This window comes from Bos indicus x Bos taurus, chromosome 4 (assembly GCF_003369695.1).
Source record: "Bos indicus x Bos taurus breed Angus x Brahman F1 hybrid chromosome 4, Bos_hybrid_MaternalHap_v2.0, whole genome shotgun sequence".
NCBI lineage: Eukaryota > Metazoa > Chordata > Mammalia > Artiodactyla > Bovidae > Bos > Bos indicus x Bos taurus.
In genome coordinates, this window is record NC_040079.1 from 14,549,027 (window position 1) to 14,621,115 (window position 72,089).

General features: G+C 42.6%; 4 protein-coding genes across 5 annotated transcripts; 1 reads left to right on the plus strand and 3 right to left on the minus strand.

Moving 5' to 3' along the window:
- Window positions 1-4,477: 4,477 nt before the first annotated feature.
- CLEC5A (C-type lectin domain containing 5A) lies at window positions 4,478-17,255 on the plus strand. Of its 2 annotated transcripts, XM_027538808.1 has the most exons (7): window positions 4,478-4,696; window positions 5,190-5,288; window positions 6,278-6,337; window positions 8,585-8,644; window positions 8,958-9,094; window positions 14,256-14,362; window positions 15,666-17,255. In XM_027538808.1, the coding sequence occupies exons 2-7, from the start codon at window positions 5,210-5,212 to the stop codon at window positions 15,778-15,780; spliced, it is 558 nt and encodes a 185-aa protein (XP_027394609.1). In that variant the 5' UTR covers window positions 4,478-4,696; window positions 5,190-5,209; the 3' UTR covers window positions 15,781-17,255. The 2 variants fall into 2 exon arrangements, with proteins under 2 accessions (XP_027394609.1, XP_027394610.1); XM_027538809.1 differs by lacking the exon at window positions 6,278-6,337 and having other exon boundaries at window positions 4,491-4,696.
- A 6,483-nt stretch (window positions 17,256-23,738) lies between these two features.
- On the minus strand, window positions 23,739-24,683 carry LOC113891844 (olfactory receptor 9A4-like). Its single transcript, XM_027540320.1, has one exon. It carries the CDS (start codon window positions 24,681-24,683, stop codon window positions 23,739-23,741), a length of 945 nt encoding a protein of 314 aa, XP_027396121.1.
- Window positions 24,684-39,110: 14,427 nt separating this feature from the next.
- LOC113891845 (olfactory receptor 9A4-like) lies at window positions 39,111-40,055 on the minus strand. The gene has a single exon (XM_027540322.1). It carries the CDS (start codon window positions 40,053-40,055, stop codon window positions 39,111-39,113), a length of 945 nt encoding a protein of 314 aa, XP_027396123.1.
- Window positions 40,056-51,540: 11,485 nt separating this feature from the next.
- On the minus strand, window positions 51,541-52,485 carry LOC113890877 (olfactory receptor 9A4-like). Its single transcript, XM_027538422.1, has one exon. It carries the CDS (start codon window positions 52,483-52,485, stop codon window positions 51,541-51,543), a length of 945 nt encoding a protein of 314 aa, XP_027394223.1.
- Window positions 52,486-72,089: the final 19,604 nt, after the last annotated feature.

Sequence of the window (72,089 nt, forward strand, 5' to 3'; positions counted from 1 at the left end):
TTAAATTCTGTATTGACTTGACATATTGTTAGTTCCTAAATCAGAATGTTCAGAACCTTAAATACTGATTTATGGTCTTCTGGGACCTAGAATTTTTGAACGAAAATATGAAAAATAGTATTTTACTTCTTTATTAGGTTTTCCTATCTAGAAGCCTCTAGAATACGTTTTACCTATTTTTTTTTAATTTAAAGAAATCACCAGAATTATGCAGGTTTGAGTCTCTTTTCACGGATTTTGCCTAACTTTCAGCTTTTTTGATTATATTTTCTCCCACAATTTCTTTGATTATTGCTGCTGTTTATTCAGTTTTCATGTTTTCTCTTTTGCAAACCACAACATATGTGCCTGATCTGCTAGATCTGACAACACACCTCTCTTTCTTTCTCCTCTAATCATATTTACTTCTTTTGGCATTTGTTTATTAGTTTCATTATATTAGATGATATTCTTTTCAGTGTTCTCTAAACTCTGAATGAAAACGTAAGTGAGATGTTTTCCAACATTTCCTATGTCTTACCATAGACTCAGTGGACATAAACTTGAGCAAACTGTGGGAGACAGTGGAGGACAGGGAAGCCTGGCATGCTTCAGTCCATGGCATCACAAAGAGCTGGACACGACTTAGTGACTGAACAGCAACAACAATAATGACTTTATTTCGCAGACAGTCATTGGATCTTTTTTTTTCATAATGCTCACCTTGTTTTGAGTTATTATATTCTCACACATCCATTAATTTTTTGCTATATATTAAACTTTGAAGTAGGTTAGGGAGCTTTCCCCAACATTCAAATATGTGATGGACCTAGATAAATATTGGAAGTGTTAAATATTGTAAGATCTGATGAAGGAAGATAGGGGAAGTATTTTATTTTCTCTGGTTCTGTTTTGCAAGGCTACAGACAACCTGAGCAGAAAATCTGATCACTGAATAGTGTTTCTTCTGCCTGATGCTGTGACAGCTTGATAGAAACGAAGTCATGTCCTCCATACCCAATTGGATAACTGTCCTCAGCAGCAGAACTTCTAATTTATTCAATGAGCCACTGAACAACGTGAAAGCCAAGTGCGAACATCTCCCTGGTGCCGGGGTCCAGCCCCGGTGGATCCAGGGAATTCGAAGTGGGGACGGTGTCAGTGAGGATCAGGAAACAACTGCTTAATTAAACGTTAATTAAGGATATAAAGAGTAGTAAAATAAGGATAGCTCAGTGATGAAATTCAGTAGCGAAAAGAGGCTGAAATAAGGATAGCTCAGTGAGGAAATTCAGTGGAGAAAAGAGGCTGAATAATTCAGCCAGAAGGTAAGAGAAAGAACGACATGGGGAGACCAAGTTTCGGTGAACAAGGCCCGCACTTTATTTTCCAAAGTAGTTTTTATACCTTAAATTATGCATAGAGGATAATGGGGGAAGGGGTAGAGTCATGCAGTAAGCCAGGCTTTCTTCCTGCAGACTTATCATATGCAAAAGTTTAGGTGATTTGCATCATCTTCTGGCCCGGAGGCCTGTTAACATTTTAAGACCCTTTCTTCAGAAAACTTATTTTTCTCTAAAGGTGATTAGTCAGGCGCCACCCTCCAAAAGCATTAAAGTTGCATTCCTATAGGGCAAAGGTGTGGTGGGCTGTAACAAGAAAAAGAATTAACTCAAGGGTCCCAGGTTACAAACATTAAAACTACTACTTATACCAATTATATTAATCAATACACTGCCAGGGACACAACAGGTAAGGGATATGGAAACTTAGCAGCAAACATTGGCCCAACAAGTGAAAATCCCTTCACCAATACAATTTCTAATCAATCTTTTAACTGTTCAAAGGAATCTGTATTTAGACAGTTTAGAACATTTCATGCCTCTCACAGTTGGGAGGCTCTGAGCAATCACATGTGGCTGAAAAAACCTATTCAGGCAGGCTAGAGGACTTCCAAAGGAGTTTGTAGGTTGAAACACTATCACACCCAGGAACTTTATTAACTGGAGCTGTAAGTTAACTCTTTTTTTCAGAGAGAGGTAGTCGGGGACAGCCCCCTGTAAAGTCAGAGGTGAAGGTGAGAGCACAAAGCAGAAAGTAGGCAGACTCTGGTTTTGGGGGTAGATGCTCAAGAATTTCCAGGGGGACTCCTGAGGCTCGATCCCGCCTTTGCGTATGCTGGGCCTCCTTCCTCATGACCTTTGCCACGGGCAGAGTTCCTCACGCTGGCTCCTGGCAGTGATAGACTTCCAGTTGAGCTATTCCAGATCCTGAAAGATTATGTTGTGAAAGTGCTGCACTCAATATGCAATATGCAATATGCGTTCAATATGCAATATGCCGGCTCCCGGCACCCTGGGATCTCTGTTCTAGAACTTGACCGTCTCTCCACAGGCTCCAAATCCTCCCCTCTCCTGGTTCAAGAGCCACCCCTCACCTCCAGGCTCCAACTCTTCAGATTATCCTAAGAGCAATGTAAAGTAACTAAAATATTTCATCACAGGAATGATAGGGTCAAGTCTGCATTTTAGAAAGATCATTATTGCTGAAGAGTGGAGAATTGTTAAAGTAAGATAATGGCACAGAGGTTTCTTTAGACATTGCTGAGAAGATCAAGGAGAGAGCAGGTGGAGATCGGGGACAAGGTAGCATTGAGGAAGTGGAGGAGAAGGCAGGTTGAGAAGTTCCAAGAAAAGAGCATCATCATGACTTAGAGTTTGATTGGATGAGAAGGAGGGGAGAGAGAAAAACCAGGGATAATACCCTAATTTAAAGCTATGGACAACTGAATAGATGCTCTTCCCATCCAGAGATAAGGAACTTAAGAGAATGAACATGTTTTAGCAGTGAGTGAAAGTCGCTCAGTCGTGTCCAACTCTTTGCGACCCCCTGGACTATACAGTCCAGGGAATTCTCCAGGCCAGAATACTGGAGTGGGTAGCCTTTTCCTTCTCCAGAGGATCTTCCCAGCCCAGGGCCCGAACCCAGGTCTTCCACATTGTGGGTGGATTCTTTACCGCTGAGCCACAAGGGAAGCCCTGTTTTAGCAGAGGATGGTAAATAATATACTCGAGGGTATGTCCACACTGGGTTGTCTGTGGAACATCTCAGTGAAAAGTGAAACTAGTCAGAAGATACACTTTACTAGAAGAATTACAGTGGTCCAATTGTTGAATAAATCATATAAGTGTATATGCAATAATAATATATCATCAAAAATCTATATTTCGACTTGAAGGGATACCTGTAATACAGTGTGAGTTTAACCTATGGTGCCTAGATTACAAATAATATATACAGTATGATCCCAGTTTTCTAAATGACCCAGTACCTATCTATCTACGTATCTATCTTCTTATCTACCTGCTCATCTATAAAGTATACACACCCAGAGAAGTTGACAGCAACTATTGCTAAATGTAAAATTTTTAAGAACATTATTTTCTCAATTTTCCTCGCCAGTATTTTCTAACCACTTTTTAAAATATTTATTTATTTATTTGGCTGCACCAGGTCTTAGTTGGGGCAAGCAGGTTCTTTGATCTTCATTGGGGCAGGTGGGTTCTTTAGTTGTGGCATGCAGAATCCAGCTCCCTGACCAGGGATCAAACCTGGGCCCTGTGCACTGGGAGCACAGGGTCTTAGCCACTGGACCATTAGGAAAGCTCCTCTAACCATTTTTTGTTAAAACACACATAATTAGTGTGTGTTTGTCACTCAGTCGTGTCCACCTCTTTATGATCCCATGGACTGTAGCCCACTAGGCCCCTCTGTCCATGGAATTCTCCAGGTAAGAATACTGGAGTGGGTTGCCATTCCCTTCTCCAGGGGATATTCCTAACCTAGGGATCGAGCCTGGGTCTCCTGCACTGCAGGCAGATTCCTTACCACCTGAGCCATCAGGGAAGCCCCAGTGAGTACACATAGCCTTTACAGTAGGAAAAGTATAACAAAAGGAAACCTTCAAATGTAATATATCCTTGATAGTAAGACTGGTATTATTCACCCTCACCGGACCCCCTGTATCCAGCAGAGCACCATGCTCATGAAATACTGAATAATCATCACCTTCTCCCTGGCATAAGGCCAGGGAGATGAGCTGTTGGGTAGGACCAGAGAGGAGGAGTCCATGCTAAAGGGGACTGAGCAGAGACCTGGGTTGCAGTTATGGAACCTATGGGACATATGAGGACCTCCTTATTAAAAATAACGACTTCAGATGAATTTCTTTTCTTAAAATTTTTCTATTTTGACAATTTCAGATTTGCAGACATGTTGTAAAGAAAGTTCAAATAAATAATTCACAGACACTCTTCACCCAGACTCGTATCTGTTAACATTTTACTACATTTTCTTTCCACTCTATTTCAAGGAGATTCAGACACACAGAACAAGTCGGTATTAAGATATTCCATTTCCTAAATAATTCTACAATCATTCCCCTCTATGAGAACCCCTTTGGCGGGGACCTTCCTCTTTCAGAGGCTACTCCCTTCCCCTCCTAGCCCCTCCCACTCCTTGGCCAAGAACACTGAACAGGAAGAAGTGTTTGCTCAGGGATGCTGGTGAGACAGAGACTATGTGAGGAAGGAAGGACACTGCCCACACACAAGGAGCCTATTCTCACTGAAAGGGCCTCCACCCGCCACACCAAGCACAAGGCCACTGGGAAAGATCCCCACCTGCAGACCAGACCAGCCTTCCAGGGAGACATCAGGTGAGTCTCTGCGTGTCCTCTCTATACAGATTGTTGGCTCTGCTCCCCAGCCAAGGACCTCAGGGACACTTGTCCTGTCTGTCGGACTCCTGGCATAATTTTTTGAAGACAGTGACTTCTGAGAGCTTAGACTGTATAGCCAAGACTACAAATGAAAGGCCCGGGGAGCAAGGCTCATTTCAAGGTTAAGGGTTCTCAAAGTCCAGCAGAGGATTTATTCATCAGACAGAGTTTAAGAGCCACAGATGGGAACAGGATTGAGGCCGAGAGCTAGGGATGGTGGAGGAGAGGCAGCACACCAAGTTCAAAGGTTCACAAGGAGCACAAGCTCCTCCCTGTCTTCTGGGTATGTGCTGGGTCTCCTCCTTGCACCTATCAATGTCATGCCCGGCTTCCCAGCCCCTAAGGGGTGCTCTGAGAGTCTGGCACGCCCCCCCTGGAAAGAAGCCTTGTCCCAGATTCTGATGGTGACATTCTGCCCTCATGCCCACAGGCCTCCTCATCTCCTGCATCATGAACTGGCATATGATAATCTCTGCGCTTATAGTAGTGGTGCTTAAGATTGTTGGAATGACCTTATTTCTGCTTTATTGTGAGTATCTGATCAACCTCTTACCACAACTAAGATCGTACTGTTCTTGACTCTTCCCTTAGGATGCAGGGTTGAATATAAAGGTTAAATGCTCAAGACTTTCCAGCTGAGGGCAATTGACGGCCCTTCTCATTCCCAGACACACACAATGAACAGGGTTCCTTGGTCTACCTTGGAGATACAAAACAGAGCAGTGTCTGATGATTAGACTTCCACACAAAATTTTTGCCACTAGAGTATTCATTGGGTAATCTGAACTGAAGTACTCTGCAGTGCTTGTTATAGTTGCTAATTTGAAAATACAGCTCCAGTCCAACCCAATGATAAGCTGTGGGACATGCTAAGTCACTTCAGTTGTGTCTGACTCTTTGCAACCCCATGGACTGTGACCCACCAGACTCCTCTGTTCGTGGGGATTCTCTAGCAAGAATATTGGAGTGGATTGCCTCTCCAATGCCCTCCTCCAGGGGATCTTCCCAACCCAGGAATCGAACTCAGGTCTTTTAAGTCCCTTGCATTAGCAGGTAGGTCCTGCCACCTGGAGCTACATTAAGGGTTAATGGGGTTTTACTGGGCAAGATATTTTCCTTTATGTACACAGAGACTAATTCATCCAAATGTTCAGAAAAAGAGGCCTCATATCAAAAGATTTTACCACAGTTGCAGCAAGTAAAATCTTCTCCAGCCTCAGAAGCCTATGGGGAAGATAAATGAGGAAGGAAATATGATTTGGAGGCAACAGTTGGGTAAGAGATATCGACCATATGGCCCAATCTCAAGGTGCAGTTTCTACCACATAAGAGAGCAGGATGAGAATGCGTGAATATATCCACAGGAAACATATGCCCATCTTGGCTGACCTGAGCCAGCGAGCTCAACCTGTCCCACTGATAGGCGCTATGTCCCACCAGCCCCACAGTAACGTCTGTCTGTAACACTCACTGCACAGCCACCTTTGAGGCTGAGTCAACAGCTGATTTTCTTTGCAGTCCCACAGATTTTTGGTGAAAATAATGCCATATTCATTCCCACAGAGAGCTCTGCAACAGGTAATGTACATGAAAATAACCTCCTCTCCCCTCTCCAGGTTCCTCTGTGCTTAAGTCTTAGAGACCTTTCTCAAAGCCTCCTTCCCCTACACATTCTTCTGTAGAATGAGTTCATAAAAAGCTGCTAATTGTTATAAGATGAATGAGTTCCAAAACTCCTATGTACAACATAGTGACTGTAAGTACTAACAGTGTATTGTATGCAAGGAAGTTGCTAGAAGAGTAGATGCTCAATGTTCTCCCGACACACAAAAAAGATGATTATGCGAGGTGATGGAGGAGTTAACTGACCTTATCGTGTTGATAATTTTGCAATAAGTACATGTATGAGATCATCATGTTGTATATTTAAACTTACACAATGTTATGTGTGAATGATATCTCAATAAAGCTGGAAAAGTAAAATAAATGCAGCACACCCAGAAAAACAAATATCTTCCAATTTATTTTCTTACTTTTAGAGATGAGAAACCAAGACTAGACTTGGTGAAATTTCAGATCCTGTTTTCCTCTTGGGAATGAGGATGGTTTGTGTATAACTAGTGTAATGTGATGTGAAAGTACTTTATAAACCTTGTCATTTAAAGAATTGTTTAAAGAAACCCATGCCCCACAAAAATCATCAAAAATTACATTCAACGCCTTTTTTTGGTGCCAAGCAGTATGCTAGACCAAACACAGAAGGAGATTGAAAACAGGAGAAATTAGTCAACTATCATCTACAAAGCACAAAGTCCAATGCCAGAAGCTATGGGGGATAAAGACATGTCAGGCATGGCTCTCCTTATGAACCCCACCTCCTTTTGAAGCTTTTCCAAGGATCTCCTTCTCACTTGCTCTTAAGACAAACCTACTACTAACCACATCTTTATCAGAAAGATAATTTCTTCTTCATTTTTGTAGCAACTGAGGCACCCAGTAAGTACAGTGAGCCAAAAGGAGGAAACGCTGAAATGCTCATGAAATACATATACAGTTCTGTTCAGTTATAATCCCCAAGTCGATTCTAATGAAAACCAAGTTATGCTATATTACAAAGAGCCTTTGAGCAGGGGACTGAAATAAAAAGTGAATGCTAACTTGCATGTTTTATATATGATTGTAAGTAGCTAACTGGCATCTGGGTAAATTAAACTGGTCTTCAACCACCATGGACAAACAACTGGTCCATTAAGGAAAAGTCTGATTGACCTCTGGAGCCACTGTAACTACACGCTCCAACAGCCAGTGTTCCCCAAAAATAATGAGGCCTCTTGGAGGCCTACTGATTCTCCTTTTATGTTAATATACAGAGATGAATGGACTCTTCTCTGCCCACAGGAAATCTCTGGGGACTCCCCTGGCAGTCCAGTGGTTAAGACTCTGTGCTTCTGCTGAGGGGGTGCATGGATTCAACCCCTGGTCAAGGAAATAAGATCCCATATGCCATGTGGCATAGCCAAAAAATAAAAGAGAAACCTCTAGAATGTCCATCTGCCTCCTTGTCTGCCAACATCTTCTAGTTCTGAATCTTGTTCCAGTTAGCACAGTCCTTAGGGCTGATAATTGCTGATGAGAGAGAGTCAAGAGCTGCCCATCAGGACTATGGGTTTTCACATAGGGTTTAAGGCACCAGCAATGGAGAGAGTAGCAAAGGTGCTCTGTGGAGCCTGGGGAGAAGCACTCCAAACAGCTCTTTGGGGAAAACACTGTAAAAGGTATAGATGAGAAAGAACAGGGAGGTTTCCTTTCTGGTACTGAATGCATCTATTCCTCTTCCTTTCTCCTGCTCTTTTTCTTGGCATTTCACACCGTCAAAAGTATATGTGAGTGTGTGCCAAGTCATTTCAGTCGTGTCCAACTCTTTGCAACCCTATGGATTGTAGCCCACCAGGCTCCTCTGTCCATGGGGATTCTCTAGGCAAGAATACTGGAGTGGCTTGCCGTGCCCTCCTCCAGAGCATCTTCCAAATCCAGGGATCTAACTTGCATCTCTTATATCTCCTGCATTATCAGGCGGGTTCTTTACCACTAGAGCCACCTGGGAACCCCGTCAAAGGTATATATGAGACACCAAAAAGACACCTGAGGCAGGTCAAATAATAGTAGTAGTTGGATGGATGTTCCAAAGGGAAAAAACCTGAAAAATTCCAACACAGAGTGGCAAAGAGTCCCTTGTTAATTCCACTGTCCATTCTGGACATCTGCTGTGACATTTGTGTGTCACACCCATCATCCAGCTATCTTCAGGTTTTCTTTTCATTTCAGTCCCACAGATTTTGGGGAATGGCACTGTCAGCTTCACTCCAACAGAGAGCTACGGAACAGGTACAGTGCAAGCTTATAGCCCTCTCCACCTCCAGGTTCTTAGGTAGTGAATTCTTAAAGACTTTTCCCATTGTCTCCTTTCTTATGAAACTGTTTGCCTCAATAGGGCCATAATGACCTTATCATCATTTCCTTCATGTTACAGACAGGGAAACTGGGGCTAAAGTGAATGAAATTTCTTCTTGGATTGAAGAGAATTGTATTGATATAATAATTATAAAGAAACCCACATCCTACTGTCTTATGATTCACTCCCAAGGTGCACATCCAAAATCTCACTAATCTCACCCTCTCTTTTCTTCGATTTCTGTAGTCTGCCCCAAGGGGTGGGATTTTCATCAGGGAAGATGTTTTTTCTTGTCCAAATCAGAATCGTCTTGGAACAAGAGCATGAACTTTTGCAAGGAAAAAGGATCCACGTTGGCCATTGTCAACACGCCAGAGAAACTGGTAAGCCCATGGAATGGTACAGAAAAGCAGCATCCCCTTCACCAGCCTCAGTGGGTGGAGTTGAGTTGATGGGGCAATTTGATTTGTGGAGCAGGGGATGGGTGTTGGGATGGACACGGGGTGGGAAGCTCTTCTCAGTAGCAGTGGGGTGTGTTCCTCGGACCCATCTGAGCTAATGAAATCCGCACTCTATGGTCTCTTCCGTGAGCAGTGTGTTGGGGAGGGGCCAGGACATTTAAAATACAGGGAATCATGTTGATATATGGCAAAACCAATACAATATTGTAAAGTTAAAAAATAAAATAAAATAAATTAAAAAAAATAAAATAAAATACAGGGAATGACTAAATGAGCTGATGTGTATAAAGCTTTTAAAACTATGGAATTCTTCACAGACGTGAGCTGTTAATGTTTGATCCCAATCAGCCTAATAAGTAAGGAAGTTTTTAAATAACAAAATTAGTAATATGCAAAACAAAGAATCAAGTCATAGAATTGGGGTTGCAGTGTGCAATTATGAGAGTAAAAATAGCTCATAGTATATTAAAAAGCTTTATTATCTCTTTTTCATAATAACAATTCTGAGGAGTTATAGTTCTTCATATTTTATATATGGGAAAACTAGGAAACCACCTACAGTCCAATAAAAATTAAATTTTAAGAAGTGAATTTTCATGCTTAAATAAATAGAATAAAATTTAAATGTAAAAAATTTGGGCACAGGAAAATAATTTGATCAAGGTCATATACCTAATAAATGATAGCACATGGAATTGAATTGAGATCTCTCTAAGTCCAAAACCCACACTCTAATCAATTTTAGGTCTTCCCATGTGGTACTAGTGGTAAAAAATCTGCCTACTGATGCAGGAGACAGAACCAAGAGCTGTGGGTTCGATCCCTGGGTTGGGAAGATCCCCTGGAGAAGGAAATGGCAACCCACTCCAGTATTCTTGCCTGGAGAATCCCCATGGACACAGGAGCCTGGTGGGCTACAGCCCATGGGGTTGCAAAGAGTCGGACACGACTGAGCAACTGAATTTTAGGCCATAATTTTATTTGCAGTTGCTTCTCCTTCAAACCCTAAGTATTTGCTGAGCACTAGACATTGTGCTGCACACAGTATTCTAGCTTCTTTCCGCTCTTCCCTTCACACTTCCTCTAAAAAGTCCCGTAGTGGTGAAGAGTTTATGAGAGCGTCTCTGTGAATCTCAGTAGTAGGTGCCCAACAGTGATCAGGGATGGTGATGATACAGCTCCTCTAGAGCTAAGGACTCAAGTGGGAAGAGAAAAATGCCTTAAAGTAGAAAACCAAGAACAAGACAGAGTGCAGAAAAGAGAAAAAGGAAAGAAGAAAAGAGGAGAATGGGAAAGGAAGTCCATAACCTCTTTTCCTCTACTAAACCCTGAAGAGTTGATGCATCTCAAAAGCCATCCTTGGCATTGTCTGCCAATTACACTTACACTCATGCTAACCCCAGAACAAGCTCATCACATCAATGGCTTGCTAATGACTCTCATATCCATATCTTCAGTTTCCTTCCCTAGACCAGGAAGAGTATCACATTCCACTTTGATGTCTCAAAACCATGACAAACATACCATGCTTGAAACGAAATCAAATGTATTTTACTCCAACTGCTCCTACTCTTGTATCCCAATACTGGTGAGTCATCATGTCAACCGAAATGGAACACTGACAGTTTTCTGGCACTTCGCCTTTCTGCGTCCCTCCTAAATTAGCTGCTAAGTTCTTTCCCTGCTATCTCCACAGCAAATCATTCAGCTCTCCCCTGGATTTCTTTGGGATTCTTCTAATTTCTTTCCTTGCCCCTAGTTTTGCCGCTTCTTACCTATCCTCCACAGATCTGATTTACGAATTGCTCTAAGGCTCTAAACTGTGCCATTTTCCAAAATGAAGTGAGTTAAAGCCCAGTTTCCCTAACATGACATGCAAGCCTTGTATGGTCCAGCCTCTGCCTTCTCTCCAATCCTGTCTCTGAACCCACTTCCCTCCTATTTCTGCACCAATAGAATTCAGCATCTTGTAGTTCCACAGATGCTCCAGCCTGTGGCGCTAGTGGTAAAGAACCCGTCTGCCAAAGCAGGAAATGAAGAGGAGCGGGCTTCATCCCTGGGTTGGGAAGATCCCCTGAAGGAGGAAATGGAAACCTCCTCCAGTATTCTTGCCTGGAGAATCCAATGGACAGAGGAGCCTGACAGGCTACGGCCAGTGGGGTTGGTCACAAAAAGTCGGACACAACTGAAGCGACTGAGCACGCATGCACACTCTGCAGTCTGCCTGTGATCTAATGCTTCCTTTTCCAGGAAGTCCAATCCTGACCACCCCACGACAACCCCCCACCCCCCCACTCCCCCACACACACCCCGCTCCTAGCACTTGCCTTACAATAACTATCTCCCCAAATCCATCTCACATATTACCTCATCTACAGCCTTTATATAGACCCCGAAATCCAGGTAGAATTATTCACTTCCTCCTTTCTCCCTGGGCATGTATGCGTGCTAAGTTGCTTCAGTCACATATGACTCTATGAGACCCCATGGACTGCAGCCCGCCAGGCCCCTCTGTCCATGGGATTCTCCAGGCAAGAATAGTGGAGTGGGTTGCCATGCCCTCCTCCAGGGGATCTTCCTGACCCAAGGATCCAACCCGCATCTCCTGTGGCTCCTGCATTGCAGGTGGATTCTTTACCTCTGAGCCACGGGGAAGCCCTCCTGGTCCATATCTAATACAGATTTCCTAAAAGCATTACACCTGGGATACCCTACTATGCTGGTCAACTCATCTACCTTCTCTTATTAGATCTGTGGATTTTCAACATGTTGGGATAACTGAGGCTTTAAAAATCGTGATGAAATCTATTCATTTCTTTCCAGAAACATTACATAAGCACAATATTTTTAATGACATTCCAGCGGTTTTATAGATCCCTGTAGAAACCATCCCTGCTTCCAGCAAGAGAAAGAAGGGTTAAGAACCCTTGTTTTAGACCATGGGTCAGCAGACATTTTTTAAAACATAGATGGTATATATTTTACACTTTTCAGGTCCTATGTTCTCTGTCACAACTCCTTAATAGTGCCATCATCGTTCAAAAGCAGCTATACACCATATGTATCAAATTGCCACGGCCTGTTCCATTAAAACCTTGTTTATAAAAATTTGCTCCGGTCTGAATTTGACCCACTGCCCATATCTTGCCAACCCATTTTAGATCATATATATTTTTTAATATAAATTTATTTATTTTAATTGGAGGCTAATTACTTTACAATATTGTATTGGTTTTGCCATACATCAACATGAATCCACGATGGGTGTACACATGTTCCCCATCCTGGACCCCACTTCCACCCTGCCTCCCCGTACCATCCCTCTGGGTCATCCCAGTGCACCAGCCCCGAGCATCATGTTTCAATGCCATTCTCCCAAATCATCCCACCCTCGCCCTCTCCCAAAGAGTCCAAAAGACTGTTCTATACATAGATAATATATATATATATATATATATTTTTTTTTTTTTTTAAGAAGCAAATTTATTTCTGTATCTCCAACCTAATACAATGCCTGGCACACAACAGATACTAAAAAAAAAAGTTTCCTAAATGAGTAAATATAGTAATCAAGCTTTAAAAATAATGAAGTATTTCATGGAAGAAAAATATTAGGAAAGGAGGAATAAAGGCAATAACCATGGGGATGGAGAGAATACTTAAGTGGGCTTGGATAGCCACTGATAATGGGAGGAATGTGAAGAATACAGGAGAGTCCAGGGGACTCCCAGGTTTCTGGCCAGAGTGATTAGTGACCCATTAATTTAATGCAGAAAGTAAGGTGTCTAAGGTCAGTGTCATTTTAGCAGGCACTCAGTCAGTTCAGTTCAGTTCAGTCGCTCAGTTGTGCCCAACTTTTTGCGACCTTGTGGACTGCAGCACGCCAGGCCTCCCTGTCCATCACCAACTCCTGGAGTTTACCCAAACTCATGTCCTTTGAGTCAGTGATGCCATCCAACCGTCTCATCCTCTGTCATCCCCTTCTCTTCCTGCCCTCAACCTTTCCCAGCGTCAGAGTCTTTTCCAATGAGTCAGTTCTTCGCATCAGGTGGCCAAAGTATTGGAGTTTCAGTTTCAACATCAGTCCTTCCGATGAACACTCAAGACTGATCTCCGTTAGGATGGACTGGTTGGATCTCCTTGCAGTCCAAGGAACTCTCAAAAGTCTTCTCCAACACCACAGTTCAAAAGCATCAATTCTTCAGTGCTCAGCTTTCTTTATAGTCCAGCTCTCACATCCATACATGACTACTGGAAAAACCATAGCCTTGACTAGACACAACTTTGTTGGCAACTGATTATTTCTCATGGCATTATCGGCTTTGGCAACATACTTTCAAATCTCCCTGTTTTCCCTTGCCAAGTATTCAAGGAATTTATTTGATCCAGTCTTGCTGCTGCTGCTGCTAAGTCACTTAGGTCGTGTCCGACTCTGTGTGACCCCATAGACGGCAGCCCACCAGGCTCCTCCGTCTCTGGGTTTCTCCAGGCAAGAATACTGGAGTGGGTTGCCATTTCCTTTTCCAATGTATACATGCATGCTAAGTCGCTTCAGTCCTGTCTGACTCTGTGCGACCCCATGAACAGCAGCCCGTCAGGCTCCTCTGTCCACAGGATTCTCCAGGCAAGAATACTGGAGTGGGTTGCCATTTCCTTCTCCAAGATGATCCAGTCTTATTTGGAAGGTAAAACTTCTGGCAATGAAAACATTCTTATGCAGAGTAGATCAAAGAAAGTTGTATTTGAAATTATCCTTTTTTAGATGGCATAGTCCCCTCCTCCTTGATTTTCAAAGCATCAGCATCACTGGGAATTTGCTAGGAATGCAAATTCTTGGTCCCTTACACCAGACTTACTAAACCAGAGCCCAGCAATCTATGTTTTCACAAGACCTCCACATGATTTTGATGCTCTGGGTAAAATGAGAATCACTTCTCTAGGGCTGGTGGGTAGTGCCAGGGATAGCCAGTCCTGGAGTCCTTTACTTGTTCCCAGAATCAGATATAATCATGAGTCCATTGGCACAAAGGAAGCAGCAGAAAAGAACTTTTTGCTGATTGTTTTATCTCTTTTTAATTTCTAGAAATTTCTCCAGGACATAACTGGTGCTGAGAAGTATTTTATTGGCTTATTATACCAGCCTGTAGAGAAAACGTGGCACTGGATCAACAACGCTAAGTTTAACGGCAAGTACGTGGACAGCTCACATTTTTCTGGGATCTTAGCTGCTTCTAGAGACTAGACCCAAGACTCAGTGGGTTTGCCCTGGAACAGCACAAAGGCTGACACTTAGCTGCATGTTCTCTTCCTCTCCTGTATTCCAACCCACTTATCCCCAGAGACACATTTTTAGGGTAAATTTTTTTACTATGGAAAATATCAAATATTTCTGCATAGAGAGAACTGTTCATTCAACAAATTATTTTGTTCAAATCGAGATCCAAACAAATCCACATACATATCATGTTTGATATATCTCATAATTATCTTTTAACCCAGACATCACATTTTTTTAACTAAGTTCTTACAAGTTCCCCAGATGTGGCTTCTCTGTCTAAAGAAGGGTTATTATAAATAAGTTGTCTATGCCTTAAAGCTACTAAACTTTAACTCCAAAGATCTATGTCCTATGTATTATTCCATGGCCATAGCCATGGTGGGGAACATGACACTCCCAGTGGACCTATGAAAATGGTGAGTCAGATAGAAAGCAAGTCAGTTCCCCAGACTGGAACCAGCTGCTCGCAGAGAGGAGTAAGTAAACATAGCCCTTGCTAAGCACTTTACACATCATTCCTGGTAGCATTCGCAATGATGCTATTAGGAAAAGCTTTTGTTGATTCCCACTTAACAGACAGCTGAATTGAGGACGAGAGACTTAGAAATGCGTTGAATATCACAAAGCCAGGGTGTGGTAGAGCTGCAGTTCGACCCTGCAGCCACTTGGCTCCAAAACTTATGACCTTCCCATGAAACCACACTCTGTCCTGTCAGACTGAAAGACAGTTAAAAGAGGTATGAAAAGACTAACCAAGTTTTTCATAAAGCCAGCTGGTGTCCAGGAAAGGAAGAGATATCTCCTTCCTCCTTCTCCTCTTGGGCCTCCTGTTGAAAACATAGGGCCTCCAGCACTAAAACATTATGTCTGGGAGAAAAGGGGACAAACAGCCCATGAGGTGTTTCTAACCAAACAGAGTGAGTTAATCCAAGACAATGAGTCCGTAAAAGCTCACAGGAGAGCTAACGGGAAAGCATCAGTTTTTGAGCTGGATTTGGGGATGCTGCTGCTGCTAAGTCGCTTCAGTCGTGTCCGACTCTGTGAGACCCCATAGACGGCAGCCCACCATGCTCCTCTGTCCCTAGGACTCTCCAGGCAAGAATACTGGAGTGGGTTGCCATTTCCTTCTCCATGGGCATGCTGAGGGGGTGCCAGAACCAGGAAAAGGCAGGGCTGAAAAGACAGGCCTTAACCATGCTTTCTTTTCTCAACTAGCATTACCAATCAGGGTCAGAATTTCCACTGCGTGACCATAGGCCTAACAAAGACATATGATGCTGTTTCATGTGACATCACCTACCGATGGATCTGTGAGAAGAAGGCCCAATGATGAAGTTCTCTGTGGCCTCCGACAAGAACAACAAATATACAACAGAGACAGCAAAACAGCATATTGGCAATTGGGACTGATCTGGGAGATACAAAACATCAAATTTCTATGTTGGTCTTCCACAGGTCACTGGAGAACCCCCTAATAGCTCCTCAGTGCCAAAGTACCAGGCCCTCCACAAATATACTTGCAGATGCACAGCTGAGGCAAGCTCCTCATTTTGAATCAGCAACTCCCCAAGACCCTATTTCCTGTGAGAGTCACACCCAGGGCTTTGGATCTACACGGGTCAACTGATCAAATGACCTCTTTATCCATCTGGCTACTACTAGAGGTCCTTGGCTATTGGGGGAAATCAGCTTCTGCATTCCACTTTGGGGGACTGGATACTATTAATGTTACCAGGAGACAGACTCAGTTTGATGGAGACAACTGGTTGATACAGAGATGAGGTCTGCTTCTATAGAACCAAGGATTTCTGACTGATCAACAGGCTTTGTTTTGTTCTCAGAGCACATGACCATACTACCAGGGAGAAACTGCAGACTGAGCAGGTGTGAACGTTATTTAAAGAATAGCAAGAGTGGAAGAGGGATAAACTCAGCTTCTGGAGCTCACTTTTGTTCCCAAGAGACCCCTGTTCTCATACTCTCCAGCCTACCTGGGGAGGGACAGCAGAGGCCCTCTTCAATCTGCTTTGAGGCCAGGCCTAGGAATGGTCTTGAAAGCTAAGCTAGGACCAGAGATACTACTGTTCATGAGAATGGAGAGGGAGCTGGGCAGGGGAGGAATCTGCTAGGAAACCTCTCTGAAGACTACTTAACACCCAGGATGATCACACTTCAGAGAACCGAATCTCTGTTCTTCAGCAAAGTCCTAAAGAAATAAGCTAAATATTTCCTTGGTCTTGGCCTGAATCTCCATTTTAATGGGTTTTGATGACCTGTTGGTTGAGTGTATATTAAGAATTTGGTATAGTTCCTTGAGTCCCAGTAGTCATAATATATTCCTGCCTGCAGTTCTAGACAGATCATGCTGCCAGGTACAATCTACTCACCCCAAAGACACCAGCACTGGTTGGTACCACACTGACCCAGGACTGGTCCAGCTGACCACAGAGTAGAAAAAGGGGAGGACTGCTCAAGGAGACATTGGATGGAGGCAAGTTGTGGGCATTTGGTAGAAAGGGAACTCCAGGGACACAGGAAAGCCATATGCAGGAGGAAAAAGAGCTCATTTGGCCATACTGAAAGAAAGGCAAGAAAAAGGTAGAAAAGTCTTGTGGGCATCCTGTCTGTCCTCTGTACTTGCAGGAAGACATCATCTACAGACCCTTCTCAGGACGTGGGAAAGAGAAAAGAAATACGTATGTGTTTTAATTTAACAAGAATTAAGCCATAAGAACAGACTCATTGGAAAAGACCCTGATACTGGGAAAGATTGAGGCAGGAGGAGAAGGGGACAACAGAGGATGAGATGGTTGGATGGCATCACTGACTCAATGGACATGAGTTTGAGCAAGCTCCAGGAGCTGGTGATGGACCCGGAAGCCTGGCGTGCTGCAGTCCATGGGGTCGCAAAGAGTCAGACACAACTGAGTGATGAACTGACTGACTGAAGCTATAAGGGAAGTCTGCATAAAACTACTAGAAATTATAGTCACCCAAGTAAAGAGATCACCATTTATGTCTAATAAAAATGTACTACAATGATTGTGAACATCACTTTATGTATGTCGGATTAAATTGATGACAGTTTTATATTTTATTACAACACTAAGCTCTGTTTCTATATTCCTATGCTTCCCAGTTTGGGATTAATTAGCATGGCCACTTACAATGTTTAAAAATGAGATTAATACATTATGTGTTAGAACTTGCTTAAAGGAAGTTATTAGAAGCATTGGGCTGGCCAAAAAGTTTTCATTCAGAGTTTATCCCAAATGAATTTTTGGCCAGCCCAACAATTTGCATCTTGGTGGAGTGGATGTTGGAATGATATTAGAACTCAATGGAGATACAAGCTCTCTGATGGTGTCCATGACAAGCAAGTGCTACAGGGAAGGAAGGCGGAGGTTGAAAGTGTGGTAAAGGAAAGAATGAACAGAATTCTGAGCTAAGGTAAGCCCCAGGATTCAGACAGCAAAAGGAAAACCACAACCCTTCTGTTTGGCAAAGGGAGAACTGAGGTTGCCACACTTCCTGTTTTATGACAGAATAAGTCACAGGCTTTTATAGTCAGAAAATGTAGACACTGAGTGGTTTCCCTGGTGGGTGGCTCAATTTTTCCCCAAGATGAGGCGGTACTTCCGCACAAGTTCTAACCATAGGGAGCTGGGATGGGGCTGTTGGTGAGGGGAGCTGGAAGCAAATATGTGGACTTTGGTTTAAGTTCATTACTAGAGAATGGGCTTCCCTGGTAGCTCAGACAGTAAAGAATCCAGCTGCATGTACAAGCCCCAGGTTCGATCCCTGGGTCAGGAAGATTCCCTGGAGAAGGAAATGGCAACCCACTCCAGTATTTTTGCCTGAAGAATTCCATGGACAGAGGAACCTGGCAGGCTACAGTCCATTGGGGCCCAAAGAGTCAGACATGACTGAGTGACTTTCACTTTCACTGGAGATTGGGGGGAGGGTTCCTGAATCCTTAGAAGAGTAAGTAACTGCAGCCTTATCGGGAAGCAGTGGTATTATTTTTTAAAAAGCAATGGAAATTTAATAAACTATTGGATTAGAGTTTTGATTCTGCATCCAATATGATATGTGAATCCGTATGGATTTCTTACTCATTCTGTGCCTTGATTCCCTTACCTATTACCTGAAGCAGTAATACCTGGCTCACAAAACCCTTTTAGATATATATGAAATAATATCCACACTGTGTGTGTATTTCAACAGCAATACACAATGAGGGACACACACTGTGGAAGATTTTAAGTTGAGATCTTCATCCAAGAAGTGGCTCTTTAATTTGCAAGAAGCTGAATGTAGGCAAGACACCATTTCTCACAACCTGTCTATTCCTTTACAATATGGGAATAAAAACATGCCCAAGTCAGGGAAAGGTGGCTCAACATTTCTGTAGCCCCCTGGACATCAATGCCATGCTTTCCTTGTCTCTGGCTTACACACAAATTCCTCTTCCTGTCTGTGTGACCTACTGGTCCCATGAGTAAAGTCACTGATCCTCTTGTCCTCAATGTTGACAAATCAACATGGATGGATGGATGGATGACTGAAGGCATCAGGTATAGGCAGCCTTTGCCCATTGTCCCTGCTGCCAACCCCCCACTTCCAGAAGCCTTTGTCTTCAGGTTAGTCCTACTTCACCTGCTGAGTTTCTCATAGCACAGACCAAGTAACAATGCAGTAGAAGTCTTAGCTCTCCTCTACATTCCCCTCACCTCTGACTGATGTGGTGATTTAGGATTCACCAAAGTCTCCTGCAGTGGGTCCTCAAACTTCCTTCAGACCATCTTCACTACCAGCCATGAGTCTGAGGCAGCAGAGGTATTTGAATATCTCCAAAGCTACAGTTCATGGTCAATGTCTCTCAACTGCAGGTACAAAGAACTGAATCAATCACACTGCTTCATTTACAAGGCACTCCCACCCTTCGTACATACAAGATCTTCTTCTATGTGCATATAACTTCAGGGGACCTCTGGGTGCACAGCATCCTTAGAGGAAGTACGTGTCAAGTACAGCACAAAGACCTAGATAACATTCAAAGAAGAAGCTGAAAATACAGAAGATTTTTATGATATTCCCTGAGTTTTAGAGCTATCAAGAAAGTGTTATGAGAACTTCTCTTGTGAGATCATCAAAGTCATCAATAACCTACACATAGTGAAATCCAGTGGTCATCTTACTCGACCTCTCAGGACAGTATGACGTAGTATATCAAGACGTCACTCTTCTGGTTTACCTACCGTTGTGCTGGCCATTACCCAGTCTCCCTCACTGACTCCTATTCATTAGTTGGTCCCTAAATATTGAAAACTCAGGGCCCAGTCATATGCATTATTATTCTCTTTATCTGTGCTTCACCCCTTGGCCAATCAGTTATTCTCATAGCTTTAAATACCACCTACACTCACTCTTGGACTTCCCTGATAGCTCAGTTGGTAAAGAATCCACCTGTAGAGCAGGAGACGCTGGTTCAATTCCTGGATCAGGAAGATCCACTGTAGAAGGGATAGGCTACCCACTCCAGTATTCTTTGACTTCCCTTGTGGCTCAGCTGTTAAAGAATTCACCTGCTGGAGACCTGGGTTCCATCCCTGGGTTCATGGAAGAGTTGATGTTTATGAACTGTGGTGCTGGAGAAGACTCTTGAGAGTCCCTTGGACTACAAGGAGATCAAACCAGTCAATCCTGAAGGAAATCAGTCCTGAATATTCACTGGAAGGACTGATGTTGAAGCTGAAGTTCCAATGCTTTGGCCACCTGATGAGAACTGACTCATTGGAAAAGACCCTGATGCTGGGAAAGATTGAATGCAGGAGGAGAAGGGGACGACAGAGGATGAGATGGTTGGATGGCATCACCAACTCAATGGACATGAGTTTGAGCAAGCTCCCAGGATTGGTGATGGACAGGGAAGCTTGGTGTGCTGCAGTCCATGGGGTAGCAAAGAGTCAGACATGACTGAGCAACTGAACTGAACTGAACTGAACATTCACTCTCAAATTTATGTATACAGCCTGAAGTTCCCTGAACTCCAGGGTATTATGTCTGCCCCCTCAACATGTTCTCTTAGACATTTAATATTAGACATCTCACACTTAATTTGTTCATAATCAAGCTCTTGATATTCCCCCTAAACTGGCTCATTCCATGGTACCATCTCAGTTAACAGAATTTCATCTCAGTTAATACAATTTTATTCTTCTAGCTTTTTAGACCCCCCCCCCCAAAAAAATGTATAGTCACTAACTCATCTCTTTTTTCATATCAAATCCAAACAAATGCTGTTTTCTATAGATTGATATAAATAAGATGATATTATATTAGATTAGTTATGTATAAAATATAGTCTTCAGAAACAGACTTTACTGCCATCACCTTCATCCAAATGATTATCACCTGTTGCCTAGGTTATTGTAAAAGTCTCTATGGCTAATTAGACAATCATTTAAAATATTCACTCTCTTCATCCCTGTCAAAGCAAAACTTGCCCTGGACAACATTAAATAGGCAAAGAAGACTATTCAAGGTTATCACAACAGGAAAGGGAACCCATGCCTGCACTATCTTCACTCAAAGAGTGAGAGAGTTTGTAACCACAGAAATGAACTACTGGAAAAGTACTGAAGGACTTTAGCCAGGAGAGGTTGATCAATACATGTTGAGCACACTGAGTTTTCCTGAGTTTGTAAAAGGTGTTCTTCTGTGATGAGTCCATCTCTGCTTGCTATCTGGTATCCATCAAAGTCAGGCTCATCCCCTCCAACAGAGACTGGGAATAAGGGCACTTTCTTCCTTGATGATCATGTTTCAAAGGTGTGGCTCCCAAGTCCCAAGAAAATCCTCCTTGGGATATAAAACTGGCAGCAGGTTTTTTAAATAGTTTACATCTCAAAGGAACAGAAAAAGATTTTACAATTCCAAGTGTTCTAATGCAAATGCCAGGGGCCTAGAGTCAGGAATAAGCCCAGCTTAAGTTTAGTCAAGCCAAGAGAAACATTAAGGACATCTTGGTAAACCTCTGCCTCACCTCATGTCCTCCAGCAGCACATTATCCACACTTTGATTCTGGATTTTTTCCCATGTAACTGGCTTTGAACAATGCAATGAGACTGAAGATTCAGTATGCCAGATCTGAGCCCAGGTCCTAAGAGGCCGCTAGTGTTTTCACCTGGGCTTTCTTGTGTTCTGCCATCATTATAGGAAAAACATGCCCAGGTGAGTCTGCTGGGCCCAGAAAGAGGAAAGATACCCCAGTTGCAACATCAGTGGAGAGCCAGCCATAAACCAGCTCTCTACCATCCAATTCTTAGACTCATAGATAAGCCCTCCTGATTAGCAGAGCCACCAGCTAAGCCGAGCCTTGAGAAGCTGAAACCCTAATGCATGAAATTAGAAGCTTACTGTTGTAAGTCACTGGAGCTCTGTGTGTGTGCCTTATACAGCAAAAGTTAGTGGATCTCCCTCCTTCTTTCTTCCTGCCCTTCAATTGATTGCCTACCCAGGAGTCAGAATAATCTTGTTAAAGTATTAGGCAGATTCTGTCACTATTCTTCAATACCCTGCAATAGTTTTCCCCTTCACTCCTAAAAAAAACCAAACGTCTTTAAGAGACTTACAAGGCTCTACATGATCTAAATCTCCATTACCTCTCTGATTTCATTTTCTCTTACTCATCTTGGCTTACTCCATTCCAGCATGTTGCTTATGCCCTCCCTGGGTTCTCTCTGCTTATTGTTTGCATGCCTGGAATGTTCTTTAACTAATGTCTATATGACTCACTACTTCACCTCTTTCAAACTTTTCCTAACAACCTTATTTAAAATTTCAGCACTTTCCCAACAGATAGTTCCTTTCATTCCTATTTCACTTTTCCTCATAGTACTTTTCCACCATCTAACGTACAATATTTGCCAATTTTACAAAGATATAATTCACATACCATAAAGCTCACACATTTAAAATATACAATTCCAACTGGGGGGTATACTTACACAAATATGTGCACCCATACAAGGGTAAGAAATTCAATTAGTACATGTCTTAAGACGTAAGAGAAATGCATTTATTAACTTTTTCATAGGCATACATATGTATGATTACAAAAATAATAACAAAAATATTGAAGGGCATAGAGTGAAAAGTCTTGATCCCCTCCTCATTCTATCTGCCAATTCTCACTACTATAATCCAACTGGAAACCATCTATTAGGTTTTTCTGATGGTGCTCATATGAAAATATAAGCAAATATGAATCTATATGCATTCCTATTCCTTCCTAACACAAAAGGATGAGTAATAAATTCAATGTACTTTACTTTTCTCACTTTACAATATAGACCAAAGATTGTTTCTAATCATTTAAGAAAGAGCTTCTTTAATCTTTATAGATAGATATTTTATTATACAGACAAAACATAATTTATTTAACCAGTCACTATTGATATTAGTTATCAATATTTTGTTATTACAAAGATGCTGTAAAAAAGATGCTGATAAAATTGTGCTAATGACATAAGAAACAGGGGATTGGCTAGGAACCAATGTGCTGACTAGAGGAATGATGAGAATGGCAATGCTGGAGAGAAGGAAGAAAGACAAATTTGTGGGAAGCTGGAAAATAGTGTGGTAAACTTGGGGTGTGTGAGGGGAAAAGGAAAAGAAGAACCCAGAAATGAATCAAAGACCTGGAACCACAGAAAGAGAGCTACAGAGGGGAAGGAGGAAAGAAAGTGCCAGGAGAGGATGAACACAATTGCTGGTCGAGATAATCTACAGGAAGTCACTGTCACTGTTGAACCTTGGAGCAGAAGCCTCAATAACGTTGATCCCTGAAGTTGGACTTGGTATCACTCACGGAAGTAATACAGGGAACTTCCGGCAGTGAGAAAACCAGAAAATCACAGAACAATGTAGGGGAGGATGACCCAGCACCCAGAATCAAACACTTAGGTCAGCTGTAAGACAATGAACAACATTTTGAATGCTTTTCCCTTTCAAACATCTCAGTGTTGTTAATAACTTGTATATTTACAGTTCTTAAATTTATTTTGTGAGAAGCATTTTCATATGTATTAATGAATATAAGCACTTAAAAAATAACAATCTACCATATACGAATGACTCACTTATCAATTGAAGCAGTGTCAGTATTTAAAAGTTAAATTGTAGATCACAAACAGTTTGCAGATGAAAATGATTATTTCAGATTTTAATCAGTGCTTTCAGCTTACTCAGGCCCAAGGTAATGAGTCCATCCTCGGGACACAGCTAATCCTTCAGGAGTTGATAGCAGCGTTTCATGACATTTCGAAAGGCCTCTATGAATTTGTCATTCCGGAGAGTGAAGATAAAAGGGTTCAGAAAAGGGTTCACCACTAAAACCATCAGTGACGCTACCCTGTTGTACTCAGCGGCCTGCGTTTGCTTGGGTTTCACAAAGAGGAACAAGCAGCTGCCATAGCCGATGACAACAAAGGTGAAGTGGGAGGCACACGTAGAGAAGGCTTTCCTGCGGCCGGAAGCAGTGGGGATCTTGAGGATGGTGGATACGATGTAGGTGTAGGAGACAATTGTAGGGATCATCGAACCAACAATAATGAAAACAGCCATTAAAAACAGAATAAACTCTGTGAAAAGACTGTTGTCACAGGATAGTTTGAGCAGTTGCCCTCGGTCACAGTAAAAATGGTCTAGCACATTTGATTTGCAGAAAGTAAGATGAAACGTGGCATAGGCTGGCCAGATTTGAAACAGGAAGCCAAACACCCAGGACACAATTACCACCCAGAGACAGGTATGGCTGTTCATAATGCTGGTGTACCGCAGAGGGTTACAAACGGCCACGTAACGGTCCACAGCCATCGCTCCTATTAATAACAACTCCGACGTTCCCAAAGACAGGTACAAATACAATTGTACACAACACGCACTCAAAGATATTGCCTGCATCCCAGGAAGAAGCAGACCCCAGAGCATCAGAGGGACGGCCACAGATGTGATCAGGATCTCTAGGACAGACAGGTGACCCAGGAAGAAATACATGGGGGACTGAAGACGTTTATCAACACAGACTGTCAAGATGATGACCATGTTTCCAATTAATGTCACAGAGTAGAAGAAAAAGAAGGTTGCAAATAGAACACTGTGTAGTTCTTTAGAGCCAGGGAAGCCAAGTAGATAAAATTCAGTGACACTAGAGTAATTTTTCAACATTTGGCTTTGTGCTTTTGCTGTTTTCGAAATCTAGAGGGCAAAGGAAAGACAACATGCCATTAATTTCAAATCACTAAACACATTCACAGTTTGACAAATATCACCTCCTGCTCTCAGGCTCCATAGAATGAGTAGCAGGGTCCACATTTCACTATTCCCTGTAAAAAGTTGATGTTAAGTGTTTTATGAACGACATGCATAATATATAAAGATAAGTGGGCATGTCCAGTTAAGTAAGAAATAATCACCAACACCACTCTTTGCGTAAGATCACACCCACCCCAGCAGTCACCCTTGTCTCTCAATTCACTAGACATTCTGCCTGCACCCTTCCTTGACCACCTGATCGACTTCCCTGGCCACAGCATACTCATTTAGAGCATGACCCCTTCCATCCTGAGTGTCCTAATCTGTCTTCTGGGCCTGTTATGTCCATGCCCTGAAATAACTACTGCATTTGAACAGTTCCAAGAAAGTATTCCTAGTCAATCTCGCTGAGACATGGTTCCTTCTCTTTGTTTCCTTTGAACACAGATGCATTTGCCTCATCTTCATGTTGAAGTTTTCGATTCAGTTACCTGTATCATCATCCTTCCTGGGAAGGATGACAGGCAGGGGGGTGGGGTCCACTAAGGATGATGTCATAAGATAAGAGCTATTTTGAGACAAACTATTGAGTCTTTTCCAGACTTCTGGGAGCCAGTTTCCTAGAGCTGACTTTCCTCCTTATTCTTATGGTAAAAGTCACTTTCTTCTGCTCATTACAGTGAATGTGCCCCCTCAATAGGAGAAGCCTCACTAGCTCCCAGTTTGTGACTTCTAGCTCAGAGATAATGATTCCTCTTGTCACAAGGGACTGCAGAGTGTAGGGAAACAGGAGAAGTGAAGACACTGGGACTCCACTTGACAACTTTCATCACTGCCATTCCTACTGCAAAATCTGGAACCAGGAACTAGGAAGTAGCTATGATGTAAGGCAGCATGCTCTGCTTGTCTAGGGTTTCAAATTTCTATTTCTAGGAAGAAGAGACTTTCAAATAGGAAATGTGTCCCTGTGTTCAACCAGCCTTGGACCTAGGAATATGGGGAAGTATGGGAGGTCCCCAGAGAATATTTACTCATCTGTATTCTCAATAGTCTCCTGAGTCCAAAAAGTAAGGAAAGGTGTCAGAAAATATCAAAATGGCTCACTCTGAGCTCCTGAGATTAACTGGATTCCTTTCCTCACCACATACAGCTCATTGCTCAAACGTCTCTGACCCTGGGGCACTTGGAGAATCTCTAAAGCTACACATGTGCCTCTTCACACTCTGTACTCTCTTTAGGCGGTATTTTCCAGCTATTAGCTCTCATTAGGAGCTGAAATTGAAGTACCTCAAGGAAGCTTGTCTTTTTCATTCATCGTCAAACTTCTGGTGCCAAGAACAAAGTATGACACAGAGTAAACATGTACTCTTAATGTTTACTCAGTAAATAAATCAGTGAATGAGTCACAAACAGGTCAACGAAAGAACAAAGAGTATCCATCCTGACCTGCTTTTCCTTCTGCTGATAGGATAGGACTCTCTTTCACTCTTTACAGAGGACTTGTCTGGTCAGTCTGTGGCCTCTCTTCCTGGGGATCCCCTACAGAATAGGAAGCATACACAAAAGAAATAGGGAGGGATGAGAGAGCAGGGTCTCAGGTAATGACAGAGAGCTGTGTCTGTCACCAGCACTCAGAACAGCAAAATGTGCTTTCTGCTCTGAAGGAAACACGGGTTCACCTTGCAGTGCCCTTAATCCATCCTTCATGTTCCAAGTGTCTTTCTTCTACATGGTAGCAAAGCCCAGAACTTCCTATCCCAATCCTCTCCTGCTAGCTCCTTCACAGAGGGGACCCAGTGGCAGACACTCACCTCCAGAGAAGGGGACTAGACTGTAAAGTTCTATGGCTCTGGGATCAGCCCTGGAGCCCCCTCATGTGATGAGTGCTGAGCATGGTCTGCAGGCCACAGAAAACTACTGCTCTCTCTACACTCAGGGAAAGAGGGAACACCTCGCACCAGCAAATTAGGGGAAACTAAAGTGATAAAAGTGCTGTGAGAACCCGACCATGGTTCTCTGTGTCTCTCTCTCCATTTTTACTTTGCTTCTCTGTCCCCAGGGAGACTGATTCACTGAGGAACTAAATCTATTAAGTTGAGAGAATCCCAAGAGAAGTAGTAAAAAGAGAGTCAGAGAAACTTTTCCCTTTTCCTCTCGAGGCTAATCAAGTTTAGAACATGGAAAAGTTTGACATGGGCAAACTTGAAATCTCAGAGGCAAGAAGTTTCTCAACACCCAGCTGGCCTCCCCTCAGACCCCAAGTCCTGGTTGTCATCAAAACAGTCAAAACATTGCCAGACCCTGCTCTCTTCTGTGTCTCCCTGATTCCATTCAGCCCTGCAGAGCCTAGTGACCCACAAACAGAAGACACCTCAACTGGCTCTCAGATCAGATCAGATCAGATCCATCGCTCAGTCGTGTCCGACTCTTTGTGACCCCATGAATCGCAGCACGCCAGGCCTCCCTGTCCATCACCAACTCCCGGAGTTCACTCAGACTTACATCCATCGAGTCAGTGATGCCATCCAGCCATCTCATCTTCTGTTGTCCCCTTCTCCTCCTGCCCCTGATCCCTCCCAGCATCAGTCTTTTCCAATGAGTCAAATCTTCGCATGAGGTGGCCAAAGTACTGGAGTTTCAGCTTCAGCATCATTCCTTCCAAAGAAATCCCAGGGCTGATCTCCTTCAGAATGGACTGGTTGGATCTCCTTGCAGTCCAAGGGACTCTCAAGAGTCTTCTCCAACACCACAGTTCAAAAGCATCAATTCTTCGGCGCTCAGCCTTCTTCACAGTCCAACTCTCACATCCATACATGACCACAGGAAAAACCATAGCTGCTGAGGTCCAGCCCCGGCTGATCCAGGGAGTTCGAAGAGGAGATGGCGTCGGTGATTTCACTGGATACAATAGCTTTATTTAAATATTCATTAGAGATATAAAGAGTAATAGAATGAGGATAGCTCAGCAGGAAAATTCAGTGGAGAAAAGAGGCTGAGTAGCTTGGTTTACACGAAAATCAATATAACCTGTGACATCAGGTTAGCTCTGACCACGGAGGCCACAGACGCCCTCTCTAATAGGGGAAGGTGCCCCACCTTAGGCACCTTCTCGAATGGGTCTTAGAAGCCTAGGCAAATAAATGGTCACAGAGGACCTCCACGCTCCAGATGGAAACTTCAGCCAGAAATTGAGAAAAAGAATAACATGGGGAGACCAAGCTTCGGTGAGCAAGGCCCGTAGCTTTATTTTCAACAGGGGCTTTTATACCCTTAGTTGTACATAGAGGATAATAGGGGGTGTGAAATCATGCAAAGTCAGCAGTCTTTGATCCTTATCAAAACCAGGGTTTCTTTCCTGCAAATTTATCGTATACAAATGGTTTAGGTGATTTACATCATCTTCTGGCCAGGACGCCTATTAACATTTTATGACTCTTGACAAAGGTTTGTCAACCATAAGACTTATTTTCTCTAAGAGTAATTATTTTAAGGTTTGGCGCCATCCTCCGAAGGTCTTAGATAAAGTTGCTTTCCTATAGCGCAGAGGTGCAGAGGGTTTACAACAAAGGAAAGAATTGATTACCTTAAGGGTCTAAAGTTGCTAACACCAAGGCCACTACTTATTTTTTCTACATACCAAGTATACTAATTAATACACATTCAAGGATACGATACAGGGGATGTGGAAACTTGGCAGCAAGCATTGGCTCATCAATGAAATCTTTTACTAGTTTTATTCTGACAGTTTCTAATTCTCTGAGAGGCTCTAAGCTTTTTGAATATCTTAAGCTTCCCAGGCTGGGAGACTGTAAACAATCGTATGCATAGCTGTAGGAGTCCAGGTAAACTTGCCAGGCCAGTTAGAGAGCTATCTGAGGGGTTTGGATTTAAACACTCCTAATGCCCAGGAACTTTATTAACTGGAGCTGTAAGTTAACTCTTTATCAGAGAGAGCGAGATGGTGGTGGGGGACAGCCCCCAGTAAAGTCAGAGGTAAGAGCACAAAGCAGTAAAGCAGGCAGACTCTGGTTTTGGGGGGTAGATGCTCAAGAATATCCAGGGGGACTCCTGAAGCTCGATCCCGCCTTTGCGTATGCCGAGCCTCCTTCCTCATGACCTTTGCCACAGGTGGAGCTCCTCACGCCGGCTCCCAGCACATAGTCTTGACTACATGAACCTTTGTTGGCAAAGTAATGTCTCGGCTTTTCAATATGCTATCTAGGTTGGTCATAACTTTCCTTCCAAGGAGTAAGCATCTTTTAATTTCATGGCTGCAGTCATCATCTGCAGTGATTTTGGAGCCCAGAAAAATAAAGTCTGACACTGTTTCCACTGTTTCCCCATCTATTTCCCATGAAGTGATGGGACCAGATGCCATAATCTTAGCTTTCTGAATGTTGAGCTTTAAGCCAACTTTTTCACTCTCCTCTTTCATTTTCATCAAGAGGCTTTTTGGTTCCTCTTCACTTTCTGCCATAAGGGTGGTGTCATCTGCATATCTGAGGTGATTGATATTTCTCCCGGCAATCTTGATTCCAGTTTGTGTTTCTTCCAGCCCAGCGTTTCTCATGATGTACTCTGCATAGAAGTTAAATAAACAGGGTGACAATATACAGCCTTGACGAACTCCTTTTCCTATTTGGAATCAGTCTGTTGTTCCATGTCCAGTTCTAACTGTTGCTTCCTGACATGCATACAAATTTCTCAAGAGGCAGATCAGGTGGTCTGGTATGCCCATCTCTTTCAGAATTTTCCACAGTTTATTGTGATTCACACAGTCAAAGGCTTTGGCATAGTCAATAAAGCAGAAATAGATGTTTTTCTGGAACTCTCTTGCTTTTTCCATGATCCAGCGGATGTTGGCAATTTGATCTCTGGTTCCTCTGCCTTTTCTAAAACCAGCTTGAACATCAGGAATTCATGGTTCACGTATTGCTGAAGCCTGGCTTGGAGAATTTTGAGCATGACTTTACTAGCGTGTGAGATGAGTGCAATTGTGCGGTAGTTTGAGCATTCTTTGGCATTGCCTTTCTTTGGGATTGGAATGAAAACTGACCTTTTCCAGTCCTGTGGCCACTGCTGAGTTTTCCAAATTTGCTGGCATATTGAGTGCAGCACTTTCACAGCATCATCTTTCAGGATTTGGACTAGCTCAACTGGAATACCATCACCTCCACTAGCTTTGTTTGTAGTGATGCTTTCTAAGGCCCACTTCACTTCACATTCCAGGATGTCTGGCTCTAGGTCAGTGATCACACCATCGTGATTATCTGGGTCATGAAGATCTTTTTTGTACAGTTCTTCTGTGTGTTCTTGCCTCCTCTTCTTAATATCTTCTGCTTCTGTTAGGTCCATACCATTTCTGTCCTTTATCGAGCCCATCTTTGCATGAAATATTCCTTTGGTATCCCTGATTTTCTTGAAGAGATCCCTAGTCTTTCCCATTCTGTTGTTTTCCTCTATTTCTTTGCATTGATCGCTGAAGAAGGCTTTCTTATCTCTTCTTGCTATTCTTTGGAACTCTGCATTCAAATGGGTATATCTTTCCTTTTCTCCTTTGCATTTCGCTTCTCTTCTTTTCACAGCTATTTGTAAGGCCTCCTCAGACAGCCATTTTGCTTTTTTGCATTTCTTTTCCACAGGGATGGTCTTGATCCCTGTCTCCTGGACAATGTCACAAACTTCATTCCATAGTTCATCAGGCACTCTATCTATCAGATCTAGGCCCTTAAATCTATTTCTCACTTCCACTGTATAATCATAAGGGATTTAATTTAGGTCATACCTGAATGGTCTAGTGGTTTTCCCTACTTTCTTCAATTTAAGTCTGAATTTGGCAATAAGGAGTTCATGGTCTGAGACACAGTCAACTCCTGGTCTTGTTTTTGCTGACTGTATAGAGTTTCTCCATCTTTGGCTGCAAAGAATATAATCAATCTGATTTCGGTGTTGACCATCTGGTGATGTCCATGTATAGAGTCTTCTCTTGTGTTGTTGGAAGAGGGTGTTTGTTATGACCAGTGCATTTTCTTGGAAAAACTCTATTAGTCTTTGCCCTGCTTCATTCCACATTCCAAGGCCAAATTTGCCTGTTATTCCAGGTGTTTCTTGACTTCCTACTTTTGCATTCCCATCCCCTATAATGAAAAGGACATCTTTTTTGGGTGTTAGTTCTAAAAGGTCTTGTAGGTCTGCATAGAACCGTTCAACTTCAGCTTCTTTAGCATTACTGGTTGGGGCATAGATTTGGATTACTGTGATATCGAATGGTTTGCCTTGGAAACGAACAGAGATCATTCTGTTGTTTTTGAGATTGCATCCAAGTATTGCATTTCAGACTCTTTTGTTGACCACGATAGCCACTCCATTTCTTCTGAGGGATTCCTGCCCACAGTAGTAGATATATTGGTCATCTGAGTTAAATTCACCCATTCCAGTCCATTTCAGTTTGCTGATTCCTAGAATGTCGACATTCACTCTTGCCATCTCTTGTTTGACCACTTCCAATTTGCCTTGATTCATGGACCTGACATTCCAGGTTCCTATGCAATATTGCTCTTTACAGCATCAGACCTTGCTTCTATCACCAGTCACATCCACACATATCAAAACCCAACAGCCACCAAATCGCTTCTGTCAAAGCTTTCCTTCATCCCAATCCTAGGAGCCCCATCTTTTTCCCATGATCTCTGCATTCCACCTACCACATACTTTTTGACCATAATTATGGGGACCTGGGAAGAGGGAAAGATGAGGGAGAAACTGCCATGTACCCTAACCCCACAGCCTGTGAATGCCACAGACCCTTCCAGGCTCTCCACCCTGCATACATTCCAACTGTACTGCTCATTCATATATTCCCTTAGGTGCCAAATGCTAGCAGGGCACCTTCCCGACCTGCCTAAAGGGAGAGGTACAGGCAGAAGGAGCAATATACAGGGCTGACTCCCCCAAATATTAATAGTATATAAAAGTGAGGACAGCTGGATTGCTGAATAAAATAGCAAGTTAACATTTTAAATATTTATAATTACCTTATTAAAACTACTCCATTTAAAACAACTCCTGGTAAGAAAATTAAGTTTTACAGAGGAGTAGAAAATAAATTCCCTCTCACCAATGTACAATTCTCCTGACCATCTCATACATCTAAAGACTATGATTAATTTCTATTATGTCCATACAGAAATGTTCTATCATGCACATGCATATCTCTATAAATACCTCCACCTGTAACATGTACATTTGTACAGTAACAGCTTCTAAATCATATTACATTTCTTAGCTGCTTTCCAATCAACTTCCAAAAAGTTGTATCAATTTATAATCTTGAAATGAGATTATATTCGGGTCACCCAGACAGATTTCTATAGGAAGATGCAGGAAATTTTTATTCTCGTGTTCACCATATGACCTTCCCAGTAATCATACTAACATACAAGGAGACAGTAATTACATTATGAAGGGAAGAAACATCCCAGGGTTCCTCATCCCCATGGGAACTGTAATGACAGCTGCCCAAGACACTGCTGTCTCAGCTACTGCGCCTCAGCCTCTGAGCTCCGAACGTGTCATCTCCTATCAAGACTGTTTGTAGTATGTGAAGCAAGGCTACTTGCACATGAGGAATGCTGAGGGAGGTAAGGTAGGTAGACGTTTCCTCTCAGAACCCTTATTGCAAAGCCAACTTCCCTGATTCAGAACATGGTTCATTGACCCTACATGTCCCTACAATGATATTTATGGACACAGGAGCCCAACAGACACTTCAAAAGTAGGAAGGAATGTACACTAACAAAACCCATTTGGAAAAATTTTGTCAATGTCTTACAGCTAAGGATATAGCTACTATGACACGGCAATTCTGCTCCCAGAAATTTACCTAAGAAATGAAAAGATACATCTTCACAAAGATGTCTGTTCTCATGTTCCTAGCAGTTTAATTCCTTACATCAAGGGACACAAAACAAATAGCCCCAACAAAAGAATGGTAGTGTCAATCTTCATTATTCACATATTCTGTATTTGCACATTCATCTACTCACAAAAACTTATGTGTAGCTCCAAAATCAGTATTTCCAAGCAGTTTCCAAGGTCATTAATCAACATGGGCATGTATGCTTGTAGCAGAAAACTGGAGTCACCTGGAGTACATGTTCTCAACTGAGGTTGAAGAAGGCACAACCCTGCCTCTTGTTGCAACTTCTATACTGTAAATCAATGTCTTTTGTGCTGTCCAATTAGCAACATATTTTTGACATTTGTTTGCATTTCGTTGGTGATTTTGCTGCTTAAGCTATTGTTGCTTTTCAGTTACCAAGACGTGTCTGACTCTTTGCGACCCTATGAACTGCAGCACACCAGGCTTCCGTGTCCCTCACCATCTCCTGGAGTTTGCCCAAATTCATGTCCATTGACTGTGTGATGTCATACAACCATCTCATCTGCTGTCACCCTCTTCTCTTCAATCTTCAATCTCCCAGTATCAGGTGTTTTCCAAATAACTCAGCTGTTTGCATCAGGTGGCCAAAGTATTGGAGCTTCAACTTCAGCATCAGTACTTCCAAAGAGTATTCAGGGTTGATTTCCTTTAAGATTGTCCAATTTGATGACTCTTAAGCATAATGCTTAAGCATAATGTTTTTGCAAACCGTGCAAAATTCTTAAAGATATGGGAATACCAGACCACCTTATCTGCCTCCTGAGAAATCTGTATGTAAGTCAAGAAGCAACAGTTAGAATTGGACATGGAACAATGGACTGGGTCAAAATTGGGAAAAAAGTACATCAAAGCTGTATATTCTCACTCTGCTTATTTAACTTATATGCATACGAAATGCTGAACTGTATGAAGCACAAGCTGGAAGAAAGATTCAGGGAGAAATATCAAGAAACCTCAGATATGTAAATGAAACCACCTTTATGGCAGAAAGTGAAAAGGAACTAAAGAGCCTCTTGATGAAAGTGAAAGAGGAGAGTGAAAAAATTGGCTAAAACTCAACACTCAAAAAATGAAGATCATGGCACCTATATCCCACCACTTCATGGCAAATAGATGGGAAAATAATGGAAACAGTGACAGACTTTATTTTCTTGGACTCCAAAATCACTGCCGATGGTGACTACAGCCATGAAATTAAAAGATACTTGCTCCTTGGAAGAAAAGCTATAACAGACCTAGACAGCCTATTAAAAAGCAAAGACATTACTTTAACAAGAAAGATATGGTTTTTCCAGTAGTCATGTATGGATGTGAGAGTTCAACCACAAAGAAAGCTGAGCACCAAAGAATTGATGCTTTTGAACTGTGCTGTTGGAGAAGACTCTTGAGAGTCCCTTGGACTACAAGGAGATCAAACAAGTCAATCCTAAAGAAAATCAGTCTTGAATGTTCATTGGAAGGACTGATGCTGAAGATGAAACTCCAGTACTTTGGCCACCTGAAACAAAGAACTGACTCATTGGAAAGGACCCTGAGGCTGGGAAAGATTGAAAGCGGGAGGAGAAGGGGATGACAGAGGATGAGATAGTTCGATGGCATCACCAACTCAATGGACATGAGTTTGAGAAAATTTTGGGAGTTGCTGATGGACAGGGAAGCTGGGTGTGCTGCAGTCCATGGGGTGGCAAAGACTTGGACATGACTGAGTGACTGAACTGAACTGAAGCATAATGCTGAAATGCTTATCTCCTGGTGCGAAGGGCAAGAAGGCTGTTATGTGCCTTATGGGGAAAATAAGTTTAGATAAGTATTATACAAGCTTGATTATTTAAAATACGTGTTTGCTAAAATTCTTCAAGCATGAGTTACAAGCTATTGGCTGTGTGTCAATCTTCATAGATCAATAATACATATTAAGCAAGATGTCATTCAATAGAATGAAGCGACTTAGCAGCAGCAGCAGCATTGAATAGAAACAAGCATAAACCAAAGTTATATGCGGATTAGTTGACGAAAGGAAGACTTAATCAGTAAAAACTAATTTAGTTAACTGTCAATTACAAATTGGCGCTTGCCAAGGGTATTTGCCATCTGCTTCTGCAGAGATTGAACCCTGTGCTGCTGCAGCTGTTGACCTTCAACACCCCCTGAGGGAGTTCAGGGTGAGAGTGAGGCACTTTATACTCAGGGAATCTGGTGGAACAGGTCTTTTGTTGTTGTTCTTCAGTTGCTCAGTAGTGTCTGACTCTTTGTGACCCCATGGACTGCAGCCCACCAGGCTTCCCTGTCCTTCACTGTCTCCCACAGTTTGCTTAAACTCACGTCCATTGAGTCAATTATGCCATCCAACCATCTCATCCTCTATCGTCCCCTTCTTCTCCTGCCTTCAATCTTTCCCAGCATCAGGGTCCTTTCCAATGAGTCAGCTCTCACATCAGATGACCAAAATATTGGAGCTTCAGCTTCAGCATCAGCCCTTCCAATGAATATTCAGGGTGGACTTCCTTTGTGATTGACTGGTCAAGAAATGCCTGGAGTAACAGAAAATTTCGGCCTTGGAGTACAAAATGAAGCAGGGCAAAGGCTAACAGCGTTTTGCCAAGGGGACAAGTCTTTAGATACATATTTTCAGGAACCAATTTCAAGATCCCAATCCTTGCATCTCTTCATATTTAGGAAAGCACTAAATCCCTTCATGGTGACATTAGATCCTCGTGACTAGCAAAAAAACCTTTTGTAAGGTAAGCGTTTGATTGCATTGAGCAGCCCCTTCACCAAAATCTTATTTAATGACCTTCCTCCACGGCATCTTTGGCACAGTTTCTCAGACCTATCTGAAGTGCTAACTCCTGGGCTTCAGTCCTCATTTTGCCCCAAACAAAACTCACTGACAACTCTCAAGTTGTGTATCTTTTTATTCAACATAGCCAAGAAACGAGGTATTGAGGCAAGGAACACAATTTTATCTGGAAAGCCGGTTGACCAAGAAGATGGCAGATTAATGTCTCACAATAGCCATTTTGAAGGGGTGTGGATGCCAGGTTCTTTTATACGACCGTGAGGAGGAGGAGTTGAGGAAGTAAAGACAATTACCTTGCAAATATCTCCTGAAATGAACATCTACAGCATAGTTTCATTCCATCCTGATGTGCTTCTATGACTTTGTCAGTTCAGAGTTTGAAGGATTGAGAAAAGAAATAACTCCTGAAATCATCACGGAAACCACCGTATTGTAATTGGATGTAAGCTGTGTTCTGTGCCAGTTTTGTCCACATCCTGAAAAATCTGCTGTATATTAACAGTTTTAAGAAAGTATTTCTGGGAATCTCTGTTGGTCCACTGGTTAGGACTCAGAGCTTTCAATGCCAGGGTTTCCAGGTCAATCCACAGTTGGGGAACTAAGATCCTGCAAGCCCATGATGCATACAAAACAAAAGAAAGTTTGCCTTGTGAATCCCACCCAGACATGGTTACTTCTTTTCTTTGTATCCACTGGACACAGGCTTCATTTGGATTATATGCATTTTAAAGTTGTTACCTGTTTTATGTATCACTTCAGGGGTGCTGTTGAGAATCTGTGCCTATCGAGGACATTGTCATAAGACAATTTAACACAGAGTATTGAATCATTCCCTTATTTCTGGGGAGCTGGCTTCCTAGTGTGGATTATCCACTATCTTCAACTTTATTCTTGTGATAAAAGTCTTCCTCCATTTGTGCTTTTAGTGAATGTGTCTCCTCTAAGCACAAAAAAACCCTGCCAGCCTCAACTTGATGACCTTAAGTTCTGACATTATATTTCTATTTGTGATCACATGCCATGAGAGATGAGAGGTCCCAACAAAGGAAGAGGATCAGGACTTTCATCCCTATGTCCCATCTATCCTACACAGTCTCCATCTGGGGATCACAAAACAAAAAAGCAGCGGAAATTTAGAGACAACATCCTCTATATTCGGAGGTCCCAAATCTCTAGTTGCAGCAAGGAGCCAGACCTTCAAATTAGATAGTCTGTCCCTCAGACCAAACTGCCATCATCTCAGCTTCATAGAGAAATTTGTAAAATTTCCAAAAATGTATCTGTTTGTCTATGACTTTTCTATTTTGTCCAGAGCCATAGGGTAAGAAAACTGCTAGAAAATGCCAAACCAGGGGGTACTATGTTCCTTAGTCACCAGGCTCCTTGCTCACTAGATGCATACATTTGCTCAACTGACCCCCTTTAGTCTCATTGCTTGTATGACAATACATACAAAGTCTCATTCTCTAAACTCTCTAGGCTGTATTTCTATTTCTGTTGGCTTCCATCAGTATCCCCAAATCATATTACATTTGTACTTATCATTTTAACATCAAAATTCCACATTAGAATTAAGTACCTTGAAGGCAAATTCTTCAGCCTTCTACTATCACAACAAGTGACAAGAAGAGAGTCCGACAAAATGTGTACTCTATAAATATTATTCAGTGAATATATCAGTTAGTAGATTAAAGAACAATACAATAGATAAAGAATATTCAACCTGACTATCTTTCCCTCCACTCACTCTTTTCTAAAGCATTGTCCAGTCAACTTGTAATTTCTCTTGCCACAGATCCTTCACAAACTGAGAAGTGGTATAAAGAAGAGATGAAGAGGGAGCAGGGTTGTGGGTCTCTCAACCAGCACTGCACATCCGCACCCTGCTCTTTGCTATGCAGGGATGATATGAAGTACAGCTGATCTACTCTGCAGCTGCCTCACTTTACTCCTTGTTTGAGAAGCCAGCCCACCTCAGGCTTCCCAAAGAGATGCTTTTCTATTCTCTCCTTCAAGAGAAGAATCACTTGGAAGACATTCATTTCAAGAGAAGGGGAAGCACTAAAATGTCTTTTGCCCTTCAGGTATCAACCGCCACCCCTACATGGCTAGTACAAGGCAATGCTTGGGAGACAGCCTGATTCTGTTGTCTTCACTCAAAATGAGGAATAACTAGCCAAGTGCACAAACTTAAAGTACAGAAATAATGGTCCTAAGAGGAATCAGGTTGTTTCCCTGTCTCTCATTCTCTCTGCCACTTTCCTCCTCTTCCTTGTCTACCCCCAAGGATAGTTATTCACTGAGGAAAAAATTTGCACAGGTTCAGGACACACTGGGGATATAGTCAAGGAAAAGCTGAAAAAACTTCCACTCTTCCCACCTGAGGCTAATCAAGTTGGAGACCATGGATGTTTTGTGCAGTGGGCAAAATTGAAAGCTCCCAGTCAGGAGCTTCTCAACACCCAGGCCGCCTTACTCCCTGGACCTTCCTTACCCACTACCACACATTCCCAGCTGTCAAAATCAGCCAACGCAGCTGCTATGTGCTTCTCCCTGACTACATGGAGCCCTACAGAGCCTAAGCCACCCTCAAGCTGTGAACTCACCAGTGGATTCAAGACACTTGTCAAAAACCTAGTGGCCAAATGGACTTATGTCCAAATTCTCTCTTCATTTCCAGGGTTATAAGAAGCCCATCTCTCCCAGATGATCTCTGCCCTCTCTGGACACACACTCTCAGTCATCTTTATGGATCCAGGTCATAGATTCAAAGAGAGGATCTGCCACCTACTCTACCACCAATGTGCTAATGCCATGACCCATTCCCATCTCTCCAACATGCATGCATTCCAAGTGGGGTTGTTCAGCCATATGTTTCCCTCTAGGTCTTCAAAGGTGATAGGGTTTTGGAGCCCTGCTCAAAAACCTCAGCTGCTTGGATTGAGGGATAAAGGTTTAAAAAATATTCAAAATTAATCCCAAAAGTGCTACATAAAAGTGAGAATGGCTGAGATGCTGAGGAAAATTGCAAAATCACGTCTGAAATATTTATTACATTTGGAAAAACAACTTTTTATTTGTTATTATATTTTTGGCCATGCTGGGTCTTTTTGCTGCACATGGGCTTTTGCTAGTTGTCGAAGGCAGGGCTGCTCTCTAGTTGGGGCTCAGACTTCTCATTGTTTGGCTTCTCTTTGCAGAGCACAGGCTTTAGGGTACACAGGCTTCAGTATTTGTGGTACACAAGCTTAGTTGCCCATGGCACGTTGGATCTTCTGGGCCAGGTATTGAAACCATTTCTCCTGCATTGACAGGTGGATTCTTTACCACTGGACCATCTGGTAAGTCCTATTAAATTTATTTTGTACGGTGTATTTTAACTAGAATAATGTGTATAAATGAATGTATCCACTGTAACTACAATAATGTGTATAAATGAATATATCTACTGAAAAATAAGGAAGTGATTATTAAAAGCTAAAAGTTACATCATAGACCATAAACTACTTGATGATGAAAATGACTATTGCAGATTTGAATCAGAGCTCTCAGCTTACTCAGGCCCAAGATGATGAATCCATGGTGGTCCTGACAACAGCTAAGCCTTGAGGAGTCGATAGCAGCTTTTCATGGCATCTCGAAACACCTCTCTGAATTTGTCATTTCGGAGGGTGAAGATAAAGGGGTTCAGACATGGGGTTATGACTAAAACCATCAGTGATGCTACCCTGTTGTACTCAGCGGCCTGCGTTTGCTTGGGTTTCACATAGAGGAACAAACAGCTGCTGTAGCCGATCACGACACAGGTGAAGTGGGAGGCACATGTAGAGAAGGCTTTCCACTGGCCAGATCCTGAAGGGATCTTGAGGATGGTGGAGATGATGTAGGTGTAGGAGACAATTGTAGGGATCAAAGAACCAAAAAGTACAAAAACAGCCATTAAAAAAAGAATAAATTCTGTGAAAAGGCTATCATCACACGATAGCTTGAATAACTGTCCTCGGTCACAGTAAAAATGGTCTAGCACATTTGATTTGCAGAAAGTAAGATGAAACGTGGCATAGACTGGCCAGATTTGAAACAGGAAGCCAAACACCCAGGACACAATTACCACCCAGAGACAGGTGTGGCTGTTCATAATGATGGTGTACCGCAGAGGGTTACAGACAGCCACATGACGGTCCACAGCCATCACAGCAAGTAATATGAACTCCGAAGTTCCCAAAGACAGGTACAAATACAGTTGTACACAACAGGCAGTCAAGGATATTGCCTGCATCCCAGGAAGTAGCAGACCCCAGAGCATCAAAGGGACAGTCACAGTTGTGGTCAGCATCTCTAGGACAGAGAGGTGACCCAGGAAGAAATACATGGGGGTCTGCAGACGTTTATCAACACAGACAATCACAATAATGAGGATATTTCCCATCACTGTCACCAAGTAGAAGAAAAAGAAAGTGGCAAAAAGAATATTGTGCAGTTCTTTAGAGCCAGGGAAGCCAAGGAGATAAAATTCCGTGGTGCTAGAGTAATTTTTCAACATTTAGCTGGGTGCTTCTGCTCTTTTTGAAATCTGGAGGGGAAAGGAGAGACAACGGGCTGTTAATTTCAATGCACTAAAGACATTCACAGGTTGACAAGATATTATCTCTTGCTCTTTCAGGCTCCACAGAATGACCAGCTGGGTTCATATTTCACTATTCTCTGTACAAAGTTGATGTTAAATTTTTATAAACAACATGTGGGCTTCCCTGGTGGTTCAGTGGTAAAGAATATTCCTGCTATTGTGGGAGAAACAGGTTAGATAGTGGATCCAGGAATATGCCCTGGAGAAGAAAATGGCAACTCACTCCTGTATCTTGTCTGGGAAATACCACAGAGGAGTCTGGTGGGCTACAGTCCATGGGGTCACAAAGAGTTGGACACAACTTAGTGATCGAACAATAACAAATATATAATATATGAAGATAAGTGTGTATCTCCAGTAAGATAAGAAATAATCACCAATATCATTCAATGCATAAGAACAAACCAAGAATCACTCTTGTCTCTCAATTTCCTGGACATTTGGACTCCAACTCTGCCACCATCCCTGACCACCTTGTCTACTTCCCTGACCATGACATATTCATTTACAGCACGACCCCTTCATTCTGAGTGTCCTAATCTGTCTTCTTACATCCATGCCCTGAGATAACTGCTGCATCTCAATAGCTACAAGAAAGTATTCCTAGTCAATCTCACTGAGACATGGTTCCTTCTCCTTCCTTCCTCCCTCTGAATGCAGATTCATTTGCCTTATCTTCCCTTTAAAGATTTCAATTCAGTTACCTGTATCATTTCTGCCTCTTTGAAAGGATGACAGGCAGGGAGATGGGGTCAATATCCTAAGATAAGAGCTGTTTTGAGACAAACTATTGAGTCTTTTCCTGACTTCTGGGCAGCAGGCTTCCTGGAGGGAGCTCTCCACTTCTTCCTCATTCTTTTTTTTTTTTTAAACTTTACAATATTGTATTGGTTTTGCCAAATATCGAAATGAATCCGCCACAGGTATACATCCTGAACCCTCCTCCCTCCTCCCTCCCCATACCATCCCTTTGGGTCATCCCAGTGCACCAGCCCCAAGCATCCAGTATCGTGCATCGAACCTGGACTAGCGACTCATTTCATACATGATATTATACATGTTTCAATGCCATTCTGGAAAAAGGCCCTTTCTGCCTCTCATTTCAGTCAGCATGTCTCCTCCTAACAGGAAGAGCCTCAGCAGAACCTAGTGGTTTCCAGCTCAGACTGATGATTCCTCTTGTCACAAGGGGACTGCAGAATGTAGGGGAACAGGAAGCGTGAAGAGGCTGGGACTGTCTTTGCCAACTTCCATCACTCCCATCCCTACTGCATAATCTGGGACCAGAAACTAGAACGGAGCTATGATTTAATGGTAGCAACTGCTGGCCTTCTGGAGTTTCAGATTTCTAGCTCTAGGAAGAAGAGACATCCAAAGGTGTAGTACATCCCTATTTTGACCCATTATTATCTGAGTACTATAGGAAGTGTGGAAACGTCCCCGGAGAACATTGCTCATCTAAGTCCTCTATTGTCTCCTGAGTCCTACAAATAAGGAAAACTGTCAGAAAATATCAAAAAGGATAACCCTGAGCTCCACTGGAGAATTGAATAAGGTAAGGCCCTCACTGAGAGAAGGCAATTGCACCCCACTCCAGTACTTTCGCCTGGAAAATCCCATGGATAGAGGAGCCTGGTGGGCTACAGTCCACGGGGTCACTAAGAGTCAGACACGACTGAGCAACTTCACTTTCACTTTTTACTTACATGCATTGAAGAAGGAAATGGCAACCCACTCCAGTGTTCTTGCCTTGAGAATCACAGGGACGGGGGAGCCTGGTGGGCTGCCATCTATGGGGTCACACAGAGTCAGACACAACTGAAGTGACTTAGCAGCAGCAGCAGCAGCAGCAAGGCCCTCACCACCTGCAGCTGATTGCTCAAATATCTCAAATCCTGTGGCCCTTCCAGACTTTCTAAAGCTACACATGTGCCTCCTCACACTTTGTTCTCTCTTGAAGCTGTATTTACCTCTTATTAGCTCTCACCAGAAGCTGAAGTTGAAGTACCTCAAGGAATTTTTCTTCCTTGTTCACCGTTACACCTCCAGTGCCAAGAACAGAGCCTGACACTGTGTGAATAAGTACTCTTTTAATATTTATTCAGTAAATAAATCAGTGAATGAATCACAAACAGGTCAATGAATGAACAAAGAGTATCCATCCTGACCTGCTTTTCCTTCTGCTTACAGAAGAGGACACTCTTTCACTCTTTACAGAGGACTTGTCTGGTCAGTCTGTGGCCTCTCTTCCTGGGGATCCCCTACAGAATAGGAAGCATACACAAAAGAAATAGGGAGGGATGAGAGAGCAGGGTCTCAGGTAATGACAGAGAGCTGTGTCTGTCACCAGCACTCAGAACAGCAAAATGTGCTTTCTGCTCTGAAGGAAACACAGGTTCACCATGCAGCTCCCTTAATCCATCCTTCATGTTCCAGGGGTCTTTCCTCTACATGGTAGCAAAGCCCAGAACTTCCTATCCCAATCCTCTCCTGCTAGCTCCTTCACAGAGGGGACCCACTGGCAGACACTCACCTTCAGAGAAGGGGACTAGACTGTAAAGTTCTATGGCTCTGGGATCAGCCCTGGGTGTCCCCTCATGTGATGAGTGCTGAGCATGGTCTTCAGGCCTCAGAAAACTACTGCTCTCTCCACTCTCAGGGAAAGAGGGAACACCTCGCTCCAGCAAATTAGGGGAAACTAAAGTGATAAAAGTGCTGTGAGAGCCCACCATGGTTCTCTATGCCTCTCTCTCCATTTTTTCTTTGCCTCTTTGTCCCCTGGGAGACTGATTCACTGATTAACTAAATCTATTCAGTTCAGAGAATCCCTAGAGAAGTAGTAAAGAGAGTCTGAGAAACTTTTCCCTTTTCCTCTCGAGGCTAATCAAGTTTAGAACATGGAAAAGTTAGAAATGGGCAAACTTGAAATCTCAGAGGCAAGGAGTTTCTCAACACCCAGCTGGCCTCCCCTCAGACCCTAAGTCCTGGTTGTCATCAAAACAGTCAAAACATTGCCAGACCCTGCTCTTTTCTGTGTCTCCCTGATTCCATTCAGCCCTGCAGAGCCTAGTGACCCTAAAACAGAAGACACCTCAACTGGCTCTAAAACATATCAAAACCCAACAGCCACCAAATAGCCTCTGTCTAAAGTTTTCCTTCATCCCAATCCCTAGGAACCCCATCTTTTCCCGATGATCTCTGCATTCCACCTACCAGATACTCTCTGACCACAGTTATGGGAACCTGGGAAGAGGGAAAGATGAGGGAGAAACTGCCATGCACCCTAACCCCACAGCCTGTGAATGCCACAAACGCTTGCAGGCTTTCCACCCTGCATACATTCCAACTGTGCTGCTCATTCATATATTCCCTTAGGTGCCAAATGCTACCAGGGCACCTTCCCTACCTGCCAAAAGGGAGAGGTACAGGCAGAAGGAGCAATATACAGGGCTGACTCCCCCAAATATTAATAGTATATAAAAGTGAGGACAGCTGGATTGCTGAATAAAATAGCAAGATAACATTTTAAATATTTATAATTACCTTATTAAAACAACTCCATTTAAAACAACTCTTGGTAAGAAGATAAAGTTTTACAGAGGAATAGAAAACAAATTCCCTCTCACCAATGTACAATTCTCCTGACCATCTCATACATCTAAAGACTATGATTAATTTCTATTATGTCCATACAGAAATGTTCTATCATGTACTTGCATATCTCTGTAAATACCTTCACCTGTAACATGTACATTTGTACAGTAACAGCTTCTAAGTCATATTACATTTCTTAGCTGCTTTCCAATCAACTTCCAAAAAGTTGTATCAATTTATAATCTTGAAATGAGATTATATTCGGGTCGCCCAGACAGATTTCTACAGGAAGATGCAGGAAATTTTTATTCTCGTGTTCACCATATGACCTTCCCAGTAATCATACTAACATACAAGGAGACAGTAATTACATTATGAAGGGAAGAAACATCCCAGGGTTCCTCATCCCCATGGGAACTGTGATGACCGCTGTCCAAGACACTGCTATCTCAGCTACTGCGCCTCAGCCTCTGAGCTCCGAACGTGTCATCTCCTATCAAGACTGTTTGTAGTATGTGAAGCAAGGCTACTTGCACATGAGGAATGCTGAGGGAGGTAAGGTAGGTAGACGTTTCCTCTCAGAACGCTTACTGCAAAGCCAACTTGCCTGATTCAGAACATGGCTCATTGACCCTACATGTCCCTACAGTGATGTTTATGGCCACAGGAGCCCAACAGACACTTCAAAAGTAGGAAGGAATGTACACTAACAAAACCCATTTGGAAAAATTTTGTCAGTTTCTTAAAGCTAAGGATATAGCTACTATGACACGGCAATTCTGCTCCCAGAAATTTACCTAAGAAATGAAAAGATACATCTTCACAAAGATGTCTGTTCTCATGTTCCTAGCAGTTTAATTCCTTACATCAAGGGACACAAAACAAATAGCCCCAACAAAAGAATGGTAGTGTCAATCTTCATTATTCACATATTCTGTATTTGCACATTCATCTACTCACAAAAACTTATGTGTAGCTCCAAAATCAGTATTTCCAAGCAGTTTCCAAGGTCATTAATCAACATGGGCATGTATGCTTGTAGCAGAAAACTGGAGTCACCTGGAGTACATGTTCTCAACTGAGGTTGAAGAAGGCACAACCCTGCCTCTTGTTGCAACTTCTATACTGTAAATCAATGTCTTTTGTGCTGTCCAATTAGCAACATATTTTTGACATTTGTTTGCATTTCGTTGGTGATTTTGCTGCTTAAGCTATTGTTGCTTTTCAGTTACCAAGACGTGTCTGACTTTGCGACCCTATGAACTGCAGCACACCAGGCTTCCGTGTCCCTCACCATCTCCTGGAGTTTGCCCAAATTCATGTCCATTGACTGTGTGATGTCATACAACCATCTCATCTGCTGTCACCCTCTTCTCTTCAATCTTCAATCTCCCAGTATCAGGTGTTTTCCAAATAACTCAGCTGTTTGCATCAGGTGGCCAAAGTATTGGAGCTTCAACTTCAGCATCAGTACTTCCAAAGAGTATTCAGGGTTGATTTCCTTTAAGATTGTCCAATTTGATGACTCTTAAGCATAATGTTTTTGCAAACTGTGGAAAATTCTTAAAGATATGGGAATACCAGACCACCTTATCTGCCTCCTGAGAAATCTGTATGTAAGTCATGAAGCAACAGTTAGAATTGGACATGGAACAATGGACTGGTTCCAAAAAAGGAAAGAGGTATGTCAAAGCTGTATATTCTCACTCTGCTTATTTAACTTATATGTAGAGTACATCATACAAAATGCTGAACTGGATGAAGCACAAGCTGGAAGCAAGATGCAGGGAGAAATATCAAGAAACCTCAGATATGTAAATGAAACCACCCTTATGGCAGAAAGTGAAAAGGAACTAAAGGGCCTCTTGATGAAAGTGAAAGAGGAGAGTGAAAAAATTGGCTTAAAACTCAACACTCAAAAAATGAAGATCATGGCATCCAGTCCCATCACTTCTTGGCAAATAGATGGGAAAATAATGGAAACAGTGACAGACTTTATTATTCTGGACTCCGAAATCACTGCAGATGGTGACTACAGCCATGAAATTAAAAGATACTTGCTCCTTGGAAGAAAAGCTATAACAGACCTAGACAGCCTATTAAAAAGCAGAAACATTACTTTACCAACAAAGGTCCGTCTAGTCCAAATTATGGTTTTTCCAGTAGTCATGTATGGATGTGAGAGTTCAACCACAAAGAAAGCTGAGCACCAAAGAATTGATGCTTTTGAACTGTGCTGTTGGAGGAGACTCTTGAGAGTCCCTTGGACTACAAGGAGATCAAACAAGTCAATCCTAAAGAAAATCAGTCCTGAATGTTCATTGGAAGGACTGATGCTGAAGATGAAACTCCAGTACTTTGGCCACCTGAAACAAAGAACTGATTCATTGGAAAGGACCCTGAGGCTGGGAAAGATTGAAGGCGGGAGGAGAAGGGGATGACAGAGGATGAGATGGTTGGGTGGCATCACCAACTCAATGGACATGAGTTTGAGCAAGTTCTGGGAGTTGCTGATGGACAGGGAAGCTGGGTGTGCTGCAGTCCATGGGGTGGCAAAGACTTGGACATGACTGAGTGACTGAACTGAAGCATAATGCTGAAATGCTTATCTCCTGGTGCGAAGGGCAAGAAGGCTGTTATGTGCCTTATGGGGAAAATAAGTTTATATAAGTATTATACAAGCCTGATTATTTAAAATATGTGTTTGCTAAAATTCTTCAAGCATGAGTTACAAGCTGTTGGCTGTGTGTCAGTCTTCATGGATCAATAATACATATTAAGCAATATGTCATTCAATAGAATGAAGCAAATTAGCAGCAGCAGCAGCATTGAATAGAAACAAACATAAACCAAAGTTATATGCTGATTAGTTGACGAAAGGAAGACTTAATCAGTAAAAACAAATTTGGTTAACTGTCAATTACAAATTGGTGCTTGCCAAGGGTATTTGCCATCTGCTTCTGCAGAGATTGAACCCTGTGCTGCTGCAGCTGTTGACCTTCAACACCCCCTGAGGGAGTTCAGGGTGAGAGTGAGGCTCTCTATGCTCCAGGGAGTCTGGTGGAACAGGTCTTTTGTTGTTGTTCTTCAGTTGCTCAGTAGTGTCTGACTCTTTGTGACCCCATGGACTGCAGCCCACCAGGCTTCCCTGTCCTTCACTGTCTCCCACAGTTTGCTTAAACTCACATCCATTGAGTCAATTATGCCATCCAACCATCTCATCCTCTATCGTCCCCTTCTTCTCCTGCCTTCAATCTTTCCCAGCATCAGGGTCCTTTCCAATGAGTCAGCTCTCACATCAGATGACCAAAATATTGGAGCTTCAGCTTCAGCATCAGCCCTTCCAATGAATATTCAGGGTGGACTTCCTTTGTGATTGACTGGTCAAGAAATGCCTGGAGTAACAGAAAATTTCGGCCTTGGAGTACAAAATGAAGCAGGGCAAAGGCTAACAGCATTTTGCCAAGGGGACAAGTCTTTAGATACATATTTTCAGGAACCAATTTCAAGATCCCAATCCTTGCATCTCTTCATATTTAGGAAAGCACTAAATCCCTTCACAGTGACATCAGATCCTCATGACTAGCAAAAAAAAACCTTTTGTAAAGTAAGCATTTGATTGCATTAAACTGCCCCTTCACCAAAATCTTATTTAATGACCTTCCCCTACGGCCTCTTTGGAGCTGTTTCTCAGACCTATCTGAAGTGCTAACTCCCGGGCTTCAGTCCTCATTTTGCCCCAAACAAAACTCACTGACAACTCTCAAGTTGTGTATCTTTTTATTCAACATAGCCAAGAAACGAGGTATTGAGGCAAGGAACACGATTTTATTTGGAAAGCCAGTTGACCAAGAAGATGGCAGATTAATGTCTCAAAATAACCATTTTGAAGGGGTGTGGATGCCAGGTTCTTTTATACGACCGTGAGGAGGAGGACTTGAGGAAGTAAAGACAATTACCTTGCAAATATCTCCTGAAATGAACATCTACAGCATAGTTTCATTCCATCCTGATGTGCTTCTATGACTTTGTCAGTTCAGAGTTTGAAGGATTGAGAAAAGAAATAACTCCTGAAATCATCACGGAAACCACCGTATTGTAATTGGATGTAAGCTGTGTTCTGTGCCAGTTTTGTCCACATCCTGAAAAATCTGCTGTATATTAACAGTTTTAAGAAAGTATTTCTGGGAATCTCTGTTGGTCCACTGGTTAGGACTCAGAGCTTTCAATGCCAGGGTTTCCAGGTCAATCCACAGTTGGGGAACTAAGATCCTGCAAGCCCATGATGCATACAAAACAAAAGAAAGTTCGCCTTGTGAATCCCACCCAGACATGGTTACTTCTTTTCTTTGTATCCACTGGACACAGGCTTCATTTGGATTATATCCATTTTAAAGTTGTTACTTGTTTTATGTATCACTTCAGGGGTGCTGTTGAGAATCTGTGCCTATCAAGGACATTGTCAGAAGACAATTTAACACAGAGTATTGAACCATTCCCTTATTTCTGGGGAACTGGCTTCCTAGTGTGGATTATCCACTATCTTCAACTTTATTCTTGTGATAAAAGTCTTCCTCCATTTGTGCTTTTAGTGAATGTGTCTCCTCTAAGCACGAAGAGCCCAGCCAGCTCCAAGTTGATGACCTTAAGTTCTGACATTATATTTCTACTTGTGATCACATGCCATGAGAGATGAGAGGTCCCAACAAAGGAAGAGGATCAGGACTTTCATCCCTATGTCCCATCTATCCTACACAGTCTCCATCTGAGGATCACAAAACAAAAAAGCAGCGGAAATTTAGAGACAACATCCTCTATATTCGGAGGTCCCAAATCTCTAGTTGCAGCAAGGAGCCAGACCTTCAAATTAGATAATCTGTCCCTCAGACCAAACTGCCATCATCTCAGCTTCATAGAGAAATTTGTAAAATTTCCAAAGATGTATCTGTTTGTCTATGACTTTTCTATTTTGTCCAGAGCCATAGGGTAAGAAAACTGCTAGAAAATGCCAAACCAGAGGGTACGATATTCCTTAGTCGCCAGGCTCCTTGCTCACTAGATGCATACATTTGCTCAACTGACCCCTTTTAGTCTCATTGCTTGTATGACAATACATACAAAGTCTCATTCTCTAAACTCTCTAGGCTGTATTTCTATTTCTGTTGGCTTCCATCAATATCCCCAAATCATATCACATTTGTACTTATCATTTTAACATCAAAATTCCACATTAGAATTAAGTACCTTGAAGGCACGTTATTCAGTATTCTAGTATCACAACCAGTGACAAGAAGAGAGTCTGACAAAATGTGTACTCTATAAATATTATTCAGTGAATATATCAATTAGTAGATTAAAGAACAATACAATAGATAAAGAATATTCAACCTGACTATCTTTCCGTCCACTCACTCTTTTCTAAAGCATTGTCCACTCAACTTGTAATCTCTCTTGCCACAGATCCTTCACAAACTGAGAAGTGGTATAAAGAAGAGAGGAAGAGGGAGCAGGGTCGTGGGTCTCTCAGGCAGAGGGCTGTGCCTACACCCAGCACTGCACATCCGCACCCTGCTCTTTGCTATGCAGGGATGATCTGAAGTACAGCTGATCTACACTGCAGCTGCTTCACTTTACTCCTTGTTTGAGAAGCCAGCCCAGCTCAGGCTTCCCAAAGAGATGCTTTTCTATTCTCTCCTTCAAGAGGAGATCGCTTGGAAGGCATTCATTTCAAGAGATGGGGAAGCACTAAAAGGTCTTCTGCCCTTCAGGTATCAACTGCCAACCCTACATGGCTAATACAAGGCACTGCTTGGGAGACAGCCTGATTCTGTGTCTTCACTCATAATGAGGAATAACTAGCTAAGCGCAGAAACTTAAAGTACAGAAATAATGGTGCTAAGAGGAATCAGGTTGTCTCCCTGTCTCTCATTCTCTCTGCCACTTTCCTCCTCTTCCTTGTCTACCCACAAGGATAGTTATTCACTGAGGAAAAAATTTGCACAGGCTCAGGACACACTAGGGATATAGTCAAGGAAAAGCTGAAAAAACTTCCACTCTTCCCACCTGAGGCTAATCAAGTTGGAGACCATGGATGTTTTGTGCAGTGGGCAAAATTGAAAGCTCCCAGTCAGAAGCTTCTCAACACCCAGGCCACTTACTCCCTGGACCTTCCTTACCCACTACCACACATTCCCAGCTGTCAAAATCAGCCAACGCAGCTGCTATGTGCTTCTCCCTGACTACATGGAGCCCTACAGAGCCTAAGCCACCCTCAAGCTGTGAACTCACCAGTGGATTCAAGACACTTTCAAAAACCTAGTGGCCAAATGGACTTTCTGTCCAAATTCTCTCTTCATCTCCAGAGTTATAAGAAGCCCATCTCTCCCAGATGATCTCTGCCCTCTCTGGACACACACTCTCAGTCATCTTTATGGATCCGGGTCAGAGATTCAAAGAAAGGATCTGCCACCTACTCTACTGCCAGTGTGTTAATGCCATGGCCCATTCCCATCTCTCCAACATGCATGCATTCAGTGGGGTCATTCAGCCATATGTTTCCCTCTAGGTCTTCAAAGGCGATTGGGTTTTGGAGCCCTGCTCAAAAACCTCAGCTGCTTGGATTGAGGGATAAAGGTTTAAAAAATATTCAAAATTAATCCCAAAAGTGCTACATAAAAGTGAGAATGGCTGAGATGCTGAGGAAAATTGCAAAATCACGTCTGAAATATTTATTACATTTGCAAAAACAGTTCCCATTTTCCATAAAATGAGCACAAGTCACAGTTAAAAATCAAATGGAATGATGGAACATCAATGTCCCTCTCCCCATCTGCTTGAGTCTTCTGATCCATTTCCTAGAGCTAAATATTTTCACAAACTTCTAGCATAATAGATAGAGACTTATCTGTGTTAACACATTCAACCTTGGTGTTGGTAAGGCGTCAATTCCTCTTACAACCCCTGGTTGAGAAAATCTCCAGGAAGGCACTATCACTGTTGCACGTTGGGCCAGAAGCCTCAAGTTGGAGTTGGACTTGGCATCACTCTCGGAAATCATATGGGAAGCTGAGGCTTTGAGAAGACCAGGGAAACACAGGACAGTATAGGTGAAGGTGACCCAGCACCTAGATTCAAACATTTAGGTCAGCTGTCAGAGAAGGAATGATTCTTTTCTACACATTTCACTCAAATATCTCAGGGTTGTTTTAATAACCATGAACATCTTTAACTTTTTTAGTTGTTGAATTTGTTTTCTTATTTTATGTATTTGTTTTATTTTTATTTGTTATTATATTTTTGGCCATGCTGGGTCTTTTTGCTGCACACAGGCTTTTGCTAGTTGGGGTGAGGCAGGGCTACTCTCTAGTTGGGGCTCAGACTTCTTATTGTGATGGCTTCTCTTTTGCAGAGCATAGGCTTTAGGGTACACAGGCTTCAGTATTTGTGGTACACAAGCTTAGTTGCCCATGGCACGTTGGATCTTCTGGGCCAGGTATTGAAACCATTTCTCCTGCATTGACAGGTGGATTCTTTACCACTGGACCATCTGGTAAGTCCTATTAAATTTATTTTGCAAGGTGTATTTTTAACTAGAATAATGTGTACAAATGAATGTATCCACTGTAACTACAATAATGTGTATAAATGAATATATCTACTGAAAAATAAGGAAGTGATTATTAAAAGCTAAAAGTTACATCATAGACCATAAACTACTTGATGATGAAAATGACTATTGCAGATTTGAATCAGAGCTCTCAGCTTACTCAGGCCCAAGATGATGAATCCATGGTGGTCCTGACAACAGCTAAGCCTTGAGGAGTCGATAGCAGCTTTTCATGGCATCTCGAAACACCTCTCTGAATTTGTCATTTCGGAGGGTGAAGATAAAGGGGTTCAGACATGGGGTTATGACTAAAACCATCAGTGATGCTACCCTGTTGTACTCAGCAGCCTGCGTTTGCTTGGGTTTCACATAGAGGAACAAACAGCTGCTGTAGCCGATCACGACACAGGTGAAGTGGGAGGCACATGTAGAGAAGGCTTTCCACTGGCCAGATCCTGAAGGGATCTTGAGGATGGTGGAGATGATGTAGGTGTAGGAGACAATTGTAGGGATCAAAGAACCAAAAAGTACAAAAACAGCCATTAAAAAAAGAATAAATTCTGTGAAAAGGCTATCATCACACGATAGCTTGAATAGCTGTCCTCGGTCACAGTAAAAATGGTCTAGCACATTTGATTTGCAGAAAGTAAGATGAAACGTGGCATAGACTGGCCAGATTTGAAACAGGAAGCCAAACACCCAGGACACAATTACCAGCCAGAGACAGGTGTGGCTGTTCATAATGATGGTGTACCGCAGAGGGTTACAGATGGCCATGTAACGGTCCACAGCCATCACAGCAAGTAATATGAACTCCGACGTTCCCAAAGACAGGTACAAATACAGTTGTACACAACAGGCAGTCAAGGATATTGCCTGCATCCCAGGAAGTAGCAGACCCCAGAGCATCAAGGGGACAGTCACAGTTGTGGTCAGCATCTCTAGGACAGAGAGGTGACCCAGGAAGAAATACATGGGGGTCTGCAGACGTTTATCAACACAGACAATCACAATAATGAGGATATTTCCCATCACTGTCACCAAGTAGAAGAAAAAGAAAGTGGCAAAAAGAATATTGTGCAGTTCTTTAGAGCCAGGGAAGCCAAGGAGATAAAATTCCATGGTCCTAGAGTAATTTTTCAACATTTAGCTGGGTGCTTCTGCTCTTTTTGAAATCTGGAGGGAAAGGAGAGACAAAGGGCTGCTAATTTCAAAGCACTAAAGACATTCACTGGTTGACAAGATATTATTTCTTGCTCTTTCAGGCTCCACAGAATGACCAGCTGGGTTCATATTTCACTATTCTCTGTACAATGTCGATGTTAAATATTTTATAAACAACATGTGGGCTTCCCTGGTGGTTCAGGGGTAAAGAATATTCCTGCCATTGTGGGAGAAACAGGTTAGATACTGGATCAGGAAGATGCCCTGGAGAAGAAAATGGCAACTCACTCCTGTATCTTGTCTGGGAAATACCACAGAGGAGTCTGGTGGGCTACAGTCCATGGGGTCACAAAGAGTCAGACACAACTTAGTGACTGAACAATAACAAATATATAATATATGAAGATAAGTGTGTATCTCCAGTAAGATAAGAAATAATCACCAATATCATTCAATGCATAAGAACATACCAAACCAAGAATCACTTTTGTCTCTCAATTCACTGGACATTTGGACTCCAACTCTGCCACCATCCCTGACCACCTTGTCTACTTCCCTGACCACAACATACTCATTTACAGCACCACCCCTTCATTCTGAGTGTCCTAATCTGTCTTCTTACATCCATGCCCTGAGATAACTGCTGCATCTCAACAGCTACAAGAAAGTAGCTGAGATATGGTTCCTTCTCCTTCCTTCCTTTGAACGCAGATTCATTTGCCTTGTCTTCCCTTTAAGGATTTCAATTCCGTTACCTGTATCATTTCTGCCTCTTGGGAAGGATGACAGGCAGGGAGGTGGGGTCAATGTCCTAAGGTAAGAGCTGTTTTGAGACAAACTATTGAGTCTTTTCCTGACTTCTGGGCAGCAGGCTCCCTGGAGGGAGCTCTCCACTTCTTCCTCCTTATTCTTATGAAAAAAGGCCCTTTCTGCCTCTCATTTCAGTCAGCATGTCTCCTCCTAACAGGAAGAGCCTCAGCAGAACCTAGTGATTTCCAGCTCAGATTGATGACTCCTCTTGTCACAAGGGGACTGCAGAATGTAGGGGAACAGGAAGCGTGAAGAGGCTGGGACTGTCTTTGTGCCAACTTCCATCACTCCCATCCCTACTGCATAATCTGGGGCCAGAAACTAGAACGGAGCTGTGATTTAATGGTAGCTACTGCTGGCCTTCTGGAGTTTCAGATTTCTAGCTCTAGGAAGAAGAGACATCCAAAGGTGTAGTACATCCCTATTTTGACCCATTATTATCTGAGTACTATAGGAAGTGTGGAAACGTCACTGCAGAACATTGCTCATCTAAGTCCTCTATTGTCTCCTGAGTCCTACAAATAAGGGAAACTGTCAGAAAATATCAAAAAGGATAACCCTGAGCTCCACTGGAGAATTGAATAAGGTAAGGCCCTCACCTGGAGAAGGCAATGGCACACCACTCCAGTACTCTCGCCTGGAAAATCCCATGGATAGAGGAGCCTGGTGGGCTACAACCATGGGGTCACTAAGAGTCAGACACGACTGAGTGACTTCACTTTCACTTTTCACTTTCATGCATTGGAGAAGGAAATGGCAACCCACTCCAGTGTTCTTGCCTTGAGAATCCCAGGGACAGGGGAGCCTGGTGGGCTGCCATCTATGGGGTCGCACAGAGTCAGACACAACTGTAGCAACTTAGCAGCAGCAGCAGCAGCAAGGCCCTCACCACCTGCAGCTGATTGCTCAAATATCTCAAATCCTGTGGCCCTTCCAGACTTTCTAAAGCTACACATGTGCCTCCTCACACTTTGTTCTCTCTTGAAGCTGTATTTACCTCTTATTAGCTCTCACCAGAAGCTGAAGTTGAAGTACCTCAAGGAATTTTTCTTCCTAGTTCACCGTTACACCGCCAGTGCCAAGAACAGAGCCTGACACCGTGTGAACAAGTACTCTTTTAATATTTATTCAGTAAAAAATTAGTGAATGAATCACAAACAGGTCAGTTAATGATCAAAGAGTATCCATCCTGACCTGCTTTTCCTTCTGCTTACAGGATAAGACTCTCACTTTTTACAGAGGACTTGTCTGGCCAGTCTGTGGCCTCTCTTTCTGGGGATCCCCTACAGAATAGGAAGCATACACAAAAGAAATAAGGAGGGATGAGAGAGCAGGGTCTCAGGTAATGACAGAGAGCTGTGTCTGTCACCAGCACTCAGAACAGCAAAATGTGCTTTCTGCTCTGAAGGAAACACAGGTTCACCATGCAGTGCCCTTAATCCATCCTTCATGTTCCAGGGGTCTTTCTTCTACATGGTAGCAAAGCCCAGAACTTCCTATCCCAATCCTCTCCTGCTAGCTCCTTCACAGAGGGGACCCACTGGCAGACACTCACCTCCAGAGAAGGGGACTGGACTGTAAAGTTCTATGGCTCTGGGATCAGCCCTGAGTACCCCTGCTTGATGAGTGCTGGGCAAGGTCTGTGGGTCACAGCAAACTACTGCTCTCTCCACTCTCAGGGAAAGAGGGAACACCTCACTCCAGCAAATTAGGGGTGAGTCTAGTGATAAAAGTTCTGTGAGAGCCCAACCATGGCTTTCTGTGTCTCTCTCTCCTTTTTCCTTCACTTCTCTGTCCCCAGAGAGACTGATTCACTGATTAACTAAATCTGTCAAGTTCAGAAAATCCCTAGGGAATCAGTGAGACTAGAGTCAGAGAAACTTTTCCCTTTTCCTCTCGAGGCTAATCAAGTTTAGAACATGGAAAAGTTAGAAATGGGCCAACTTGAAATCTCGGAGGCAAGGAGTGTCTCAACACCCAGCTGGCCTCCCCTCAGACCCCAAGTCCTGCTTGTCATCAAAACAGTCAAAACATTGCCAGACCCTGCTCTCTTCTGTGTCTCCCTGATTCCATTCAGCCCTGCAGAGCCTAGTGACCCACAAACAGAAGACACCTCAACTGGCTCTAAAATATATCAAAACCCAACAGCCACCAAATAGCCTCTGTCAAAAGTTTTCCTTCATCCCAATCCCTAGGAATCCCATCTTTTCCCAAGGATCTCTTCACTCCACCTACCACATACTCTCTGTCCACAGTTATGGGAACCTGGGAAGAGGGAAACTTGAGGGAGAAACTGCCATGCACCCTAAGCCCACAGCCTGTGAATGCCACAGACCCTTCCAGGCTCTCCACCCTGCATACATTCCAACTGTGCTGGAATACATCCCTTAGGTGCCACATGCTACCAGGGTACTTCCCTGAGCTGCCTGAAGTGAGAGGTAAAGGCTGAAGAAGAAATATATAGGACTGACTCCCCCAAATATTAATAATATATAAAAGTGAGGACAGCTGGGATGCGGAGTAAGATAGCAAAATTACATTTATAGTATTTATATTTACCTTGTTGAAAACAACTTCCATTTAAAACAACTCTTGGTAAGAAAATAAAATTTTATAGAGGAATAAAAAACAAATTCCCCCTCACCAGTATACAATTCTCTTATTCATCTCATACACCTAAATACAATGATTAATTTCTATTATGTCCACACAAAATTTTCTGTAATACACATGCATATCTTTATATGGACTTTACTTGCTAGTTTAGTCAACATCATGCCTTGCTACTTTCTCTTTGTTATATATTTATGTGTGTGTTTGTTTGCATATGAAACCTTTCTATATTAGCACTCTCTCACATTTCAAGTGATTACTAAATAAATATTCACCTTGTGAAAATAACCACCATGTAATTATTCAACCTTGCTCAAGAACATCGCATGTTCTCCAGTTTTTTACCAGTATAATGATGCTACAATAAATACCTTCAGCTGTAACATGTACATTTGCACAGTAATAGCTTCCTAAATCATATTACGTAGCTTAGCTGATATCCAATCACCCTCCAAAAAGTTGTGTCTATCTATAATCTATTGAAATGAGATTCTACTGGGAACACCCTGACAGATTTCCACAGGAAGTTGCAGGAAGTTTTTATATCCGTGTTCACCATGTGAGTTCCCGGTAATGATACTAACATACAAGGAGTCAGTAATTACACCATGAAGGAAAGACACATTCCAGAGGTGCTCATCTCCATGAGAACTGTGCTGCCAGCTGCCCAGGCCACCACTGTCCCAGTTACTGCCTATTAGCCTCTGAGCTCCAGTCATCAGTTCCTATATTGACTGTTCATTGAATATGAAGTAAGGCCTCTGTCACATGAGGAAATCAGAGGTACGTAGATATTTTCTCCCAGAACCTCTATTGCACAGGCAGCTTCTCTAATTCGGGCCATGGTTCATTGAACCTAGAGGCCCCTCCAGTGTTGATTAAGGCCACAGGAGCCAAATGGACACTTCAGAAGTAGGAAGGAGTGTACACTAGCAAAACCCATTATGAAAAATTCGGTCAGTTTCTTATAGCTAAGGATATGCCTACCCCCTTGACATAGCAATTCTATTCAAAGGTATTTACCTAAGAACTGAAAACACTTCCTCACAAAGATCTGTTTTAATGTTCATAGTAGTTTAATTCATTACCTCAAGTGACACAAAACAAATAGAACCAACAAGAGGATGCTATAGTCAATCCTTGTTATTCACACATTCTATCTTAGGCATTCATCTACTCACAAAAACTTACGTATTGCTCCAAAATCAACATTTCCACACACATTCAAGGTCATTAATCAACATGGGCATGTATGCGCATAGTAGAAAATTGAAGTCACCTGGAGCACAGTTCTCAACTGAGGTTAAAGAAGGCAACAACCTTGCCTTCTTGTTGCAGCTCCTATACCATAAATAAATATATTTTGTGCTAATTAGCAACATGTTTTTGGCATTTCTTTGCATTTTGTTGGTGATTTTGCTGCTTAAGATGGCTCTCAAACATAATGCTGAAATGCTGATCTCCTGCTGCTAAGTGTAGGAACAATGTTAGGTGCCTAATGGGGAAAACAAGCTTGTGCTGTACTTAGTCACTCAGTCTTGTCTGACTCTTTGCAACCCCATGGATTGCAGCCCACCAGGCTCCTCTGTCTGTGAGGATTCTCCAGGTGAGAATACTGGAGTGGGTAGCCGTTCCCTCCTCCAGGGGATCTTCCCAACCCAGGGATTGAGCCCAGGTCTCCCACAATGCAGGCAGATTCTTTATCATCTGAGTCACCAGGGGGAAGCCCAAGAATACTAGGGTGGGTAGCCTATCCCTTTTCCAGGGGATCTTCCCGACCCAGGAATTGAACCAGGGTCTCCTGCACTGCAGGTGGATTCTTTACCAGCTGAGCTACCAGGGAAGCCTAGATAAGTATTAAACAAGCGTCATCATCTAAAATACCTGTTTGATAAACTTCTTTCAGGCTTGAGTTACAGTCTGTTGGCTGGGTGTCAATGTTAGTGAATCAGTAATACATATTAAGCAACATGTTATTCAGCAGAAACAAACATAAAACAATGTTATAAACTGATTTGCTGATTAAAGGAAAATTAAATCAGTAATTTGGTGAGCTGGCAAAGAATCAAACCTAGAATTTGTTAACAAGTCCAACATCAGTCTGCTCACCACAGGACAGACCAAGAAACCAAGAGACAACGTGTTGAGGAAAGGAATACTTTATTTGGAAAGCCGATTGACCAAGAAGATGGCAGACTAATATCTCAGACTAATATTTTGAGGGTTGTGGATGCCTGGTTATTTTATAGGACAGAGAGGAGGAGGAGTTGAGAAAGTAAAGACCATTATCTTGCAAATATCTCCCTGAAAGGAGGTGTCAGCATCATTTCATTCCCTCGCAAAGTGCTCCTATGACTTTGTCACTTTAGAAGGTGAAGGATTGAGGAAAGGAATAACTACTTACATCATTAGGGAAACAATAACTATTGAAACCATCAGCGAAATGACCATAATCAACTGTAAATTGTGTTCTGTGCCTGTTTTGTCCACATCCTGAAAAAACTGCTGTGTGTGAACAGATTTAAGAAAGTATCCCTGGGATTCCCTGTGGTCCACTGGTTAGGACTCTGAGTTTGCCCTGCTGAGAGTGATAACAGGAGGAAAGGGGGTAGGGCACACTTTTGAAAGAATGACATAGAATGACATAGCTTAAGGACACAATATAAACAGATTAGAATCAAATAGGCCCAAGATGGAAGACAAGACAACTTTGACTAGACCTTGAAAACAAACTATGGTTGTCTGTCATCATGTATGGATGTGAAAGTTGGACCATAAAGAAGGCTGAGCACTGAAGAATCCATGCTTTTGAACTGTGTGTGGTGTTAGAGAAGACTATTGAGAGTCCCTTGGACAACAAGGAGATCAAACCAGTCAATTCTAAAGGAAATCAGTCCTGAATACTCATGGGAAGGACTGATGCTGAACCTGAAGCTCCAACACTTTAGCCACCTGATGCGAAGAACTGACTCATTGGAAAAGAACCTGATGCTGGGGAAGATTGAAGGCAGGAGGAGAAGGGGACAACAGAGGATGAGATGGTTGGATGAAGTCACCAACTTGATGGACTTGATGAGTTTGAGAAAACTCCGGGAGTTGGTGATGGACAGGGAAGCCTGGTGTGCTGCAGTCCATGTGGTCATAAAGAGTTGGACATGACTGAGTGACTGAACTGAACTGATCCTTAATCAGAAAGCTATATGACACACCAGAGGTGCCGTGATGGTTTCAAGTCACCATCAAAAGACCAAAAAGGTGGCCCAACTCCTAGAACTCTCTACCCCTTCCTCAAAATAATTGGAATAATCCTCCCACTCATTAGCCTATGAAATTACAAAGTCCATAAAAGCTAACCATGCCACATTTCAAGGCAGCCAGACTTGCCCTCTGAGATGGTCCACACTCTGTGGAGTGTGCTTCTCTCTACTCTAAAGAAATTCACTTCTTACTTATCACTTTGTCTCTCACCGAATTCTTTCTGAGAGGAGACATCAAGAACCTGAACTCCAATAGGTCCTGAAACCAGGTACCAGGGTTTTGGCTGGGTTTGAATCCCAGCACATGAGTTCAAGACTCAATCTGAGGTAAATGGTTTCAGCCCTCTAGTATGGATTATCTACTTCTTCAAATTTTTTCTTGTGATTTAAAAAATATCTTCCATCTGTGCTTTCAGTGAATATATCTACTCTAAGCAGGGAGAACCTGGCCAGCTCCAAGCTGATGATCTCAAGCTCTGACATTATATTTCCTTTTGTGATCACCTGCCAAGAGGGAGGAGAGGACCCAAGGAATGAAGAGGCTCGGGAGTTTCATCCCTATGTCCCATCTGTCCAACACAGTCGCCATCTGAGGACCAGGACACACAAAAAGCAGCTGTAATTTAGAGGCAACATCCTCTATATTCTGAGGCCCCAAATCTCTAGCTGCAGCAAGGAGCCAGACCTTCAAATAGATAGTTTGTCCCTCGGACCAAACTGCCATCATCTTAGCTTCATAGAGCAACTTGTGAAGTCCCCAAAAACATATCTGCTTGTCTCTGATTTTTCTGGTTTGTTGCGAGCCCTAGAGCAAGGAAAATGTTAGAAGTTACCAAATCAGATGGTATTATGTTCCTTAATTGCCAGGCTCCTCGTTCACTAGATGCATATATTTGCTCAGTTGATCCCTTTAACACATCATCGCCTTTATAACAACACAAAGACAGCTCACTCTCTAAACTCTTTAGGATGTGTTTCTCTTTCTGTTGGCTTTCATCAACATCTCAAATCATATTACATTTGTACTTATCATTTTAGAATCAAAATCCCACATTTAAAATTATGCACTTTGAAGGCAACTTCTTTGGCATTCTAGTATCAAAACCAGTGATAAGAAGACAGTCTGACAAAATGTGTTCAGTTCACTTCAGTTCAGTCACTCAGTCGTGTCCGACTCTTTGCGACCCCATGAATCGCAGCACGCCAGGCCTCCTTGTCCATCACCAAGTCCTGGAGTTCACCCAGACTCACATCCAATCGAGTCAGTGATGCCATCCAGCGATCTCATCCTCTGTCATCCCCTTTTCCTCCTGCCCCCAATCCCTCCCAGCATCAGAGTCTTTTCCAATGAGTCAATTCTTCTCATGAGGTGGCCAAAGTACTGGAGTTTCAGCTTTAACATCATTCCTTCCAAAGAAATCCCAGGGCTGATCTCCTTCAGAATGGACTGGTTGGATCTCCTTGCAGTCCAAGGGACTTTCAAGAGTCTTCTCCAACACCACAGTTCAAAAGCATCAATTCTTAAGCGCTCAGCCTTCTTCACAGTCCAACTCTCACATCCATACATGACCACATGAAAAACCATAGCCTTGACTAGACGAACCTTTGTTGCCAAAGTAATGTCTCTGCTTTTCAATATGCTATCTAGGTTGGTCATAACTTTCCTTCCAAGGAGTAAGCGTCTTTTAATTTCATGGCTGCAGTCACCATCTGCAGTGATTTTGGAGCCCCCCAAAATAAAGTCTGACACTGTTTCCACTGTTTCCCCATCTATTTCCCATGAAGAGACGGGACCGGATGCCATGATCTTCGATTTCTGAATGTTGAGCTTTAAGCCAACTTTTTCACTCTCCACTTTCACTTTCATCAAGAGGCTTTTGAGTTCCTCTTCACTTTCTGCCATAAGGGTGGTGTCATCTGCATATCTGAGGTTATTGATATTTCTCCCGGAAGTCTTGATTCCAGCTTGTGTTTCTTCCAGTCCAGCGTTTCTCATGATGTACTCTGCATATAAGTTAAATAAGGAGGGTGACAATATACAGCCTTGATGTACTCCTTTTCCTATTTGGAACCAGTCTGTTTTTCCATGTTCAGTTCTAACTGTTGCTTCCTGACATGCATACAAATTTCTCAAGAGGCAGATCAGGTGGTCTGGTATTCCCATCTCTTTCAGAATTTTCCACAGTTTATTGTGATCCACACAGTCAAAGGCTTTGGCATAGTCAATAAAGCAGAAATAGATGTTTTTCTGGAACTCTCTTGCTTTTTCCATGATCCAGTGGATGTTGGCAATTTGATCTCTGGTTCCTCTGCCTTTTCTAAAACCAGCTTGAACATCAGGAATTCACGGTTCACGTATTGCTGAAGCCTGGCTTGGAGAATTTTGAGCATGACTTTACTAGCATGTGAGATGAGTGCAATTGTGCAGTAGTTAGAGCATTCTTTGGCATTGCCTTTCTTTGGGATTGGGATGAAAACCGACCTTTTCCAGTGCTGTGGCCACTGCTGAGTTTTCCAAATTTGCTGGCATATTGAGTGCAGCACTTTCACAGCATCATCTTTCAGGATTTGAAATAGCTCAACTGGAATTCCCTCACCTCCACTAGCTTTATTCGTAGTGATGCTTCCTAAGGCCCACTTGACTTCACATTCCAGGATGTCTGGCTCTAGGTCAGTGATCACACCTAGACTGACTGATCACACAGTGATCACACCATCGTGATTATCTGGGTCATGAAGGTGTTTTTGTACAGTTCTTCTGTGTATTCTTGCCACCTCTTCTTAATATCTTCTGCTTCTGTTAGGTCCATACCATTTCTGTCCTTTATCGAGCCCATCTTTGCATGAAATGTTTCCTTGGTATCTCTAATTTTCTTGAAGAGATCTCTAGTATTTCCCATTCTGTTGTTTTCCTCTATTTCTTTGCGTTGATCCTGAGGAAAGCTTTCTTATCTCTTCTATTCTTTGGAACTCTGCATTCAGATGCTTATATCCTTCCTTTTCTCCTTTGCTTTTCTCTTCTCTTCTTTTCACAGCTATTTGTAAGGCCTCCCCAAACAGCCATTTTTCTTTTTTGCATTTCTTTTCCATGGGGATGGTCTTGATCCCTGTCTCCTGTACAATGTCATGAACCTCATTCCATAGTTCATCAGGCACTCTATCTATCAGATCTAGTTCCTTAAATCAATTTTTTACTTCCACTGTATAGTCATGAGGGATTTGATTTAGGTCATACCTGAATGGTCTAGTGGTTTTCCCTACTTTCTTCAATTTAAGTCTGAATTTGGCAATAAGGAGTTCATTATCTGAGCCACAGTCAGCTCCTGGTCTTGTTTTTGCTGACTGTATAGAACTTTTCCATCTTTGGCTGCAAAGAATATAATCAGTCTGATTTCGGTGTTGACCATCTGGTGTCCATGTATAGAGTCTTCTCTTGTGTTGTTGGAAGAGGGTGTTTGTTATGACCAGTACATTTTCTTGGCAAAATTCTATTAGTCTTTGCCCTGCTTCATTCCGTATTCCAAGGCCAAATTTGCCTGTTCCTTCAGGTGTTTCTTGACTTCCTACTTTTGCATTCCAGTCCCCTATAATGAAAAGGACATCTTTTTAGGGTGTTAGTTCTAAAAGGTCTTGTAGGTCTGCATAGAACCGTTCAACTTCAGCTTCTTCAGCGTTGCTGGTTGGGGCATAGACTTGGATTACCATAATATTGAATTTGCCTTGGAAATGAACAGAGATCATTCTGTCGTTTTGGGGATTGCATCCAAGTACTGCATTTCAGACTCTTTTGTTGACCATGATGGCTACTCCATTTCTTCTGAGGGATTCCTGCCCGCAGTAGTAAATATAATGGTCATCTGAGTTAAATTCACCCATTCCAGTCCATTTTAGTTCGCTGATTCCTAGAATGTCGACATTCACTCTTGCCATCTCTTGTTTGACCACTTCCAATTTGTCTTGATTCATGGACCTGACATTCCAGGTTCCTATGCAATATTGCTCTTTACAGCATCGGACCTTGCTTCTGTCACCAGTTATCCACAGTTGGGTATTCTTTTTGCTTTGGCTCCATCCCTTCATTCTTTCTGGAGTTATTTCTCCACTGATCTCAGTAGCATATAGGGCACCTACTGACCTGGGGAGTTCCTCTTTCAGTATCCTATCATTTTGCCTTTTCATAGTGTTCATGGGGTTCTCAAGGCAAGAATACTGAAGTGGTTTGCCATTCCCTTCTCCAGTGGACCACATTCTGTCAGATCTCTCCACCATGACCCGCCCATCTTGGGTTGCCCCATGGGCATGGCTTAGTTTCATTGAGTTAGACAAGGCTGTGGTCCTAGTGTGATTATATTGACTAGTTTTCTATAAGTATGGTTTCAGTGTGTCTGCCCTCTGATGCCCTCTTGCAGCACCTACCGTCTTACTTGGGTTTCTCTCACCTTGGGCGTGGGGTATCTCTTCACAGTTGCTCCAGCAAAGCGCAGCTGCTGCTCCTTACCTTGGATGAGGGATATCTCCTCACCATCGCCCTTCCTGACCTTCAACATGGGATAGCTCCTCTAGGCCTTCCTGCGCCCTCGCAGCCATGGCTCCTTGGATGTGGGGTTGGTCCTCCCAGCCACCGCCCCTGGCCTTGGGCATGGGGGCATGGGGTGGCTCCTCCCGGCCCCTGCCCCTGGCTGTACTCTATAAATATTATTCAGTGAATATATCAATTAGTAGATTAAAGAACAATACAATAGATAAAGAATATCCAACCTGACTATCTTTCCCTCCACTCACTCTTTTCTAAAGCATTGTCCACTCAACTTGTAATCTCTCTTGCCACAGATCCTTCACAAACTGAGAAGTGGTATAAAGAAGAGAGGAAGAGGGAGCAGGGTCGTGGGTCTCTCAGGCAGAGGGCTGTGCCTACACCCAGCACTGCACATACGAACCCTGCTCTTTGCTACGCAGGGATGACCTGAAGTACAGCTGATCTACTCTGCAGCTGCTTCACTTTACTCCTTGTTTGAGAAGCCAGCCCAGCTCAGGCTTCCCAAAGAGATGCTTTTCTATTCTCTCCTTCAAGAGGAGAATCGATTGGAAGACATTCATTTCCAGAGAAGGGGAAGGAATAAAAGGTCTCCTGCCCTTCAGGTATCAACCGCCACCCCTACATGGCTAATACAAGGCACTGCTTGGGAGACAGCCTGATTCTGTCATCTTCACTCATAATGAATAACTAACCAAGCACAGAAATTTAAAGAAGTACAGAAATAATGGTGCTAAGAGGAATCAGGTTGTGTCCCTGTCTCTCATTCTCTCTGCCTCTCTCCTCCTTTTCCTTGTCTACCCCCAAGGATAGTTATTCACTGAGGAAAAAATTTGAACAGGTTCAGAGACACACCAGGGATATAGTCAAGGAAAAGCTGAAAAACTTCCACTCTTCCCACCTGAGGCTAATCAAGTTGGAGACCATGGATGTTTTGTGCAGTGGGCAAAATTGAAAGCTCCCAGTCAGGAGCTTTTCAACACCCAGGCCGCCTTACTCCCTGGACCTTCCTTACCCACTACCACACATTCCCAGCTGTCAAAATCAGCCAACGCAGCTGCTATGTGCTTCTCCCTGATTACATGGGGCCCTACAGAGCCTAAGCCACCCCCAAGCTGTGAACTCACCAGTGGATTAAAGACGCTTGTCAAAAACCTAGTGGCCAAATGGACTTCTGTCCAAATTCTCTCTTCATCTCCAGAGTTATAAAAAGCCCATCTTTCCCAGATGATCTCTGCTCTCTCTGGACCACACACCCTCTGGGTCATCTTTATGGATCCGGGTCAGAGATCCACAGAGAGGATCTGCCACCTACTCTACTGCCAATGTGTTAATGCCATGGCCCATTCCCATCTCTCCAACATGCATGCATTCCAAGTGGGATTGTTCAGCCACACGTTTGCAAAAACAATTACCATTTTTCATAAAATGAGCACAAAAAAAAGTCAAAAATCAAATGGAATGATGGAACATCAATGTCCCTATCCCCATCTGCGTGAGTCTTCTGATCCATTTCCTAGAGCTAAATATTTTCACAAACTTCTAGCGTAATAGATAGAGACTTGTCTGTGTTAACACATTCAACCTTGGTGTTGGTAAGGCGTCAATTCCTCTTACAACCCCTAGTTGAGAAAATCTCCAGGAAGGCACTATCACTGTTGCACGTTGGGCCAGAAGCCTCAAGAAAAGGTTAAACCCTGGAGTTGGATTTGGCATCACTCACGGAAATCATATGCGAAGCTGAGTCTTTGAGAAGACCAGGGAAACACAGGACAATATAGGTGAAAATGACCCAGCAACTAGATTCAAATTTTAGGTCAGTTTTCAGAGCATGAATGACACTTTTCTACACATTTCCCTTTCAAATATCTCAGTGTTGTTTTTAATAATCATGAACACCTTTTATATTTTTAGTTGTTAAATTTATTTTTTTAATTTTATGTATTTGTTTTATTTTTATTTATTATTATGTTTTTGGCCATGCTGGGTCTTTTTGCTGCACACAGGCTTTTGCTAGTTGGGATGAGTCAGGGCTACTCTAACTGGGGCTCAGGCTTCTTATTGTGATGGCATCTCTTTTGCAGAGCACAGGCTCTAAGCCACAGAGGCTTCAGTAGTTGTGGTACATAAGGTTAGTTGCCTGTGGCATGTTGGATCTTCCGGACAAGTGATCAAACCTATTTCCCTGCATTGGCAAGTGGATGCTTTACCACTGGAACACCAGAGAAATTGCATTAAATTTATTTTGTGAGATGTATTTTAACTAGAATAATGTGTATAAATGAATATATCCACTGAAAAATATGGAAGTGATTTTCAAAAGCTAAAAGTCACATCGTAGATCATAAACTACTTGATGAAAATGATTATTTAGATTTGAATCAGAGCTCTCAGCTTACTCAGGCCCGAGATGATGAGTCCATGGTGGTCTTTACAACACAGCTAATCCTTGAGGAGTCAGTAGCAGCTTTTCATGACATCTCGAAACACCTCTTTGAATTTGCATTATGGAGGGTGAAGATAAAAAGGTTCAGAAAAGGGTTCACCACTAAAACCATCAGTGATGCCACTCTGTTATACTCAGCTGCCTGTGTTTGATTGGCTTTCACATATAGGAACAAAGAGCTGCTGTAGTGGATCACGACACAGGTGAAGTGGGAGGCACATGTAGAGGTTTTCCAGCGGCGACAGCCTGAATGGATCTTGAGGATGGTGGAGATGATGTAGGTGTAGGAGATAATTGTAGACATCAAAGAACCAAAAAGAACAAAAGTAGCCATTTAAAAAAGCATAAACTCTGTGAAACGGCCTTTATCACATGACAGTTTGAACAGCTGTCCTCCGTCACAGTCTTTCTTGTTCATCACAAATCCAGTGCTAAGAACAGAGTCTGACACAGAGTGAACAAGTACTCTTCTAATACTTATGCAGTAAATACATCAGTGAATGAATCACTAATAGGTCAATGAATAGAAAAGGATGTCCATACTGATCTACTTTTCCTCTTCCTATAGGATAGGGCTCTCTTTCACTCTTCAGTAAGGACTACTCTGGTCAGTCTGTGGCCGCTCTCCCTGGCGATCCCCTGCAGAATGGCAAGTGTACAAAAGGAAGAGTGGGGAGAAGTGAGAGAGAGAGCGGAAAAGTCAGAGAGCAGGGTCTTCGGTAATGGTAGAGCTGTCTGTCACCAGCATTGAGAACAGCTGCATGTGCTCTTTGCTCTAGAGGAAACAGTGAATGTAGAGTTGGTTCACCATGCAGCTCCCTGAGTCTACTCTTTGCATCCCACATGTCTTTCTTCTACATGGTAGCAAAGCCTAGAACTTCTTATCCTCATCTTCTCTCGCTCACTCTTTCACAGAGAGGAACCCATGCCATATACTCACCTCCAGAGAAGGGAACTGGACTGCAAAGTTCTATGGCTCTGGGATCAGCCTGGGTACCCCTCACCTGATGAGTGCTGAGCACGGTCTGTGAGCCAGAGTAAGCAACTGCTGTCTTCACTCTCAGTGAAAGAGGGAACACCTCACACTAGCAGCATAAAGGAAAGTCCAATGATCAAAGTGCTATGGGAACCCCACCATGTCTCTCTGTCTCTCTCTTCCCTCTTCTTTTCTTCATCTCTCTGCCCCAAGGAGACTTATTCACCGAGGAAATACATGTGCTTCTTCATACTCTGTCCTCTCTTTAAACTGTATCTTTCTCTTATTAGCTCTCATCAGTAGCTGAAATGGAAATAAATCATCCAAGTTCAGAGAATCCCTAGAGAAGCAGTGAAAGGAGAGTCAAAGAAGCTTTTCCCTTTTCCTCTAGGGGCTGATCAAGTTCAGAACATGGAAAAGTTCAAAATGGGCAAACTTGAAATTTCTGGGGCAAGGTGTTTATCAGCACCCAGCTGGCCTTTCCTCAGACCCCAAGTCCTGGCTGTCATCAAAACGGTCAGAAAATAGCCAAACGCTGATCTCTTCTGTGTCTCCCTGATTCTATTCAGCCCTGCAGAGCCTAGTGACCCACAAACAGAAGACACCTCAACTGGCTCTAAAACATATCAAAACCCAACACCCACCAAATAGCCTCTGTCATGAGTTTTCCTTCATCCCAACCCCCAGGAATCCCATCTTTTCCCGATGATCTCTGCACTCCACCTACCAGATACCCTCTGACCATAGTTATGGGAACCTGGGAAGAGGGAAAGATGAGAGAGAAACTGCCTTGCACACCAACCAATAGCCTCTGAATGCCACAGCTGGTTCCAGTCTCTCTAACCTGCATGAATTCCAACTGTGCTGTTCAGCTATATGTTACCCTAGGTATTAAGACAGGGAGGCCTGGTGTGCTGCAGTCCATGGGGTCGCAAAGAGTCAGACACGACTCAGCGACTGAACTGAACTGCAATGCTACCAAGGCACCTCCCTGACCTATCTAAAGTGAGAGGTAAAGGATGAAGAAGAAACATACAGAACCAACCCCCCAAAAATAGTACGTAAAGGTGATGTCTGGGATGCTAAATAAAATAGCAAAATAACATTTAAAATACTCATATTTACCTTGTTAAAACAGCTTCCATTTAAAACTACTCCTGGTAACTGTTATTCAACACAGTTTGGAAGTCTTAGTTACAGCAATCAGAGAAATTAAAAGAAGTAAAGGGAATACAAATTGGAAAAGAAAAGTTAAACTGTCACTGTTTACAGATGACAAGATACTACACATAGCAGATCCTAAAGATTCTACCAGAAAACTAATAGAACTCATCAATGAAGTTGGTAATGTTTCAGGTTAGAAAATACTCAGAAATTTGTTTCATTTCTATACACTAGGAATGGAAGATCAGAAAGAGAAATTCAAGACAAGAACACTTTCCATCACATTGAAAAGAATAAAATATTTAAGGTCGAAAAGGAATAATTCTACTGAAGGAGACAAAAGACTTGCACTCTGAAAACTTTGAGGTGCTGATGAAGGAAATCAAAGAGACATAAACAGATGGAAATGCATACCATGCTTGTGGATTGGAAGAATCAACATTGTCAAAATTACTATACTACCCAAGTCAATCTACAGATTCAATGCAATTCCTATCAAATTACCAATGGCATTTTTCACAGAACTAGAACAAAAAAATCTTAAAATTTGTATGGAGACAAAAAAGACACTGAATAACCAAAGGAATCTTGAGGGGAGGAAAAAAAAATAAAGCTGGAGGAATGAAGCTCCCTGACTTCAGCCTATGCTACACAGCTATGATCAAAACAGTATGATGTGGGCACAAAAATAGAAATATAAGTCAATCTTCCAGAATAATGGAAATAAAAACAAAAATAAACAAATGTACCCTACCTAAACTCAATGGCTTTTGCACAGCAAAGAAAACAATAAACAAAATGAAAAGACAATCCACAGATTGGGAGAAAATATTTGCAAATTATGTGACTGACAAGGGATTAGTCTCCAAAATTTATAAACAGCTCATGGTACTTAATACCATCAAAACAAACAACCCAACCAACAAATGGGCAAAAGATCTAAATAGACATTTCTCCAAAGAAGACATTTAGACGGCCAAGAGGCATATGAAAAGATGTTCAACATCATTAATTATTAGAGAAATACAAATTAAAACTACAATGATGTATCACTTCACACAGTCAGAACAGCCATCATCAAAAGGTCCACAAAAAATAAATGCTAGTGAGGGTGTGGAGAAAAGGAATCCTCCTACATTTATGGTGGGAATGTAAATCGATACAGCCACTATGAAGAACAATATAGATGTTCCTTAAAAATTTTAAAATAGAGCTACCATATCACCCTGCAATCCCAATTCTGGGCATATATCCAGAGGAAAATGATCCAATAGGATACATGCACCCCAGTGTTCATTACAGCACTGTTTACAATAGCCAAGACTTGGAAGTATCCTAAATGCCCATCAACAGAGGAATGCATTAAAAAAAAGATGTGCTACATATATACAATGGTATATGTGGTACAATACAATAGAATATGGCTCAGCCATTGAAAAGAATGAAATTTGTAGCAACATGTATGGCCCTGGAAATGTGATACTTAGTGAACTTCTCTAAGTTAGAGAAGGAGAACTATTGTATTGTTAGGAGAAGCAAACTGATTGAAACCACCCACCCTGGCCAGGCACCATAGTAACCATTTGCATGAGTTGTTTTATGACAGCAGATCCTGATAAGGAATACGGAAGTAATAAGCCACCACCAAGCGGAAGAGTTCAGGAAAGGTCTAAAGGAGACACCACGTGTCCGTCCACTTCCCAGAATCCCTCTCGCTAGCATTCATCTTGGCTGAGTGATGCCTGTGCCACCAGGAAAGACTCTGAATTACAATGATTGGCCAAAGACCACCCGGAAACTAATCCCATCACCATAAAACCCGAGACTGCGAGCCACGTGGCAGAGCAGTTCTCCTGGATTCTCTGCTCTCCACCCAGGTGCCCTTTCCCAATAAAATCTCTTGCTTTGTCAGCACACAATTGTCAGACAATTGATTTCCAAGTGTTAGACAAGAGCCCAGTTTCAGGCCCTGGAAGGGGTCCCCCTTCCTGCAACAGTATGACATCCCTTATATGTGGAATCTAAAAAGAAATTATACACATGAACTTACTTACAAGACAGAGAGAGACTCACTGACTTGAGAGAATGAACTTATGGTTTCTGAGGGTGGGGGGAGGATGTGGGAAGGGATAGTTAGGGAGTTGGGGATGGATAGGTACAAACTGCTATATTTAAAATGGGGAACCAAGGACCTACTGTATAGCACATGGAACTCTGCTCCATGTTATGTGGCAGCTTGGATGGTGAAAGGTTGTTGCTGAATGAAAAGACGCCGGGATTCTTGGCCTCCGGAGGAGAAGAATTCAATCCGGGGCCAGAGATGAGGCTAGATCACTCAGAGCTTTTGTGTAATAAAGTTTTATTAAAGTATGAAGGAGATAGAGAAAGCTTCTGACATAGGCATCAGAAGAGGGCAGAAGAGTACCCCGCTGCTAGTCTTCAGCTGGATGTTATATAGTCACTAGCAGTCTGTTAATCAAAGAAAGCAATGTCTTAAAACTCAGAATGGCACCAGGCCCCTCACCCATAAGATGCATTTGGGGATAATCTTGGCACCAAAAGGTTCATCCCGGGCCATAAAATGATTAACTTGAATCTTGTAGAAGGGCAGATTACCATACAAATAGCTTCGTTTACATAGATTAGGGGAACAATACCTGAGTATAACATACTGGTTTGTCAAGTAGGTTCTGAGCCATTAGGCGGAACCGACTTGAAGACAGAGTTTGGGGTAAATGCATAGTACATTAACATACCTTAAGACAAACATTTCCACAAGAAAAATGCATTGGTTATCTCAAGGTTTGAGAATAGTTAACTTCAGGTGAAACCAGGTGTCATTATGGCAACACAGTATTTTAAGAGAAACTTCCTTTTAAATTTGTACAGAGAAGAAAAAAATATGGCTAGTTTGTTTCCTCCTACCGCTTAAGAGAGATAAAAACGTCTGACACTTGCAGGCTATTTCCTCTGTTTGGAGACCCTGGCCTTCCTGCCTGTTACCCTCTCAATGGGAAGGGAGTTTGGGGGAGAATGGGTACATGTATATATATGGCTGAGTCTCTTCACTGTTAACCTGAAACTCTCACAACATTGTTAATTGACTATACCTCAATATAAAATCAGTTCAGTTCACTTGCTCAGTCATGTCCAACTCTTTGCAACCCTATGGACTGCAGCTTGCCAGGCTTTCCTGTCTATCACCAACTCCCAGAGCCTACTCAAACTCATGTCCATAGAGTTGCTGATGCCATCCAATCATCTCATCCTCTACTGTCCGCTTCTCCTCCTGACTTCAATCTTTCCCAGCATCAGGGTCTTTTCAAATGAGTCAGTTCTTTGCATCAGGTGGTCAAAGTATTGGAGTTTCAGCTTCAACATCAGTCCTTCCAGTGAATATTCAGGACTGATTTCCTTTAGGATTGATAGGTTGGATTTCCTTGCAGTCCAAGGGACTCTCAAGAGTCTTCTCCAACACCACAGTTCAAAAGCATCAGTTCTTCAGTGCTCAGTTTTCTTTATAGTCCAACTCTCACATCCATGCATGACTACTGGAAAAATCATAGCTTTGACTAGATGGACCTTTGTTGGCAAAGTAATGTCTCTGTTTTTTAATATGTTGTCTAGGTTGGTCATAGCTTTTCTTCCAAGGAGCATCTTTTAATTTCATGGCTGCAGTCACCATCTGCAGTGATTTGGAGCCCTAAAAAATAAAAGTCTCTCACTGTTTCCATTGTTTTCCCATCTATTTCCCATGAAGTGATGGGACTGGATGCCATGATCTTA

Coding starts and splice junctions, on each gene's coding strand:
- CLEC5A (XM_027538808.1), top strand. CDS start 5,210: ATGAACTGGCATATGATAATCTCTGCGCTTATAGTAGTGGTGCTTAAG. Junction 6,338..8,584: donor CACAGAGAGCTCTGCAACAG/GTAATGTACATG, acceptor TTTTCATTTCAG/TCCCACAGATTTTGGGGAAT. Junction 9,095..14,255: donor TCAACACGCCAGAGAAACTG/GTAAGCCCATGG, acceptor TTTAATTTCTAG/AAATTTCTCCAGGACATAAC.
- LOC113891844 (XM_027540320.1), bottom strand. CDS start 24,683: ATGTTGAAAAATTACTCTAGTGTCACTGAATTTTATCTACTTGGCTTC.
- LOC113891845 (XM_027540322.1), bottom strand. CDS start 40,055: ATGTTGAAAAATTACTCTAGCACCACGGAATTTTATCTCCTTGGCTTC.
- LOC113890877 (XM_027538422.1), bottom strand. CDS start 52,485: ATGTTGAAAAATTACTCTAGGACCATGGAATTTTATCTCCTTGGCTTC.